Source organism: Pipistrellus hanaki (genome assembly GCF_964339955.1).
Source record: "Pipistrellus hanaki genome assembly, chromosome: 1".
In the NCBI taxonomy this organism is placed as follows: domain Eukaryota; kingdom Metazoa; phylum Chordata; class Mammalia; order Chiroptera; family Vespertilionidae; genus Pipistrellus; species Pipistrellus hanaki.
The window spans coordinates 186,555,073-186,605,660 of NC_140503.1; the positions used below are offsets into that span (position 1 = coordinate 186,555,073).

General features: G+C 46.8%; 1 protein-coding gene across 2 annotated transcripts; it reads left to right on the forward strand.

Moving 5' to 3' along the window:
- Positions 1-602: 602 nt before the first annotated feature.
- BEND4 (BEN domain containing 4) lies at positions 603-35,839 on the forward strand. Of its 2 annotated transcripts, none has more exons than XM_084883550.1 (5): positions 603-1,198; positions 9,616-10,191; positions 21,319-21,410; positions 29,957-30,197; positions 33,960-35,839. In XM_084883550.1, the coding sequence occupies exons 1-5, from the start codon at positions 727-729 to the stop codon at positions 34,175-34,177; spliced, it is 1,599 nt and encodes a 532-aa protein (XP_084739676.1). In that variant the 5' UTR covers positions 603-726; the 3' UTR covers positions 34,178-35,839. The 2 variants fall into 2 exon arrangements, with proteins under 2 accessions (XP_084739676.1, XP_084739677.1); XM_084883551.1 differs by having other exon boundaries at positions 29,957-30,126.
- Positions 35,840-50,588: the final 14,749 nt, after the last annotated feature.

Genomic DNA, 50,588 nt, shown 5'->3' on the forward strand with positions numbered 1-50,588 from the left:
CCAAGGCCCCTTGCTGGGTGTGGGCGGAACCCGGGGCGTGCAAACCAGGCGCAGCAAGCAAGCAGCCTGGGTCAAGATCTTCCCAATGCGGGAGGCTGGGGGAGGGGGCTCACTCCCGAACTGGGGAGCTACCTCTCCAAGGCACGCACGCACGCACACCCTCCAGCCACCCCGCCCCGTCTGTCCCGCTATCCCCAGCCTCGCCCTGCACCGCCTGGAGTTTAGGGTAACGTAGGGGCGTGCCAGGAGCGACTTTCCCAAACTGGACGCCGCTAGCAGCCCAAGCCACGACTCCACATCTGGGACTCGGACGTCTCACCTAGGCTGACACCTCCCGGCCAACAGGTCGCCCTTGGGGGGGTCCCCACTGCCCCCACCCCGTCGAAGGGGGCCCCCGCGGGCGGCGGCGGCGGCGGCGGCGGCAGGCCCCGCCCCTCCCCCGTGATCATTAGCAGCTATTACCCTAAACACTCGCTCCTGACTTGCTCTCTCCCTCCAGGCATTGGCGCGGCGGCCTGTCAATCAGCTCTGGGCGGCAGCCCCCCGCGCGGGGGCCCGCGATGCCAGGCTGGGCGGCAGGCGGCGGGGACGGCGGCCGCGGCGCAGACACTCTCCCTCCCGCCCGCGCGCGCCCGGGCAGCGCCGGCGGCGGACGGGCGGCGGCGGGGGCGCCCTCGGAGCCCCGCGGAGGGGGCGTGCGGCCGGGGAGCGGCCCCGGGGCGCGGCATGGAGGAGGCGGCGATGCAGCCGGCGGCGGAGGAGGGGCCCAGCGCCCCCAAGATCTACAGGCAGCGCGGCCCCTACAGCGTCCTCAAGACGTTCCCGGGCAAGAGGCCGGCGCTGGCCCGGCGCTACGAGCGCCCCACCCTGGTGGAGCTGCCGCCGCCCGGCCGGCCGCCCCCGCCGCCCTTCGCGCCGCGCGCCGCGGGCTCCAGCGGCTGCAGCGAGCCGCCGCCGCCGCCGTTCCCCGCGCCCAGCGCCTACCCGCCGGCGCCCGGCCGCGCGGTCACCGCCGCCGCCGCCCCCTCGTCGTCCTCGCCCTCCGCCGCCCCGCAGGGCCCCCCGAGGACGCCCGCCGCCCCCGCCGCCGCCTCGTCCTCGTCCTTCGCCGCCGTCGTCCGGTTCGGCGCGGGGCCGGCGGCCGGCGCGGGCAGCAGCGGAGCCGGCGCGGACGGGGCGAGCCTGGAGCTCAGCGCAGGTACGACTCCCGGGCGCAACTTTCCCGCCGCCCCGCCGGCGGAGGGGGGGGCGGGGAGGGGGCACTGGGACGGCGGGCGCCCTCCTCCCGCGCCCCGCGCCCCGGCGAGGAAGGCGGGAGGGATGGGGGCGAACACCCAGCGCAGAGGCGCGGCGTCCGAGCGCACCCCGGAGGCCTCCCCGCGCGGGCAGCAAGCTCTGGGGGGGGGCTCCCCACACGGACCCCAAGCTCTGGGGGGCCCCCACGCGGGCACCAAGTTCTGGGGGGCCCCCACGCGGGCACCAAGTTCTGGGGGACCCCCCACGCGGGCACCAAGTTCTGGGGGGCGCCCCACGCGGATACCACGTTCTGGGGGGCCCCCACGCGGGCACCAAGTTCTGGGGGGCTCCGCACGCGGATACCACGTTCTGGGGGGCTCCGCCCGCGGGTACCACGTTCTGGGGGGCTCCGCAGCGCTGCTGCCGCCGCCGAATCCCGGGGCTTCGGACGGCGCGCGCCTCCTAACAGGTGGCTCCGCCGCTCGGTCCGGCGCGGCGCCCGGGAGGTGCCGGGGGGATGGGGGGCCCGGCGGCGGCGGGAACGAGGCGGGGACCGGGAGGTGCCCGGGGGGATGGGGGGCCCGGCGGCGGGGACGGGGCAGCGCCCGGGAGGTACCCGGGGGGATAGGGGGCCTGGCGGCGGCGGGGACCGGGCGGCGCCCGGGAGGTGCCCGGGGGGATGGGGGCCCGGCGGCGGCGGGGACGGGGCGGGGACCGGGAGGCAGCCGCGGCCGCTCCGGGAGAACCTTGGGCCGCTCCGGCGACCTGGGTGGGGACGCCCTCCCTTCCGAGCCGCCGCCGCCGCCGCCGCCGCCGCGATGTTTTTCCTTCCACTTCTTCGCTCTCTCCGTTTGTTTCCCCGTCTCTCTCTCTCCTCCTCCTCCGCCTTCTGGTCCTGTTTTGCTCCCCTTGGATGCACTCCACGCCGCGGTCCGCTCGGCTGGCTCCGGTGCGCGCGTCGCCTCTGCTTCGGTGTCTTTGCTCACCTATCCACCCCCCACCACCACTCACCCTGAAGTCTCAGCCCGGCCCGGGGCTCCTCTGCCCCCGCCGCCTGGTGGACCCGGCGCTCGAACCCGCGGCCCTGCTCCGGGAAGGAGGCTTCCTGCCCGCCGCCCCAGCCCCGAGGGCCCGGGCGCTCCCGGTTGCCACGCAGACCCCCGCCCCGCGCGCCTCCCCGCCTGGGACACTGCGCGCCGCGCGGGGTCTCCCGCCCCGGAGCATGGGGCCGGGCCTGCAGAAATGCCTGGTGCAGCGGGTCCACCCCAGGGTGCCAGGTTCCCCTCCTTCCCCTGGAGCCTGCGGGGCAGGGGGGAGGGAGCCCTGGGAGAAGGCCAGCCCGCCTGCCAGGCAGCGGTAGGAAAGGTGGGCCAGCATAGAGCATAGCCCGGGGCCTGGGAACCCCGGCCCTCTCTGCTCCCTGGGGACATGCAAACACGTTTTTCTGGCTCATCAGAACCAAAAGTTCCTGCTCAGGCCTGGAGGACACTTTAGAGGCCCCCTTGCCCCCCGAATGTTGCCTAGCAATGAATCCAGGGCCTTATTTCTAATGAAAATGCGAGCATTGTTTTTGAATTAGTTCTAGGTGCCCCATGCCAACGTTCTGTTGTTTGTCAGTATTTTGACACTTGAAGGATTGGTGTTGAAGAAAGAAAATCTAATTGCAGGCTTGTTTTGTTACATACCTCACTGCTTTGGAGACGTGTGACTGCGTTGCAGGGGGCTCTTAGGTGGGTGTTCACCGTGGTGTTTTGTTTGTTTCCGTGGCTCTTGGCCCCAGGATTCTGTTTTGTTTTTATACTCATTCTCAGGATCCTTGCCCACTTTTATTTTCCTCCTCCTCCTTCTGTTTTACCCCCGTAAGAGGTTTGTCCTCCTCCTCCCAGGATTTGACTTGTTCATGCCCATTTTTATTCCCCAGCGCTGCTTTATCTTCCTGTATTTTTGTTTTGTTTTTCAGAGGTTTGAGTCCTTTTTCCTGTTTTCTCTATTTTGCTTCACTCTTTTGCATAACCTCAGTTCCACCGTGTTCATTCTGGTCTTTCCCTCTCCTTTTTCTGTCCTGGTTAGCCTGCTCTCACCTTGCTTTCTCTTGTCAGGCATCGCTGACTTTTAGTCTTTTACTTCCTTTTAGACACAATAAATGCCTTTCTCATTTCCACTTTATTTAGTTTTATTTTAACCTTTTTCCTTTCCCCTGCAGTAGTCAGTTGCTATCCTGTCCATAGTCTTTCCTACTCTGGCACTTTCCCTGCTGCTTATACTCACTGTGCTCTCTTTTCCTGTTTCTACTTTGTCTCTGTCCCCAGGTGGATATCACATCACTCAGTCTAAAGAAGTGAAAAGGGGCTGTTGATAGCCCCTTACTTTTATATTCAAGACTTTCTTCTTTTTCTTTCTTTTTTTTTTTTTTTTTTTTAGAGGTCATAGATAACACCAAAGGTCAAATACCACGTGCTTGTTCTGGAGGGAAAATACAGCCCATGGTCCTAGACCTCATGAATTGTGTTCCTATCAATCACTGATGGACAAGGCCATCTCTTCACAGGCACAGTGATGTGAGTGACCATCAGAGGGACAGTCGCCTGAGGTGCTGATTGGCTTGTTGATGAACTAGTGGTTCCGCTTTGAACCAATGAGCATGTGTGCTCAAAGGGGTGACCACTTAAGCATCCTGGGTGGGGGCGGGGTGATCATTTATTTGTTGTCCCCTAATAACAGTGTTATTGCCATTTTCTCAAACCACCTGGTAAAGAAAACTGAAAATAGTCAGTGCATCAGTGGGATTCAATGAGTCAAGGATAGAAGAGAGAGAAGAGTGTCCAGAATCAATGCAGTGAAAAAATGAAAGGGTTGAAGTGAATCTTATGTATGGGCCATAAACCATTGAGAGGAGAAATACGTGATTAAAAATAAAATATTTTCAACATTCTTATAAAATATCACGAAGAGTGTAATTTTCCTTAAAAGGGGGATATACCATGGTTTTGAAGCATATTTTTCCTCTGTGGGAGGCTTAGAGTTAAAACCCACGTAGATCTTGATATGCAGCCTAAATTTGGCATCAGGAAATGGGAAATTGCATCTTTAAGCAGAGTACAATCAAAAATGAATTACAATAAATCCTATATAATTGCATAGGTCATTCTCTTTAATGAGATTTTATTAACCTGACTGTCAAGCTTTTGAGTCAGGCAGATATTTTATCTTCTTCAACTGATAAAAGTGTCAGCTATAAACCACCATATAAATATTCATAAATCTACACATCTGTGGCAGCCTATCAGCATCATTCTTTTGGACATTAAAAGCATTCTAATTACTTTCTGTCTAGCAGAGCTGAAATGCTGCCTGTTATAGTATGTGCTTGGCAGGCATGATTGCTTTTGTTTGCCATCACAAATAGCAGCATCCTATTTTATATACCGATGGTCCAGAAAATATTCAGGGATTGACTGAGCAGGATGAGTATTAGGAAGCACCATCTGGTTTTGATAGCACCAAGTATATTAACTCATCTGTTAATTTTTGACACATCATTGATTTATTTATTTAGAAAAATTGCATCCTGTTTTGCTGTGTTGATGTTTGCCATTACGGGGGGGAAAAATAGGATGACATTTTTTTTTAAAAAGACATCGTTCATTGATTTAAGACAAGGGTGATGCTTCCAAAGAGGCTTTCATTTTCTAACTTTCAATGCCATGACGTCCTTTCTTAAAAAGAAGTTATATTAATGTTATAAGGAAATTAATCTATTTTGAACTAGCTGGAAATCCTTTGGGTAGGTGTACTGTATAGATACATAATAGTAGGTCACACAAAAATGTTTCGGCTTCTGCATTTTTAATATTAATAGATTTCACCCTTGGCTGGGCTAAAATCAAAAGGTTACCACTAATCTCAACTGCTGTGATCTCCTTCAGAGAAACAGAATACTCTTGGGGGTATGCTGTGTTGGACAAATTCCACCCAAGGCTTTGCTTACAAAGAAGGACATTAAAATAGGGGCCCTGTGTTTGATTGCTGACTTCCTATCCGTCTTATTCACTTACAGATTTAAGGTGGGATTAAACCACTTAAATTCAGAAAAATTCTAGAAATGAAATTTCTTAATTACTAAAAAAAAATAATCATGGGTTCAGATTCTGGAATCAGATAAGGTACAATTTGCAGCCTGATACCTCCCAACAGACTACACAATAAAGCAAAATAAGTTAGACAGAAGTGGTCATTTTAGGGTGGTTTGTGCCTGACATTTTATGTGTCTGTCAGAGAAGTTAGGGATAAAATAAGTAGTTTTAAAGTCCCTTTGTAAACTGATGACTTTGTACTTCTCGGCCATCATCTGAGTGGAGCATTCTGTAACTAGGGGGGAGGGGAGGAACAGTTTAAAAATTCCAAATACACGTTCACACTTTGCACAATTAAGAATCATGGATCAGTGGCCATTCAAATGTGTGCATATGAAAACAACTTTTCTCCATTTCTTAGCGATAACGGGCATAGCACAACACTTGAATTTCTAATGACATCCTGTCTGGAAGGCTGAAGTATTGCTGGCTGCAATATGTATTAAGTGGAAGATTTACTGTTTTCTACCAAGTGTAATAGTAATATTTTTCATCACACTCTTCAATGTATTGATATTAAAACTATTCAAATATTTTAACAAACTGAAAGAGAAGAAATTCCATTTTAACGCTTATAGTTGCTGTTTTTGCATATGTCAAGTCTGAGAATGAAGCATTTAAAAAAAAAAAACTGCAGGCAAAAACTTATTTATGGTTGTAGCTATTCTCTGATATTCTGAGTGCCCTTTAATACATTATCTTCATAATGTAGAGTATTACATAATGATTCCTTTTTCAGCATATTACGAGTTTATCCTTCAATTAAGAAAACAAATCATACTTGTCTCTAAGTCAGATTCTTTTCCCTTAAATCTATACCCTAGTGTGATTTATCAATATGATTAAAACTACTGCGTCTTATTGAGGATAGTGAACAAATATATTGAGCAATTTTTTTCTAGACAATTCTATTTTAGCCTTCCCTTTCATATTTTGTTCCTTTCATCAAGGTTATGTTAACAGTGTATAGGCTGTAAATCAATTGGGACCATGCTGATTAAAATGCAAACAGTAAATACAACTTCAGGTCTAGAATGGGATTATAGGATTAAAATGAATGAAAACTGCTAGCGTGCTAGAATTGAAAATTCCCAATCAATATCATCCTTTGATTTTACTAATAAAAGAACAAAAACCCGGAAGTAAAGAAATGAGGAGGCAACATCTTAACCCTCCCCAGTTAAATGGTTCAACTGTTTACTATCTTGTGTTTGATCATGGTGAAGAAATGATACCCAAATATTTGAGGTCTTTTTCCTTATTAAGTTTTGAATCACCGACTCAATTCTTCACTCCACCTGCAGGGGGCAGAAGCGTCGTCAGTTCCAGTGGTTGGTATGTAGAGATACTTGCCATATCCAGATCCCTTTTTCTCCAGGGCAGGAAACAAGACTATAATACCTTGGTGGCTTCTTTAGCCAAGTTCCCGGCCCATCCATCCATTCTGGCTTGAAACTATGCCTGGCCTCTGGTTCCTTCTTTAGCCCTCAAACTAGTGGTCTGTTATTTGTGGGATTCAGGGCAGGAGTACAAATGCAAGCCCACACATCATATATCTAAATAATTAAAAGACCTGCTCAAGCTAACAAACAAAAATATGTTCTCTCTGTCTACCCTGGCAGAGACACCACCATCATAACCACGTTTGACTTTCAGCCAGCCCATGGCCTTCTGTTGCCACCCCTGGTGTCATCTCCCTGTAGCAGGGACCTCACATGCGCGCACACACACACACACACACACACCCTAGCAGGGGTCCTCAAACTTTTTAAAGTGGGGGCCAGATCACGGTCCCTCAGAGAGCTGGAGGGCCGGACTATATGAACTACTAATTCCTACTGTAACACCTCGGCTGCGCTCACTGCCCAAAAAACCTGGCGGGCCGGATCAGACTCCTCTGTGGGCCGCATGTGGCCCGCGGGCCGTAGTTTGAAGACCCCTGCATGGGATGCCCCAGTTCAGACTTTCCAAGCTCTGGCACATGGCGTGTCTTTGGGAAGATGGCTCAGGGAAGAGACCAGCCCTTGGAGCAGCTGGACTAGGGAAGTCCGTTCCTCTCTATGGGGAGAGTGTGGGCCGTAGGGGGGTGTTCTAAGCAGGGGCCCTCCCGCCTGTGTCCCGGGCAGTCCTACTCCTGAGAGGGAGGAAGCACCAGGCCACGAAGAAAGTACTCCTGTGGCTCCCAGCCCGCTTACAGTGGTCTGGCCGCCCCCACCCGAGTAAATCTGAGACTGCCGGGAACCGAGATCCTCTGTTTGTCTACAGGGGTCCCTCGTGCACTCAGGAAATAGTGGTTCTTGAGATCCTATGCTCGCCCTCGGACCCCAGTGCCCTCCATCCCACTGTGCGCACGGAAGGTCGTCTCTGTTCCTCTCCTGAGCCTGAGAGCGCCGGCCTCTGTGTGCGCACTTCTGTTTCGGAGGGATCTGGGGACAGGAGCATGGTATGGATTTGGGAGGTATGAGGGGTGCTTCCCGAATGCCAGTAAATCGAAACAGGAGATGTGGACCCCTCTCTCATCCTCCCAGTACCTTAATTCAGGAAAGAATAGGAAGGAAAAAGCACCCTAGCCGGTTTTGCTCAGTGGATAGAGCCTGTGGACTAAAGGGTCCCCGGTCCGATTCGGGCAAGGGCATGTGCCTGTTTGCAGGTTCGATCCCTGGCCCTGGTCAGGGCGCGTGCTGAGGCAACCAATCATCCATTCAGTGAGTCTCTCTCACATCCAAGTTTCTCTCTGTGTCTCTTCTCCTTTCCCTCTCTCTAGAGAGAAAATCAATGGAAAAATGTCCCCAGGTGAGGATTAACAAAAAGTAAATAAATAAAATGTAAAGAAAAAAGCAAAGTGGAGCATGGAGGTTTCTGTTGGTCATATATCCTGGATTTCTGGAGAAATCAATTTCTAATCACAGCTGTTATGGTTCCTTGTTCCCATAGAAGCCCTGGAGGGTCTCACCATTTCTCATTTTAAACGTTGTGGGTGGGGGGAAGAGGGTGTTTATTTGTTTATTTTCAGGGGGGGGGGAATACAGCTACTCAGCATTATCAGGGACAAGTAGCTGGTTACACTTCTATCATAAACAAGAGTTAATTGACACCAAAAATCTACAATTTTGTTTGTTGCCATTTTTTTTTGGGGGGGGGGTGGAGTCTGGGAGGGAGAGGCTTCCTCTTACCATTCCGTAAGCACTAAAGTGTGTGTGTGTGTGTGTGTGTGTGTGTGTGTGTGTGTATCTGTCTGTCTGTCTCTCTCTCTCTCTACTTACAAGTAGCTCATCCATGCTGGGTGGTGGCCAGGAAAGAAGTGAATCTACCTTATGACATTTATATCTAGATGAATTTTCAAGACGTTTAGACTGACAATATTCAATCACATTTCCACAATTTTGGGATGGGTGTTTTTTTTTTTTCCCCTTTGTTTTTTCAGTGAATTGATTGCTTTCTCTTTGCTCTTTGCTTTCGCCGATTAGCAGTTACTGTGCTTTAGAATTCGTGCATGTGAACAACTGGCATTCCCAGCACATGCCATTTTAGGAGACGTGACAACCTGACGGAAGAGGCACTCTTGCTTTTCAGATGACGCTGACACAGATCAGCCTCAGCATTGGCCTTGGCGAGAGATCCCAGTTGGCAGACGAATTAAAAGGAGCAGTGGGCACAGATCCTGGGCAGCACGCTCAGGGCTGCTCCTGGGCTCCTTGTGGTGTGCCCGATGGGCCCACTCTCTGTTTTATCTCAGTTGTCTGGTGAGCTCTTCAGAAAGACTTCTCTCTCTTCTCCACTTGTATCTGGGAGCCACGCACTCTCGGCAGGGATTGTACCGGCTGATTAATAGCAAGGGCGAGAGGGCACTCCGGAAATAGAAGTGATGATTGCTCTAAGCCCTCCCATCAATGAGAGATTGAGTCTGCGGTGGCGGGCTCGATTCATTAGAGGGACGACATTAATGAAGCCATAGGTGTGAGTTCGGACCTGTGCAGGCCAGTGGATGCCACGGGGAGGGAGACCTCTCCACGGGGCCCAAAGGCACACAGTCCAGCCGTTTCCCGGGGGAAGGGGCTGGGGACAGCGCATCAGGCACCCTGTGCGTCCTGTTAGAAGTGCCTTATCCATGTCCCCTCAATCATTGATGGTGGAAATGCATTTTTTTTTTTTAACACTTTTTCCTGTTAAATTCAAAGTTGGGGACTTGGCTTGTCACTTGTCTTTGGTTGCCGGCCTCTAACGTGTGTCTCTTCCTGTGTTTCAGAGAGTCGCATGATCTTGGATGCCTTTGCCCAGCAGTGCAGTCGGGTTCTTAGCCTCCTCAATTGCGGAGGCAAACTTCTGGACTCCAGCCACTCCCAGTCCATGATTTCCTACGTAAAGCAGGAAGGCTCGTGTTATACCGAGAGACAGGATCCGTGTCACGTGGGGAAAGGGGTCCACAGTCAGACTGCAGACAGCGTAGACCTAGAGATGCAATATATGCAAAGGAAGCAACAGACTTCTGCCTTCCTGAGAGTTTTCACCGACTCCCTGCAAAACTACCTGCTCTCGGGGAGCTTCCCAACCCCGAACGCCTCGTCGGCCAGCGAGTACGGCCACTCGGCCGACGTGGACCCTCTGTCCACCTCTCCCGTGCACACGCTGGGAGGCTGGACCTCCCCGGCAACGTCCGAGTCCCACGGTCACCCGTCGTCCTCCACGCTGCCCGAGGAGGAGGAGGAGGAGGAGGAGGAGGAGGAGGAAGGCTACTGCCCCAGGTGCCAAGAGCTGGAGCACGAGGTCATTTCCCTGCAACAAGAAAACGAAGAGCTCCGACGGAAATTAGAGAGCATCCCAGGTACCCTGTCCTGTTACTTGCAAGACAGCTGCAACTTCTTTCTTTTCCATTGTCTCATCTGTGTATGTGCATGCATGCACGTATGTATTATAGTATGCTGTTTGTTTATTTTTTGGCCAGTGACGTAGAAAAGTTGGAAAGACGGGTATGCACAGGGTACCCTTAGCCTGCCTCTGTCAAGCAGAAATTTCAGGACGAGCCACTAGCCGAGTCCTGTCTGTGTTTAAGCCGCCACGTTCTTGGGTATAGGCCTCAAGGCCATAGTCATAGTGGAAGAATGTCTCTGTCGGTATAAAAGTGATCCCTAGGTGTGGTACGCCGAGATCGGAGTAGGCCGAGTACTGGGTTTCCTTAAAAAAAAAATGGCCCTGTTCCTTTAAAATGCCTTTTGTGTTTTTACAGACATTGGTATGTGTGTTTTATTAATCAGTGATAGAAATTAAAACAAAATGATACCTTCAGAGAGACAGGGCTCAGTAGTAATGAACCAATGAACTCTTCTAGTCCATTCTTGTTAAGTTTCAACAGGCAGGGCCTCTTTTCAGCATGCAGACACCTCCGAAAGGTAATAAGCAGCTGTAAACTAAAAGGAATAGATGGAAGACAGACCAGTAATTAGGCTGATCCCAAACTATTTGTGCCCCTGGCAAAATAGGAGGTATTTTCTGCCTCTTAGAGATACTAGATTTGCAGAAAAGTAAAAGTCATCTTTATGGCAAGGTACTGATTTTGCTTATGTATTTGAATACATGCCTGCATGTCTGTGGCTAACAACAGATATTAAGCCCTGGCCAGTGTGGCTCAGTTGTCCTGTGCACCCAGAGGTTGCTGGGTTAATTCTCAGTCAGGGTGTGTATGGCAGGCAACCAGTCGTGTCTCTCTCCTCTCCCTTCTCTTCCCTCCTCCTCCTCTTCCCTAAAAAAAGAAAAAATGTACACAAAAAAGATATTAAGGTCATTAGCTAGAGCAGTATCTTCAAACCCCTTTAATTACACAGCCATTGATAAAAAATTTTGAGCACCAATGTACACATTTATTGGTTAATTACATAGTACATGTTCTACTGTACCAGTGCTCGACAAACTCATTAGTCAACAGAGCCCAATATCAAAAACAGTACAACGATTAAAATTTCTTTTGAGAGCCAAATTTTTTAAACTTAAACTTCTTCTAACACCACTTCTTCAAAATAGACTCGCCCAGGCTGTGGTATTTTGTGGAAGAACCACACTCAAGGGGCCAAAGAGCTTTATTTTGAACACTAATACATTGTGTTCAAAATAAAGCATCCGTCATAAATTTAAGTCTTTTAAAATCCTCACTTGAGGATATGTTTTCATTGATTGTTTTAGAGGGGGCAGGGAGAGAGCAACATTGATGTGAGAGAAAAACATTGATGGTCGATTCCCATATGCACCCACAACCTAGGTAAGGGATCAGACCTGCAACCTTTTAGTGGTACAGGACAAATGAGCCGCCCAACCAGGGCTGCATTTAAATTTTTGAAAGCTGATACATACATACATATATATATATATATATATATATATATGTGTGTGTGTGTGTGTGTGTGTGTGTGTGTGTGTGTGTACTTTTTACCCTAACTCAGTGTCTCTGTGCCACCCAATTAGGCGGCTGCATCTAGAAAGGGCATGTTGAAAAAGTTACCCACTTGTTTATTAGTACACGTAGGAAGCAAAAACAAGTGAAGAATTGCCAAATCAGAAATTTATTTCCTCTTTATTTAAAGGAATTTTTCAGGTAGACCTAAGGTTTGAAACGTTCAGAATATTTTGGAATCAGATTTAGTACAGTAGTTTTATGGGCGAGAAGCAAGAGGTAAAGTAAACCCCTTCTCTGGTTTGTGTTTGAGCCCAGGGGGTTAGACACAGAGTCACGGTGTCTTCTGCCAGGTCGCCCGGTATTCCACCGGGTTGGCACTGACCGCAGGAGAGAACTGGGTAGAACTCCCAAGTCAGAGAGATGTGGGTGCAGCTAACACATTGTGGGGCTTTACAGCTTTCACAGTTCCTTAAATTATTAATTTAAACAGACCTTATCCTATATAATAAAAGCCCAGCAGTCAAAACAGTGGAATGACCAGAATGATCAGAGACCAGGGCAATTAGGCAGGCAGACGAGTGGTTAGGAGTGATCAGGCAGGCAGGCAAGTGGTTAGGGATGAGGAGGCAGGCAGGCAAACAGGGGCAATGAGGCAGGCAGGCAAAGTGGTTTAGGGCAATCAGGAAGGCCGGCGAGTGGTTAACGGTGATCAGGCAGGCAGGCATGCAGTTGGGAGCCAACAATCCTGGATTGTGAGAAGGATGTCCGACCGTCGGACATTCCCTGAAAGATCCAGGATTGCGAGAGAGTGCAGACCAGGCTGAGGGACCATCCCTCGTGCAAGAATTTCGTGCACCAGGCCTCTACTTTAATATGTAGTGTTGACTCATTAACATTGAACTCACAGCCAACAGCACTATAACTGGTGCCTGAATGAAGCTGACCTGACACAGATTTTTCTCCATGAGGCACATCACAGCCTTCTTGCACTTGGCAACACTAGACGGCACTCCGTTGTCCATTTGGAGTACTTTTCAAACAGCGAAATCACCAACAGTAAGCACAAAAATGTGGATCATGTGGCACCGAATCGACCATGAGAAGGGTACTTGTTTGTGCGAGCTGAAACAGGCGCAGTGTTACCTTGCTCGGCCCCAGCTGGGAATGTGTGCATGGGCCGCTCAAACTTCTCAGTGACCTGCCAATGACCACACAAACCCCATGAGAACTGATTTGACCATTAGAGAGCAGGCAAATTTGCTAAGACCGAAGCCGCAAATAAAGAGGATCGTCTGCCACAACCTGGATTGCACAGTTCTGATCCTGGTAGTCCACAGATGGCATTTTCTAAGTGAGATTTTTAAAAGTAAATCGGTGTCAGCTTTGGGGTAATAGTAATTTTTCCAGAATGAAAAGCCCTTGGAGTAAATGCAGTGTGGATTCGCTAGTACCCTCCCCTGCTCACACCGCCCTCCAAACTCACATGTGCCCAGAAGTGCTTGTGGAAGAATTTCTGGACCTGAGAAACACACTGTGATCATATTTGTAATGTGTGTGTGTATGTGGGGGGGGGGCGGGGGGGAGACAATGAATATATGTAAAATTTTCACTTAAAAAAAAAAAGTAGAGGCTGCTGGTGTGGCTCAGTGGTTGAGTGTTGACCTATGAAGTAGGAGGTCACGGTTTGATTCCCAGTTGAAGCACATGCCCAGGTTGCAGGCTCGATCCCCAGTGTGGTGCGTGCAGGAGGCAGCTGATCAATGATTCTCTCATCATTGATGCTTCTATCTCTCCCTCACTTATTCTTTCCTCTCTGAAATCATTAAAAATATATATTTTTAAAAGTTAGAGCATGTGGTATGAACAGAGAATCCAGGTTTTTTTACTTAGAACTTGGTAAAAGTCACCACACCCCTCGTTATAGCCGTGGGTGAGACTGATGGACACAGGACAACGTGAGGTGAAGAGAATGGATTTCAGGTCGAACCCGAGTTTGGATTTCCGCTCTGCTATTTGCAGGCTGTGATTCTTGGCAAATCACTTAACGATCCTGACCTCAGTTTCCTCTTTCTGTAAAGCGAGGTGAGTAATACTGTAGGAATGTTGGAAGTAGTATTGTGTTCATTAGGTAATAACTAGTGCCTGCTAGGTCTCCCAGTAGGCACTCAGTAAATGGTGACTTTAAGAACCAGAGAGAGCCCTGGCCAGTTTGACTCCGTGGATAGAGCATCGGCCTGTAAACTTGAGGGTCCCAGGTTCGATTCCTGTCAAGGGCATGTACCTTGGTTGCAGGCACATCTCCAGTAGGGGGTGTTCAGTTGGCAGCTGATCGATGTCTCTCTCTCTCATCGATGTTTCTGGCTCTCTCTCTCTCTCTCTCTCTCCCTTCCTCTTTGTAAAAAATCAATAATATATATTAGGGGTGTCGAACTCAATCAGAGAAGGGGCCAAAATCTAAAATCCAGCCTAAATCGCGGGCTGAATGGTTTACTGAACAGTCATAAACTGACAATGTCATAAACTGACAGCGGAGTGCAGTGATGACAGCACGGTGCAGGCCACATTGTAAGGCCTGGCGGGCTGGATTTGGCCCGCGGGCCTTGTGTTTGACACATGTGAGATATATATATATATATATATATATATATTTTTTTTTTTAAAGAACCAGAGAGGGAAACCTCCTTCCTAGTAAGACAGAAATCTAAGTGCTCTTAGTTCCCAGGTTAGGAGCCTCAGGTCAGTTCGTACAGCGTCTCCCTCTGCTGCTCAGGCTCCTCCTGTGGATTCCAGCTCCCACATACCCATCCGCTTGGGTCCCTCCTCTCGCCCTCCGCCGTCATGGGGCCTAGCGCACAGCATGGGCTGTTGCAGTAGCCACTCGGCTCCCCTCCCAGAGGCCAGGCAGGCTCTCCCCCTGCTGAAAAGCCCCTAATGGCTTCCCACAGTCAAGGCCACCGCCCTCCGTGCGGCACGCGCGGTCCTTTGCTGCCGGCCGTTCCCGGCCTGTCTCTGTGGACGTGGCTCTCACTTCCCACCGTGCACCACGCGTCCCAGCCCCCCGGACAGTGTGCCATTCCTGAGGAGCCATGCCCTCTCTGCCTCAGGTCTGCCCTTAGGCCTGCTGTTCCTTCTAAGGACACGTTGTCCTTTTTCTTTTTCTTTTTTCAATATATTTTACTGATTTTTTTTACAGAGAGGAAGGGAGAGGGATAGAGAGTTAAAAACATCAATGAGAGAGAAACATCCATCAGCTGCCTCCTGCACACCTCCCACTGGGGATGTGCCTGCAACCAAGGTACGTGCCCTTGACTGGAATCGAACCTGGGACCTTTCAGTCCACAGACCGACTCTCTATCCACTGAGCCAAAACCGGTTTCAGCACATTGTCCTGTTTCCCACTTGAGAAACTCCAACTCGCCTTTCAGTGTTCAGTTCAGGCGGCACTCCTCTTTAGCAGACCTCTCCCACTTCCCATCAGACTGTCTGTTAAAGTCGGTATCGGGGGGAGGTTTTGCTTTTTGTGTGTGTGTGTCTCTCTCCTGATGGCCTGGAGCAGGAGAGGCAGGCCATGTAAGGTCCTTGAGGACAGAGACAAGCCATCTTTGTATTTCTACTTTCTAGCCCAGTGCCGGGCGTGCGGCATCCACACGTCAATTAAATTACACAGGACGTTGTCATTATCAAAAGCATGACCATGCATCTGATGGCAGAGTAACACTTAAAGCTCACTGTTTATTTCCAGATAGTTACAATTCAGGAGCTCCTACTTTACAGCGACGATGTAAGTGGGACACTCAGAGATGTTACCAGCGCAGGTAGCACGGCCGCCGAAGACGGTGAAGAATGTCGGTCTCCCTGTGAAATTGTATGTGGTGTATTTTGAGATGGAGTTTTGAGATTTACAAACAGTTATGTAGCAAGGTGGATTACAGAATGCTTGAGGAATGAGAAGAGGAACTCTGATCGGGATTTTCGTACGATAATCTGCATGAAAATTAGGCCCTTGTAGCCCAAGTGCCCTTAAACAGGCAAATCGAGAATGGCAGCAGCTCCTTGGAAGAGCTGTACTTCACAGCTGTCACTCAGGCTAGACAGCAGCCACGTCAGCAGAGTCAAGTAAGTGGCTCTCAGGGATTCACCGGGCTCCAATTCATGCAGTAACAATAGCTCACGCTAGGCAGAATGTACTGGGTGCTTCTGCTTTACATGCAGTTCCGTTAGTTCATGAATGCAGTAAGTAATAGCCCTTTTTTTTTTAATCCTTGGTATTTTCCATTGATTTGTTTCTTTAATATGTTTTTATTGATTTTAGAGAGAGGAAAGGGAGAGAAACGTCGATGTAAGAGAGAAACATGGCTCGGTTGCCTGCCTCCAGCACACACCCTGACTGGGGACCACACTCAGCACCTGGGCATGTACCCTGACCAGGAATCCAACCAGCAACCTTTAGGTCAGGGGTCCTCAAACTTTTTAAAGTGGGGGCGAGATCACGGTCCCTCAGAGAGCTGGAGGGCCGGACTATAAGAACTACTAATTCCTACTGTAACACCTCGGCTGCGCTCACTGCCCAAAAAACCTGGCGGGCCGGATCAGACTCCTTTGCGGGCCGCATGTGGCCCGCGGGCCGTAGTTTGAAGACCCCTGCTTTAGGTGCATGGGACGGCTCTCAGCCAACGAAGCCACGCTGGACAGGGCTCCATTTATTTATATATATATATATATATATATATATATATATATATATATATAGAGAGAGAGAGAGAGAGAGAGAGAGAGAGAGAGAGAGAGAGATAAAAATAAACAAACATTAATCTGTTGCCTCCCAGTGATCAAACCCCCAACCTAGGTATGTGCCCTGACCGGGAATCAAACCCGCAGTCGTCTTTATGCGTACAGGATGACGCTTAACCAACTGAGCCACCAGGCCCGGCATAATATTATTTTATAGATGAGGTAACCGAGGCTAAGAGACGTTAACCACTTAACTGCCACAATATTTTAAATTTAATTTAAAAAGCTTCGCCACTTGTACCTATGGACGCTTATGGTGTACAAATGGTTAAGGAACTTGCCCAGGATCGCACGGTTCAAAAGTGCCAGAGTCAGTACACAAAGGGAAAAAAATAGTATCCAACCATTACTTTTGGACCAATTCCCCAGCCTTCCTGTCAGTGGACTGTTACATACTAGTATTCACTTCGATTGTCTTCTTTTTTAAAATACATTTTTATTGATTTCAGAGAGGAAGGGAGAGGGAGAAATGGAAACCTCAATGATGAGAGCGAATCATTGATGGGCTGCCTCCTGCATGCCCACATCCTGGCATGTGCCCTGACTGGGAATCGAACTGTGACCCGGGATCAAGCCCACAACCTGGCATGTACCCTGATTGGGAATCGAACTGTGACCTCCTGGTTCATAGGTTGATGCTCAACCACTGAGCCACAGCAGCTGGGTCTCTCAGACTATCTTGAAGACCCTGACTGTGTGGGTTTGACTGTCTTTCCCTGGCCATGACGTAAATAATCCACCCAGGCCAGGGGCATCTTTGTTTTGATGCAGCACATTCGTTTAGGTAGCTCAGGTATTTGCAACCTGATATTGGCAACTGGCTCCTCTCAGTTTGGACTCGATTGACACAAAAGATCTTTCTACTTTGCTTTCTCCCTCCCAGGTATTTTATACTTTCCCCAGAATTGTCAAGTGTACATTTTAAAATGTCACAAAGTACAGGAGGGAAAAAATGGTAAATGTCAATTTAAGGACGAGCAGTAGGGACACAAGGTACCTTCCTAGCCTCATTTTCCTTTACTAAGAAGTTGCTACAGTTTTGGTTCCTTGTTGTTTTTTATTAAACCTTCTAGATCAGTTGTCGGCAAACCATGGCTCGCAAGCCACATGCGGCTCTTTGGCCCCTTGAGTGTTCTAACTCCCAGGCCGAACACCGACTTCTGAGCATGGGCCACGAAGTTTCAGTCACACTGTACATGTGTGCCCGCATGTGGTATTTTGTGGAAGAACCACAGTCAAGGGGCCAAAGATCTGCATGTGGCTCAGGAGCCGCAAACCACTGTTCTAGATGGACCTGACTCTCTCTGTCAGAATGTGTGCGGGAGTGAGACCTGCCCGATGGGGCTCAGGGTGGTGGCTTCTCCATCAGCAATAACTCTCTTGAAATTCACCATGTGCACCAGGAGACAAGTAGATGTGAAGGCCCCTCTGGAGCATCAGTCAGCTCCGTGGGAATTCTGTGATCTCTCTGCTGCCGTAAGCCCTAACCACCCCACCCCCCTCCTCTCTCTTGTTCTTTCTTTAGAGGCCTAAGGAACAGTGTCGGGCCTGGACTGCACAAAACCACATAGGAAGCCCTTTACTCCCCGTCCGTGAGGGCCCCACGTCCTCACTCACAGACCCGTGTGTCCAGAGGACACGAGGTAACAGAACAGAGGACATGAGGACAGCAGTTTTCCACCGTCCTGCTCAGCGCCCTGTGTGTGCCGGGCAGGCAGCATGGGCCGCTGTGGGCAGGATGGTTCTGCCCCCTTTCCTCTCTGTTTTAAGAGACACAGCTACCTCCACTTTCCAGGCTGACTGGTTTATTTTATTTCATTCCACGGAAAACATTTCCCTTGATTTTATAGCTTCCCTGTGAAAACCTAGGCAACTCTCCAAAGAGCCTTCATTCAGAGGTCATGTCCCCGGTCCGTGAGGGCGGGGCCCTGGGGAGAGGGTCCTGAGGCCTCTGCCTCCTGAGGACCAGGGCTGGGGGTTTGCCCTGGGGGGGCAGGAGGGAGGGGGCTGCTCGGGGGGCCCAGGCAGAGTTATTTCCGTTTTGTTTTTTTTTAGCAGTCGGCTGGATCTGAGCCTTATCTTCCTGGTCTTCAACCTTATGCCAGGCACCAGCCGACAGGACCCACTTGCCTAAGTGGAGCCCCTGAAGTGCAACATGTCTGAAGCAGCTGACCTAGCTCATAGCTCTTCACACTGCTGCCCAAATACCAGTATTTGGGGTGTAAAGAATGAGAGAGTCCCCGAAATCGGTTTGGCTCAGTGGATGGAGCGTCAGCCTGCAGACTGAAAGGTCTCTCTTCCTCTCTCTAAAAAAATCAATAAAATATACTTTAAAAAAAGAACGGGAGGGTCGACCTCCAAGCCCTTCCAGGGCCGTGATCAGCACTGAGGGTAACAGAGCAAAGGAATGGTCCCTCAGACAACTGTCAGATTCTTATAATACATGCCCACTGTGGAAATTGTTTAAAACTGGTGTTTGCAAGCGCGGTAAAGGATGAATGTAATAACTACACTAATCCTGCTCCTAAAATATAATCATGGTTAATTACTAATAACACTTTGGCTTACTTCTTTCCAGTTTCTTTCTCTAGACACGTAATGACTTTTAACAAAGTGGAAATCATACTGAATATTCAGAATTTATTTTATTTTATTAGATGTATTAGAGCCACATGGATGAGTAAGATTATATGAGCTTTGAGTGTACAGTTCTGTGATACATCATCTGTTTGATGCATTGTGTGCTCACCACCCAAAGTCCAATCTCCTTCTATCACCATATATCTGACTCCCTTTCCACCCTCTTCTCCCTCCCCCACCTCCTTTCCCTCTGGGACCGCCACCCTGTTGTCCGTGTTCATGCGTCTGTTGGCTTGTTGCTTTCTGTTTTACATTCCACACGTGAGTGAAATCCCATGGCTCTCGTCCTTTTCTGTCAGGCTTATTTTGCTTAGCATGATACGCACAGGGTCCATCCTGTTGTTCAAATGGCAGTATTTCCTTTCGTTTTGTAAGCGTACTGTGCTTCGTTTAAACATTTCTTCATAGACATCTTAATGGCTGTAAAATATGGGTAAGGGATCAAAAGAAGTTTTTATTCAAACCCTAATCCATTCACCAGTATTACCACGTTTTACTGAAACTTTCCTACTAAATCCAGAGTAATACCTTGCCAGTGCCACTTGGCAAGGCAGTGACATCTGTCTAGTTGGGTTCTATTCTAACCACAAACGGTGAGCAGAGTGCTGCTTCAGGGGTCGGCCTGCCCAGTCTGAGCAGAGCAGGCATCAACAGTGAGTCACGTGGTCCCAGAGGATCCCAGTCAGTGAAAACCGGAGCCAAACACCAACCTGTGTTCTACCTCCGTTATTCTCCTGTCTGGTGCTTTTCCTCCTGTAATTAATGCCCATTGCCAGATTGGTTCTCACTCTCTGTGGAATCCGTTCAGTGGACGAGACTTTGCATAGGCAGGTGACGCTGGGGATACTTGACTGGCCTTATTAAACTCTGGTTTAAGGAAAGTCCTACTTCAGACCGATACAGGTACACCTTCCTTTTGTTGACTTTTGAAGAATATATTTAAACGACGATTCAAGAGTGGCCTGTGGCACGGGACTGTAAGGCAGCAGCCTATGTATGAAGATGGTTATTGAAGAAAAAAACTTTTCGGCAAGAAGAACATTTCCTAACTCACTCCTTCCTGTCATTCAAATTCTTCAAAGGGTGTTGTAAGGTTTTTTATTTGTTATGTCAATGTGATGTTGCCTAAAAATCCCAAAGCTGTTAGCAGTGAATAAAGATAATCATTTCTGATTGCTTTCTTTAAAAAAAAGGAAGAAAAAAGGTGATAAGAAAATGTAAAGAAAGCCCAGTGGTGGTACTTTAGAATTGGGGCTTAGGTTAAATATTTCTTATTTTCTTTAACGTGACAAAACCATCTTAAGAAAACACACAGCCAAGACATAGTGGCAATAATTTGTATAAATGAGGCTATTAGCTGAGCTACCAACGCCATTAAAAACAATTAGTTCGTACTTCTGAAAGGCCTCAGAGAAATCTTAAGATGTAGGAATTGCTTGTGCAATGCTAAAAAGAATGTCAGGCTCTATGTTGGATTACTGTCTGGTTCGTTTTATTGTAATTATTCAGAGATTCTGTAAGACTAAGCCTCAAAAAATAATGAACAGTTAATGAACTACACAATAACCAAGTCAGACTTGGGCCAGGTCAGTTGAGTTTCTTGAGAGGAGAGAGAATAGGGACACGTAAGTGGGACCTGTGTGGGCAGGTGTATTCCTGCTGGAAACAGGACTAAATCGCATGGCAGTCCAGCCCTCTGAAGAACGAGGTATAAATCTGTCATTAAAAATGAGTGTTATGTTATTGATTAAAAGGTAGTCAAGTATTAGCTTCCAGTATTTTAATTTTAAAGAGCATCGTTGGGTACAACTGTTAAAACTTCAGTCGAAGAAGACAAATCATGTTCCTTCCGTGAGATGTTCCTTAAATTCATCTTAGGTTAAGTTTGACTTGAAAGTTTTCAGGAAACTGTGCTGAGCCTAAAAAATTCCTCCAAACCTTAGCATCTGTTCTGTATCCACAAAGGGAAATAACATGTCAAATGCAAGAAGATGCTATTTCCTTTAGACAGTGTCTTTTTTTTTTTTTTTTTTTAACACGTTTACATCAAAAGTCTTCTTAGACCTTAACAGTGTTTTGTTTCCTTGTGGCAGGACAGCTAATGTATGATCTTTTGCATTTTCTCCCACCCAGTGCCCTGCCAGACGGTTCTAGATTACTTGAAGACGGTGCTACAGCATCACAACCAACTCATGATCCCACAGCCAGTTGAGCAGCCCTCCGAGGTAGGTCTCCGTTTGTTAAAAGGTAATGTTGTTCCATTGGGAATTTCCTCAAAATGAAGCGTCTTGATGGCTTACCCACATATACCAGAACAAGTTGGCTAACAAAATACATTTCTGACTCGCTGAGGCTTACGGGTCTATCACCTGTGAGTATGTAGACTGTGGCAAAAGATGATGATGCGTGTATTTAACTCACAGAGTCAGTCTGTACTCTGGGAGCAATAAGAGAGAAGTGGAAGTTTCCATAATGTGGTAAGTTTTTCTGCCATTCTTTTGGCACAGGGAGGGCTGGAGATGGGAGTCTCCACCTGTTGATCCTCAGGCAGGGCCAAGGTTCCGGAACGCCCCTTTCTGTCACCCAAGCCGAGGTCCTCCGGTGTTCAGGGCCCCGGAATGTGAGCATTTTGTTCCCCTGGACCCCAGGAGAAGGAACCACGGTCTCTTCCAACGTGTAGGGGAAGCGGTCTGTTTTGGTGGTAATGGCTGTACCTCTTAAACCACAGCACATTTGTACAGGATCTAAGGCTCCGTTTCCTGGGCGTGTAGCTTCCATCTTAGGGACGTTAGACCCTAAATCCAGTGAAAGAAGCTGTACCTTACAGGGGTCACCCATGTCTGGGGCTGATAACAGTGGATTGAAGTAGCTCAGTGTTTCCACTTGACAGGCCGGTTGTCCAAGTCAGTCACCGTGGGAGGCTGACCCACTCCGTCATCTCATGGTCACACGTCCATTGGCATTCCCCGTGTCCAGTGAAATGACATCAAAGTGCCATCTCTGTGCTTAGCATGTAGCAGATCCTGCCACACCCCTGTTCCCCTCCTGACCCTTGTGCCTCTCTGGTGAAGAAATACAAGGCCACAGGGTCATCCAGTTCCCCCCCCCTCTGTGAAGGGTGGGAGGAAAAGGGTGGGGTCATCTCGTGCAGACTGAGACTCAGTGCCTTGTGATGTGAGATGCTCCCTTTCCCTGAGATTTGGAGGAGGGGCGTCAGAGGTCTGGTGCCTTCCAGCAGCCTCAGCCTATCCCTAGTCCCACCACACACCCTCTCTCGAGTTCAGCAAAAAAGGAAGGTACCAAGTTGAATTCAGCGTACTGCCTTCTGCCACACTGGTTTCAACCTTCGTGCACACCCCGCACCCCCATTGTGGGCAGTGCCTTTGCCAGTGCCCCTGGCCCACGGCTACTTTACCCAGCGCCACCTCCTTCTTGTGCCATCCTTTATTCTCGTGAACTGTTTTCTCTCTTGTTTCTGGGCCATTCTCCCGAGTATCAAGCACACTCAAGTCTTCCAACCCTGACAATAAGCCTTCCTTTCTTCCTCCTCCTCTCCATCAATTACTATCTTTCCTTTCTCCTTCCCTCACCCAGAGAATCCCCTGTCAGCACATCCAGTCTGCACCTCTGTCAGCATGTTCACAGCACATCTCCCTCCCCAAAGCCTCGGCCCGACCTCATCCCCGTTAGCCTCCCTGGTGCCGACCATTGAAAGCACTTGCCAAAGGGTGACCTCGTCTTTTAAAAGTGATTAAACATTCAAAAGGCGGCTCTCTGTTCGTCATCTCCACCCTCTTAATCTCCACTTGCTCTCCCACCGCCTGTAATCTACCTGCAGCCCCCGTGCGTGTCAGAACGCCTGTAAGAAGCCTGAGAACGGCCCCATCGCCCAGTCCAGGGCCCTTTCTCAGCCTGTGTCATCCCCAGCACTTCACCCTCCCTCCTCCACTGTCTCCATTTTCTTCACGTCAGGACTGTCTTCTGGTTCCCAGCCTTCTCCATCTGGTGTTCGCCAGAGTTTCATCCTGCGTCCCCTCTCTCTCTTTTTTTAATTGTACTTTCTTTTCTTTTTTAAATATATTTTTTTAATTAATTTCAGAGAGGAAGGGAGAGAATCATTGATCAGCTGCCTCCTGCACGCCCCACACTGGAGATCAAGCCCACAACCCAGGCCCATGCCCTGATGGGGAATCGAACTGTGACCTCCTGGTTCCTAGGTCGACGCTCAACCACGGAGCCATGCAGCCGGGCCTGCATTGTTCTCTTGCTCTGCATGGCCCTTTTCCGGTCAGTCATGTTCTCTCTCTCTCTGAACATCAGGCTCCTGTAGGTTAATGAGTCCCTGATCCAGCTCCAGACTACCAGTCCCCAGGACTCATCTCTGGACCAGGGAGTCCAGAGCCTGACCAGCAGTGGAATGCCATGCACCCCGAACTCAGGACACCTTTGAATGCCCACCTGGACTCCTGCTTTACCTACAATAAAAGCAGCACTGCCTGGCCGGTGTGGCTCAGTGGTTGAGGGTCAGTCTGTGAAGTAGGAGGTCACAGTCAGGGCACATGCCAGGGTCACAGGCTCAATCCCCAGTCGGGGGCATGCAGGAGGCGGCGGATCAGTGATTCTCATCACTGATATTTCTATTTCTCTCTCCCTCTCCCTTCCTCTCTGAAATGAACAAAAATATATTTTAAAAGGCACCATCCCTAGGCAGAAATTTCTGGGGCACCACGGACTCTTTCGTCATCCTCCTTCCTGGCATCCACGTGTTTGACAGCCATGTTGAATAGTCTCTCTTCTTGTCTCTGGTTCATGCTCACCACTTTTCACCTGGACTGTTGACAGTAGATTCTGCCTTCTCCATTCTCCACACTGAACTTACTTCTCTAAAGTTCAGATAAAAATGAATGTCACATACTTGATTGCTCCTCAGAAAGGGCTCATGGTTTCCTAGCTTAATATTTCTATTGTACAAAAAGCACATCTGAAAAGCCCACTTTCCCCCAGAAGCTCTCCCTGATGGCCGTACCCTCTCTGCTCCACGGGCACATTGTTCTAAGATGAATTCTGCACTTACTGAAAACTCAGTGTCCACCTGAGTCTTATATTTGGTTGATTCTATGAAGACATAGAGCATTGTGCATCTTGGTTTTTTCAAAGTTGACTCACCAGTAGGTCAGGGTTTAATAACCTGTTGGTGGCTAGTTGAAGAGAGCATGCAATTGGAATTCTATGAAAACATTAAAGTAGGGGAAATACTTACATTTCCTCTGCATAGGACTATTTAAACTTGACTTGTCATCATTAATGCTATGTTATTTTTATTGTCATATCAGATATATGAGCATTTTCTCATTGGTGGTATTTACTACATTTAATTTCTATTAACTATGTGCAATAAATCTCATCTACAACACAGATTATTCTGAGCTGTTTTGAACTGTAAGTTACTTTCTCTTTTTTCTTTTTTAAGAAAATTGCCTTCAAATGCTATTTCTGTATTTTATGAGAGCTACATTTCATGGAAAGGTATCTGAGTATATTTTGTAAGGATTTGAGAAAGCTCCTTCCTTGTATTGTCACTCCCTAATCTCAAGTACCGCCTGTTCTTTTTTTTTTTTTTTAATTTAATAAATCTTTATTGTTTAGATTATTACAATAGTTTCTCCTTTCCCCCCCCCAAAACTCCCCTCCACCCGGTTCCCACCCCACCCTCTGCCCTTACCCACCCCCTTGTCCTCATTCATAGGTGAACAATTTTAGTCCAGTTTCTTCCTGCACCCCCCAAACCCCTTTTCCTCTGATAATTATCAATTTACTTCCTTTCATTGCCCCTAATTCTATTATATTCACCAGATATTCTGTTCCTCAGATTTTTAATTCGCTTGATTTTTAGGTTCACTTGTTGATAGATATGTATTTGTTGTTCATAATTTTTATTTATACTTTTTTCTTCTTCCTCTTCTTAAAGAATACCTTTCAGGATTTCATAAAATACTGGTTTGGTGGTGACGAACTCCTTTAGTTTTTTTCTTATCTGTGAAGCTCCATATCTGACCTTCAATTCTGAATGATAACTTTGCTGGGTAGAGTAATCTTGGTTGTAGGTTCTTGCTATTCATCACTTTGAATATTTCTTGCCACTCTCATCTGGCCTACATAGTTTCTTTTGAGAAATCAGCTGACAATCGTATGGGTGCTCCCTTATAGGTAATTAACTGTTTTTCTCTTGCTGCTTTTAATATTTTCTCTTTGTCTTTTGCCTTTGGTATTTTAATTATGATGTATCTTGGTGTGGTCCTCTTTGGATTCCTCTTGTTTGGGGTTCTCTGTGCTTCCTGTACGTGTAAGTCTATTTCTTTCACCAGGTGGGGGAAGTTTTCAGTCATTATTTATTCAAATAGGTTTTCAGTATCTTGTTCTCTCTCTTCTTCTGGCACCCCCATAATTCAGATGTTGATACACTTGAAGTTGTTCCAAAGGCTTCTTACACTACCTTCAACTTTTTGGATTCTTTTTGCTTTTTGCTTTTCCAGCTAAGTGTCCTTTGATTTTTTGTATTTCAAATCTTTGACTTGCTTCTTGTGGCCTGCCTCTTTGTCTCCAAATTTTTGCTGCTTCCCTGAGTTGGTAGGGTATCTTTGTGTGCTAGGTTTCCTATATGGCCCAGTGGGTAAGCCTCCCCAGTTACCTGAGATGGACACTCTTGGTGCTCCCCTTTGTGGACTGCATGTACAGCCTTGTTGTAGTTAAGTCTTGATTGTTGTTGGTATCACTGGGAGGAATTGACCTCCAGGCCAATTGGCTGTGAGTATCAGCTGTGTCTATGCCAAGACACCTTCTGTATTTGGAGACATCCTTATAGGACCAGACTTGCAAAATTGCAAAAGCCTCTGCGCTCAGCTTGGATGGGGCTGAGTCTCAAGGCTGGGCCGACAGTCTTGACTTACAGTAATCCCTGCCCTTGCGCATGTGCCACCAGACCTCTGCCTTCCACGACTCCCCTGAGTTTCCACCTGACAGTCCAGATTCCCCCTGCAAGAGTGTGTGTGCCCCCAGGGCTCGCCAGGAACTGGGTTTCAGTACAGTGGGAACGGGGATTCAGTGCAGTCAGGAGCTTCCCACTCCTTTCGCTACAGAGAGGCTGCAGCAACTTGTACAGTCAGACATCTCTGCGTGCACTCACGGGCGCTCACACCTCTAGAACCTTGCCCGCTGCGGCTCCCCAGAGTTTCCAAGTCTCCGTGTGCCTTTCTCTACAGTCCAGACTCCCCCATATGAGCCTGGGTCCACAGGGTTTTGGCTGGAGCTGGGGTTCAGTGCAGTTGGTGATTTCCTTTCCCCTCCCACCAGCCAGGCACTCGGCCGCCCTTCCTCTCTGCATGCGTGTCTTCCTACTTCAACACTTTGCAGCACCTCTGATCCATGAGCTTTTCTCTTTCCTTCTAGGTGTACAATTTCCACTCAGCCCGCTCTCCTGTGGTTTTGGATGATGTCCGTTCTGTCTTTTAGTTGTTTTGAAATTGTTGTGCGAGGCAGCAGTTTAGGTGCTTACCTAGGCCGCCATCTTGGTTTCTCCAGAGCAACAGTCTGAAGCTGGGGTGGATGCCACCACCAGGCCCGTGCAAATTCACAAGCCGGGTCCTCGGCAGCCAGAAGCGGTGGCAATAGCCAAGTACCGCCTGTCTTGAAATAGACTCGACTCTGGTCCAAGAGACGAACTCTGAGTTTGGAGGCATGGGAGGTCATAGGAAAGGACTTAACTTAGGAGACCCTGGGAAAGGGTTGAACCTCCTTGGCCACACAGCTCTGGGAATCCTAGCTTGTCAGATGAGCTCTCACACCCGAGGGAAAGCCCTTTTAAAACGTGTGCAGTGTGGAATGACCACAAGGTTTAAAAACTAGCTGCACCGTCTCTTTTTCCCAGGCTGACAGGTACTTACAGGGACCACAGCTAAGAAGCTGGTTTTCACTTAAGGAAGGTGGAAGTCCTCTGTCTTCATAGTCCTTTTTTATGGTCCTCTGACTTTGGTGGTCTCCTTTAAGTTCTTTAACTTTGCCAATTTATTAGTCAGAAGCTCTTCAAGAAGCCTGCATTGCAGCACATTGCTGAGTGTCTGGTGTGTGCTGGTCACGGTGGCGTGTACTGCGTCGTTAGTCACAGATGTTCATCACACCTGCTCTCTCGTGCACTGTTCTCGGCCCTGGAAGAAGGCACAGACTAAAGGAGATAATCATCCCAGACCCTGTGGGTTTATCTTCTGGTGGGGAGATTGGTGGACTCCTGCCCATAGACCCACAGGCTGAGATTATCATCCTTATTGGGATGGAAGAGAGCTTAAGTTGAGAGAACTTGTCACCTGGCCAGGGCCTGCGCCAGAGCCCACCACCGAGCTTACACCACATCTCGGCCTGTGGCCAGGGGTACAGCGTGCATATGGCAGCCTCGGGCTGCTCACCGTGGCTCGATACCTGGTGACAGTTATTTGTGAGGCTCTTCCACAGCAGTGCTTTTGACACAGCGGGTGGCCTGAGGCAGCGAGCCTTGGCTCCCCCTTCCCCAGGCCCCTGCGCTCGGGGCTGACGGGTCAGCTGATCAGAACCCTGTGACCCCTCCCTCCCTGTGCATGGGAACCAGTGGCATTCTCTTCCTCGTACCTGCCTCCGTCTGCTCCCAGAACATACCCTCTGATCCGTATCTTTGTGAAGGGCAGCCCACTTCTCCTGGGAATCATCTCGGCTCCCCAGGCTCCCATACCGTGGCTCTCTGAATATGCTTGCCTGACCCCCTTGAGTCTACATCGTTCACGCTGGTTTCCGCAGCTACACTGCCACAGACTCGAGTCATTCCTCCCTCTCAGCTCCCCCGTGAGACCGCAGCCTCGGCTGAGGTGCCCTTTGGTACCCTGGGCTCCTGCCCACCATCACTTGGTCATTTGTTGTAATACACAGAGTCAGGGTTGAGTTATGCTCCCAAATACTCGCATCTTAAACCTCAAACCTATGGTAACTTAGTTCATTCCTTCTTACGGTCAGGGAAACATGGATCCAACAAGTCGAAGTAATAACTTGCTCAAGAAACACAACAAGACCCGGAGCCAAGATTAGATTTAAACCCAAATGGAACCCTGGCCAATGTGGTTAAGTGGTTAGAGTGTCAGCCCATGGCCCTTGGGTTCAACTCTCAGTCAAGAGCACGTACCTGAGTTAACAGGTCTGTTCCCTGCCCCCCAATCAGGGCACGTAGGTGGAGGGAACCAATGGATGTGTCTCTCTTACATTAATTCCCCCACACACACCCTTCCACTATCTGAAAGTAATAGAAGCTGGAACTGGTGTGATCCAGTGGATAGAGCGTTGGCCTGCGGACTGAGGGGTCCCAAGTTTTGATTCCCGTCAAGGGCATGTACCTTGGTTGCAGGCACATCCCCAGTAGAGGGTGTGCAGGAGGCAGCTGATCGATGTTTCTCTCTCATCGATGTTTCTGGCTTTCTATCCCTCTCTCTCTTCCTCTCTGTGAAAACTCAATATATATATTTTTTTAAATAAAAGCAATAGAAAAATATCCTCGGCTGAGGATTAACCAAAAAATAATAATAATAATAAATAAGGTGACTTTAAATGCAAATACAAACCATGTGCCACATCCTCCCTTAAAATGGGAGTCACACTATTGAGTCGCACTACTGCTAATTCAAGGAAGGGTGAATGCTGTGAAGATGAGTATGATTCGGTGGCAGTTTCATAGCCAACTCTGGCCGTCTCCTTCCTGTTGGCGTCTGTGCCGTTTGCCCTTCTCAGCGCCTAACTGCCCAGAGCACTTTTGAAATAAAACCCTAATAGACCCAAACATTGTCAATTTTATCGCCTGTAGTAAATCTGCAGCGTTGTAAAACGGAGTGCGTTTCCCCTTCTTTATTTGGTACACCTTAATTACTGGGGAAGGAGTACATTGAAACTGAGATCATGGGTTAATTAATCGTCCTGGACTGTAGAATTTTATGGATAGCCAGAACTAAAGTAATGGTTGTGTAGGAGCCGTTGACTAAACATGGATTATAAATGTTACAGAAATCCCCATAATTAGTCCCACTGCAGCTATTTAGCTTGGGGATTTTATAGCAGACATAAATTATGAAGGTGAAAAGTGCGAAAAATTTTGAGTTGACATAGTGGCATTTGCAAAAGCTATAATTTGAAGGGGAGAAGAAAAAACACCTGTTTTGTACTATTATTAATTTTTTTTTTTTTCAGTTTCCACAATTCCCCCTTTTTAAATTTTACTTTTTAGCATTTCCACTATAATGCAATCAATGGCCATGAGGCGTTCGGTGCATACGCACAAGTGATACCTCGCGAACATGGACCCCCAGCCTCATCGCCACAGGGGGAAGGGGCCTCTGTGATCACACTCCTCAGAGCCATTTCTGCATATTTTAATACATTGAAAAGGAAAGTTACCGGCTCTATTTAAATAGTGCTCCCTGTCATTGGATCCCGACACATTTTAACCTACCTGTTAAAATGCAAGTTATAAATAGCTTCCCCTTTCAAAGGTGTTCATTATACCTCATTGGCTCTTGTTATAGAAAATGCAAATGTAATTTGAAAAGTGCCCGTTGTGAGTGTGAGCAATTACGTGTGCTCTTCAATACCCGGCTCATTGTCAGCACACACAGCCACTCCGCTTGCCTTTGAAATGGAGATCGCCTCGGTGTCTGGCTGGCTGGCTGGCTGGCTAAGTGGGTAATGAGAAAATATTTCGCTTTTCCAGGGAAGCAAGCAGCTGTTGAACAACTATCCTGTCTACATAACGAGCAAACAGTGGGACGAGGCTGTAAATTCTTCAAAGAAAGACGGGAGGCGGCTCCTGCGGTACCTCATCAGATTTGTTTTCACAACCGATGAGCTTAAGTACTCGTGCGGCCTTGGGAAAAGGAAAAGGTCAGTGCAGTCAGGAGAGACAGGTCCCGAAAGACGCCCTCTGGATCCAGTTAAAGTAACATGCCTCCGAGGTACTGCATCCTTCCGCTCAGCGTCGCCATCTGTGATCTCATTTCACCGCATTGGCTGTGGCTCGCGTGCGAGTGTAGCCCTTCCTTTTTCTTTTTCTTTTCCTCCCCACACTGAGACCTCATAGGCTTCATGCGGCCCATCTACTGGGTATCGACAAGTTCTCTTTTAAAAATCCTGGTTTGCTTTAGCCTTGGTGTCCTCCCTGAATGGCACGTAGCATTGCATAGCACCTCATGTTTCACGCTGTAAGCTCCGACTCACTCTGCTGCCAGAGAAGGTCATCTCCAGCCACCCTGAGCCGTGGCACAGAGGAAGGGAAGGCGTGAAATGGTTCGTTTTAATTAGCCAAGTGGTAGGCAGAGCCCATTTTCACTTGCAGCCTGTAGCCCACTTTCTCCCCATCTAGCTTCCCTCCAGAGTATGTGCCCCCCACTCCTTAAGTTTATTTAGAATTCATTTTCCTCAGTGCCAAAAGTATTACTTGGCCCTATCAAACTTCATTAGTTTCAAAAAAGTTCCTGTATTAAAAATACTATATATTTAGGTAATACTGGATCAGTATTGATAACTGGTTACTTTGCAGTTGATTCACACTTGGTAAGCCAGGCAGGAGCTGAGGTGGAAGAATCAAGAGATACACCATTCACGCAGCAGGTCCAAATAGACAGACAGACAGACATTAGACAACCAGGAGCATTAGAGAGCCAACAAAAAAACCATTCACACCTGAAAAATGTCATACCAAAAAGCTCAGCTGTTCACCTGGATAGGTCAGGAGTAAGTTTATTGGTGGGAAAGATTTCACAGTGACTTACTCTGGACAGGGATCAAATATTTCCCGACGAGGAAGCCACTGGGAAAGCCTGAGCACTGACCAGGCCTCGGCTGTACCCGGGACACAGTCCTGCACTCCCTGTGGGGTGCCCACAGTGCCTGTCAGTGTGTCTAAACGCCTGTGTAGTATTTGTTGGCAGCCGAGTCCCCCCCCTATCCTGAGCGTCTGATTCAACTGGTCTGGGGCGGGGTTGGGAGGCATGCACTGCTGTGCCTCAGGCCCATCCCCTGTGATCCTGAGGCCAGTGTTCTTAGTGGCCCTTACTTCAGCATACCACTGGCAGGAATACACCCTTATTAACCAGGCACAGGTGCTGCAGAGCACCCCCTGTTGGCAATTCTGGAAATTCCTCTTGCTCAGGGTGGGAACGATGGAAATTTTCAGGGTCTTTCTGAGCCAACTAGCCATGATGTCCTATATTTTACAACATCATCAGAGCTGATGGGATATTCACCACGAGGACCAAAGACAGGAGCAGGCCTGGGACTCCCCTGAACTTGACTCCCATGTGTGCTGCAGAAGCTGGCCTGGGGCTAAGGGACTCAGAATAAGGGGCCTCAAGTGGTGTCCCTTTCCAGAAATCATTATGAAACACTAGAGGCCCAGTGCATGAAATTCGTGGACTCAGGGAGTCCTTCATCCCGGCCTGGGCCCTCTTGTAGTCCATGAGCTCTTGGGGGGTGTAAGCTGGCAGTTGGACATCCTTAGTGCTGCTGCAGAGGCAGGAGAGGCTCCTACCACCGCCACTGCGCTCACCAGCCGTGAGCCTGACTTCCGGCTGAGTGCACTGACCAGCAGGGGGCAGCTCCTGCACTGAGCATCTGCCATTCGGTCAATGTGCATATTAGCCTTTTATTATATAGGATTTTACATATTAACTAGCAAGTATGTGAAACGGGGATTAGCATACATCCCAAAGCACCAGAGCCTGTGCCCTGGGGATGCTGCCACACCCGTGCAACACTAACACCAGCCACGCTGCCTGAGCAGAGCTGCCTCCTCCAGCCGATGCCCACGTGGGGACATGACCCACAGGCCTCCACTGGAGAATGTGTGGGCACGGAATGGTGGCTGTCTGTCCAGGGCAGCTGGTTAGCGCATCTATATGTCTGTCCCAAAGGCTGCAATCCTAGGGCCCTCCTGTGACCTCAGTGGGATTCCCTCCCTAAGGTTTGAGCCTGGTGACACATAGACGTGGTGCACAGGGTTACAGCGGCCAGAGAAGCCTCAGGCCACGGGACACTCTTAGTGATGGGCAGCAGGGAGCTCTGGGAATAGAATTTCAGCCTGCTCCCAAAGTGCTTCCTGTCTGCTTAACAGAATGAGCCCAACCTTCAGCTTTTAATAGTCTGTCAGTTTCAGGGAACGTCCTGTCACAGGGGAGATGGGGAGCGAGGGGGGGGGGGGGGGGGGCGGCAGCACATCCTCACCCATTAGCCTCTCTTTGCTCTCGCTGATGCTTTTGAGTCTCTCATTTCCTTTGGTTCTCGTGAGTGGGGGATCTGAACAGACAGGGGGATATTTAAACAGTTGTTGAACGCTTGCTGAATGCAGCAGGGACTTGAGGAGAACAGAAGGGGAATAGGAAACAGCCCCTGGCTTCTGGAGCTAATCAGTCGCCCGGCTGGAGATGGTAGGAGGACAGCGGTGAGAGAATAAGGTGTAGATGTTTGAGTCCTTTCTCTGTTCAGCACAGCAATGACCTGGGTTTTAGAGCTGCCCTTCAGTGTTCCCCAGGCTCGCACCCCAGGACAGGCCGTCAGGTTGCCCGCAGTTTGCAGAGTGAGGAGCTGAATTAACAGAGTGCTTTCCCCAAGGGAAGCCACCAGGGCTGGGACTGAGGCAAGTGAGCATCTCACCTCGGGCAGAATCAAAGGGTCTGCCACGCCAGCAACCTGGGTGGACTCCCTCCCCTCCCGCTTCTCTCAGCTGGAGTCCGCTGGCGTGGGCACAGTTCAGGGCGAGGGAGTTCTAGGTCCAGGAACTCAAAGCATTAGCATCTGCCCGGGGCAGGTAGAGTGCAGATTTCACAAAGCCATTCCAGACCAATCCAGGTGCACAGTGAGAACGACCGTCCTGCAGAGGGAGCATTGCCGAAAGGAAAAGGTGTGTGAACAGCAGTCATCCTGAACTTGCAGTCGGCCGGGCAAAAAGCACAGACAGACTTACAACCTTCCCACCACGGCCACTGCATTTTACAGCTGTTCCTGTTGGAATAGCTGCGTAGGGGTAGGGGTGATGTAGGTGCCCTCACCCCCCGAGGAGACACAAAGGGTTCGTTTGGGCTCATCCACAGGAGGCCACGTTGGTTTCATTGGGGCTCAGCTATTTTTTAATGTATTTACTCTTCCAGGCACGCTAATTGCTTTCTGGTGGAACTAAATATTTAGAGGAAACCTCCTTTGTAAAATACTTCTCAGTGCATATCTAGGCAATTAGAGAAATCAGTATCACCTACAACATTTTAAGAATGTGCACACCTCTTCTAGAAACTCAGGCCATTTCTCACTCCTGGAGACTGATTTTATTGCACTTCATCTACAAGTTAGTAGCTGACTGAAGAATATTACGTGAACAATTTGCTCTGCTTCTGGAGATAGTTAACATCCTAAAACCGTGAGGCAGTAACAAGGGTTTAAAAATGTGACTCACTCACTTTTACCAGGCATGGCACCTACTATGCCTTACAAATCAAGTTTACTTTCCATTTCAATAGCAAGTGGTCCTTAGAAGGACCGCCCTCTTGCTTACGGGACTTGACTCTTGCGCGTGAGTAGGAAACTTACGGTGTAATGAGTGACATCATCATGGCATTGCATTGGAGTTCTCATAAAGCTTCTCTAAGAGCTTCTGTTAACGTGTAAGCAGCCTCTTCTGCCATCTTCTGCAAAAACCAGCTGTTTCTCTCTTGTGTGTATTCCCACAGAGTTCATTAGGATGCACTGTACCTCCAACCCGGACTGGTGGATGCCCTCGGAGGAGCAGATAAACAAAGTGTTCAGCGATGCTGTGGGCCACGCCCGGCAGGGCCGCGCAGTGGGGACCTTCCTGCACAACGGCGGCTCGTTCTACGAAGGGCTCGACCCCCAGGCCCCCCAGGACGACGTCTTCAGTAAGAACTCCCAGGATGGGTCTGGGGACTAGTGGACAAAACCTGCCCGCGGCAGCGGCCGGTCCTCTCCAGAGTCGCCGTTGTGACTGTCCTGTCTCCATCGCCGTAGAGCCCACCCATGGCGTCCGCCAGGATGCGCATCCTCAGTCTTAACTCTCTTGACCTTCTGCCGCGGTTCCCGGACGGAAATGCGTTTGGGGTTGTTGGGGAAGTCTGTGGAGCCTACCACAGGTTTTCAGAATTCTATATTATAAAGGGAAAAGGCTATGATTGATTTTAGAAGACCACGTGGTGAGGAAGGGGGGCAGGGAGTGGAGACAAACTCCTGGTCACCTTTCCGAGATCTTCACATCAGTTCTGCTTCCTGCACAGAGCTGGTCCCCATGGAAGATTGGGCTGTGTTCCTGCCCACGAGGGAAGGTAGAGACAAGGGTTATTGAAAGGGACAGGAACAAGCATTCTCTTTAATTCAAATAAGTCGTCTTTATGTTTTCCAAAGACTTGAATTCATGCTTCTCGGCAAAGACATCAGATAGGTGACATAATATGCTCTGTCTCCATTGACAGAGCCTGTTACTGAATAGAAGCCAGAGAGCAGAGGCCATCTCTAGACAGTGATTAGTTGAAAGCTATTTTTCTCGATTATTTTTACCAAAAAAAAGCCCTCTGCCAGGTTGATGAGGGAGGCACTAAGTGACCTCTGGAGTTTACAGACAGTCATAGTTTTCATTGTGTCAGTCAGGAAACATCCAAAGATCCCAGCCATTGTAAAATGCTTGACTCCGTAGTTTCCAATAACCGTAAGTCGGGCTCTGTTGACACAATGCCAGAGTGGCGGGTTAAACAAGGAGCATTTCAGTCAGCCCGTGGTTCGGTGCACTGAAGACCAAACAAGTGGTGTGGCTGATGGTGTCGGCTGGGTTGACCAGATGTCCCGGAATTGCGTGTACACACACAGTTTCAAGGCCGTTCTGATAGCTCTGCGATGGGCTTGTCTAATTTCTCTGAAATTTGAAGGTCTTTGTGTGCTCAGTTGATCTCTAGAATTTGCATAAAATTTGTTTCTCGTTGTCACTGATGAAAATTGTTTCTTCCCAACTGTGTGTGCCTGCTTCCCCCAATACTCACCTGAGCTGCCAGCTCTGTTAACACCCACCATCCCTGGTTTAATTTGTTGAGCCCCCTTTGTGAATAAGTAGTGTCTTACCCAGATGCTGCAGATAGAGGCTCGGAACTGTTCTGAGGGCCTTGGGTTTGGACCTCAGGAGAGGTTTGGACCTCAGACTAATGCCGGTGCCACATCCTTTGTAAGCAAAAGGCTAAGACAGCACTGGTTTTGTTTGTTTGTTTTGGGGGTTTGGGGACAGCATTGTTGAAGGCTGTTAATGTCATCTACAGACATGACTATAAAGATTTTGGAAATTCATTTAAAGTTAATGAGTATCCATTTATAAAGCAGTTGCCATTTTTTGTTAAAGTAAAATATTCCTTTATGTTCAACAATTTGCATCAACTAATAAATGCACAGGTCTAGAAATAGGTCCTTCTTTAGCTTTTTAAATAGTTTCAACCATTGAAAGGTTTAATGTTTATAGAGATGGTCATTTGTCAGATCTGTAAAGTTGTGGAGGGAAGACTAATATTTTGATCCTATATTGAAAAGGTTACCTAAAATCTTAAATTTTTTTTTGTTTTTTTTTTTTAAGAAATTATAAGGGCAAAAGAGATATTGTTTATGGGTACCATGAGACTAATATTTGGCTATACAAAGAAAAAAATACTTCTGAAGAGTTTTAGAGGTCTAGGAAATCAGTATTTTGTAAGATTTTTTGGTGACATGAAATCTTAGCCAGAAGAAAAATAACCACTATAACCTTATCTGTCAGTCCATCTTATTTTTCTTGTTTTGCACTGGATTTTATTATCCATAGTTCTGAGTGCATATCCCATCCTTCCTCCCCCCACTTTTTTTTTTTTTTTTTGTATAGCAGCAATATTTGACCACTGCTTTTTTTATTTTTTAGAGGGAGTGGAAGGGAGAGGGAGAGACAGAGAGAAACATCGATGTGAGAGGGGCACATCTATTGGTTGCCTCCTGCATGCACCCCACCAGGGCCAGGGAACCTGCAACCATGTGCCCTTGACTGGAATTTGCACCCTAGGGCCCTGCTGTCCACAGGATGTGCTCTGTCCACTGAGCCAAACCTGCTAGGGCTGCCCACTGCTTGTAAAAGCATTCAGCTCTTACCATTTTTCTAAAATCTTGAGAACTGCACACACCTTCACATCTCCGCATCACGTGGTGTGTGCTCCCCTGTGTGAGCTGGTCTTCGCTGATGGTGACGATGAGAGCATGCCTGCACTCTCCATGGCCTTATGGCCAGCGTGCTGATGACAAAGCGCTGACACCACTCCCGTTACCACCCAGCCGCCTGGCTGCACACCACCTTGCTCCGAAGGCTCCCCTGGTCTCTTGCCCCTCGTCCCCGTTCCAGGCGAATTATTTCTGTATCCGCTGTTCTCCACTATTTCCCACTTTGCAAAACGCTGGAACTTCATGTTGGCCCAGAAAGATGACTGAGCATCACACCGCCCGTCCGGCTGCCTCTCCTGGAACCAGGACCTGCCTCCCTCTGCCCCTGGGCAAACGTTCTGTTATGTTATTCACTGGCCATGTATTCCTATCTAGCCCAGCCCGCCCAGGTGCTACAGCACGCTTGGGCGGTGACACAGGATCTGCTTAGATATTGTCCTGTCTCCTTGGTCCGCTTCCCATGTCATCCTCTAGGCTTCCCCTTTAAGGCCAGTATCTTCGCTGGTCCTTGGTGGGCGCCTGCGTGGTCACCCGATGGTTAAGTCAGGGCTTGCAGAGATGGCTCACTTACTTTTCTGTAGGACGGTTCAAAGCTCGCTGTCCCTGCTGTCAGCCTTTCTGTTGATCTCTCTGGAGACCTGAAGATGTATCTTATTTTCTCAATTTAATTTTCTACATCTTTGTTTGGAATTGGACGAATTGTTCTCGTGACAAGAAACGTAGACTCGGCTTTTAGAATCTTCCCTGGGTCAGTGGAGCCTGGGTATAAAGCAGATCGCGTCGGCACAGCTCCGGACGCAGCCGGGCCCCTCTGCATTGGCGAGAGGAGGGGCTGGCAGGACTGGCCTGCCACCGACCACTAACGTGATGTTTCTGTGACCGCGTGTGGGCCCTCATCCCGCTGTCCGAAGTGCCCATACCTTCCAACAGCGACAGCGTCTTTATGTGTCCTGAGTTTTTCCAAGTTAAAGCCTGTCACGAAGCGTACCTGCTTTCACAGTGGCCTGGAGTTCCGCTGGGCTCAGGACGCTAGTTCAGGGGTCTGCCTTGGAGGACATAGGCCAGGAACTTGTGAGAACTGTAGTTTATAGTCACATTCCTCACTGTCTTTGAAGGTGCGCTGTTCAGAATTTTTAACAGTGAACCTCAATGCCAAGGGCTTTGGAGATAAACGCTAGGCATTAAAGTTCGCACCATCCCCTTCTGCTTGAAAATATTTCATCCGGCCCTCGAGCCCTGGCATCACCCCTCTCTCGTTCCTCGTGTTCACCACAGCGTTGAGGTTATTGTCACCGTTGGTGTTTCACAGGCATCGCTAGGAACGGAGAGGATCATACTGGAGCATCGGCATAAGATTACAGTCACCCCCTTTGGTAGAGGAATCGGGTACATTTGACTGCTTCACAGCTTTAGATATGGATTCTTTTATAATCTGGGTCTGTCTTAGCCCTTCCTAAGTCATCAAAACATTGACCTTAGAGATGCCTTCATTAGAATTATAAGGAGGTTTAATTATTACAATGTATTTGATCTGACTACTCCATGTGTCCACTATCAGTAGAATGGTTTCTTCAGTCCAGTAAATATCAGGTGCTTTCCCCAGATTTGGACAGTATTCCAAGCTTGAGAGTCTGCAAGTTCATGATTTCTACATCTTTCTGCCACATTGAATGGCTTTTCCTCCCTTCTGCTGCTGTCAGAATATGGATGAAGCATCAAATAAGATGAAATGTGCACTAGTTTCAGAAAAGCAAACATAACAGAGCCTTCAATTAGATTCTGTCATTTATTAAATGCTCTAGAACTTAAATCTCTCACCCACTGACTACCTCCTTAGTTTTTTCTTAGATTTTAATCATTTAAAATACCTCATTCTTAGGTCACTTCATTTTTTAGAAAATATTTAAATGTATAACTTCTCATTCAGTCCTGTGTCATTTCACAGTACAGAGCTTAGAAATGTAATAGAAAATGATTTTGCACATATGGTGCAAGTCTGGCTGATGTCTGTTTAATGTGGCAACACTTAACCAAAACTGCCTGGCAAAACATGTCAAACGGAATGCTTGAGTCAGAGTTCTAATGTAGATGTGTCTGAACAGCAGCATGTATCATTGATATATTTTTGTAAACATGCTTCTTGCTGTGGTGTAAGTACCGGATAAAAATAACCACTTTGCTTGGAATAATTAGGAAAATGTCACCCAGTCAACGGCCCTCTAGTATTGTCAGCAATTGGTTCTTCCATTTGTGTTGTTTTTTAGAGGAGAATGAGGAATTGATACCAGACGTGAAGTGCAAAACCAATAACCCACCCATATTTGCCTCCTAATATGTAAAACTTAAAGCTGTAACGTATATTTGCAAACGAGACCATTTTGACCCTCTACCGTAGACTCATTTGTAAAAAGTATTGAAAGGAAGGACTGTGCTCATCTAATGACTAGCCTGATCAGTTTGGCTATTGAAACCTCTAAGTTACCAATATTTGTGGTAAACGTGACCAGTTTAATTTTTCTATTACCATCCATAAGGGCTAGATTTTCACTGAGTCACACTTGCCAAGATTGCAATGAAAGTACATCTGCTAACTAGACTTGTTCAAACACCACTTCATTCTCAGAATAACTGCACCAATACAAGGCCCCAGGGGTCTTCGCCTTGTTGGAAAGCTGAGGTCCCTCCAGAACCACAGACAGCAACAGTAATGCCCACCGCTGATGGTCATTGAGCTCCTGTGTGCCGGGCGCTTTGCTAAGGCTGTTACTGTCGTCACCGTTTTATTGATGAGGACTCTGCCCAGGATATCAGCTAATAAAAGGGTCAATTTGGGCTCATTGAGCAGAATGCCTAGTTCGGTTTTCCCCGTAGTCAAAGTTCTCAAAGCCCAACCCTTTGGGATGGATTTGTTCTCTTCTTTATGCCGTTGAGGGAAAAGTGGATGCGTGTTACTATTGATATTTAAAAACCAGCTTTTAAGCCTGTTGATGCTTAAGTAGGAGCACATAAACCATATATCCTCTGGGAACTGCCAAGGTTTCTGCATAAGGACTCACTCAAGATCCTATGATGAAGAGTAAAAAATAATCTTTTTTTAAAAAGTAGTGAATAAATTTAAATCTTTTATTTGTTCGGATTTATTCTATACTTTCCCAGTATAAAAATGCAAGGATATCAAAGCAAACATTTAGACTGAGCGAAGTGATGTTTTTGGGGTGGGCTCCTAGATGTCAGACACGGCATCCGTCAGCCAGTGTTCCATTTGCTTCTCCCCTGTGTCCGTAGCCTTTGACTCGACGAGTCTGGTTGGAAAAGAGGGATTTGATTTTTGATGTCACTGTGAAAACTGTCGTGAAGATTTTGTAGGAAAAATAACAGTAACCTGTCGATTCTTTCCTGTGGTTGTGGCTTTACCATCTCTGTCTGTGTGTAAGTTCAAGAGCATGCCAAGGCCGGGAAGGCGTGGCTTGTGTTCCTTGGAAACGGGGCATGCCGACCCCAGAGCTGGGTCCCGAAACGTTCCAGGTCTCCGGTCCGGCTGTCCCTGCCCCGTGTAAGCATCGCCTTTATGTCTCTGGAGCTCCGTGTAGCCGCCTGGCGCCGGGCCGACCTGCCTTTTCCCTGTTTTCTATGACGAACACTCGTGGAGAAACTGTGACAAATCCATTGACCTTGATATTTTTATTGTGGGAGTCCTGTTGATTCTCTACGAATCACGTCTCTTGGATTGTACTGTGTAGAGTTCTAACGCCCACTTAGGGACAAGTGAATACAACTATACATGCATAGTGTAATATAGAATAGCAGGATTTTTTTGTGGACAATTTATATAGAAGAGTACGTTGTTTTTTAAGTGGTAGGCGCCTTTCTTTTAGGAACTGAAAATGTTATAAGAGTTTTTTAAGCATTTAATATTTTTTAATTATCAGAAACATTTGTTACTAGAGCCAGTTATTTCAGGTGTTCTAATTGGAGTATTGATTTTATTACCTCATATACCTCTAGAAGGCCACGTGTTCTGTTGGAGATAAAAATTGCACAATAAATGTCAAGTCTCTGTTAAGTGTTTTAACTTGCTTTTTTTTTTTTTTTTTTTTTTTGTATCTTTAATTCTTTGAAGTCACTTTCCTGGTTTGTTTGTTTTTTTGTTTTTTTAAGACAATGATTTTCTCCCTTATCTCTGAGTGCCAAAGCTTTTCTCCTTATCTCCGAATGCCAAGAAAATGTTAAATACTTGGTACCCAAGTAAAAGCTCTCAGTTATGTCAGGGGACTGACCAAAAATCGTCCAAAAAATTCTATTTGACCCAGTGAATGGAAGGGACAACCAGGGATGATCGATCTAGGAGAGAGATGGGGTCAAAGATTTCCTTCCAGTGTTTTGTACATTCACACTTTACACATCTCTTTTCTACTCACAGTACCTTTCTATCAGGAGGGGGCAGACACCCTGCCCCTGCTACGCATGACCCTGAACAATGAACAGATGCTGATTATATATGGCTTTTATTTAATTAATTTATTTATTTTTAATCCTCACCTAAAGACATGCTTAGAGGAAAGGGGGGAGAGGAGAAAAAACACGGATGTGAGAGAAAAACCTGGATCTCTTGCCTTCCATACACTCCCCGACCGGGGATCAAACCCACAACCCAGGTATGACTGTGTTTAAGTTCAGGAGTTGAGCCGGCACCGGTTTGGCTCAGTGGTAGAGCATCGGTCTGCAGACTGAAAGGTCCTGGGTTCGATTCCGGTCAAGGGCATGTACCTTGGTTGTGGGCACATCCCCAGTAGGGGATGTGCAAGAGGCAGCTGGTCGATGTTTCTCTCATCGATGTTTCTCTCATCGACGTTTCTAACTCTCTATCCCTCTCTCTTCCTCTCTGTGAAAAATCAATAAAATATATTAAAAAAAAAAAAAAAAAAAAGTTCAGGAGTTGAGCCGAAACCGGTTTGGCTCAGTGGCTAGAGCATCAACCTGCAGATTGAAGGGTCCCAGGTTCGATTCCAGTCAGGGGCATGTACCTTGGTTGTGGGCACATTCCCAGTGGGAGGTGTGTGAGGGGCAGCTGATCGATGTTTCTAACTTTCTGTCCATCTCCCTTCCTCTCTGTAGAAAATCAATTTAAAAAAAATTTTTTTTTTAAAGTTCGGGAGTTGAACTGACAACCTTTGGGTGCCTAGGACAACGCTCAAACAACTGAGCCACTCTAGCAGGGCTACTTATGGTTTTTAAATAGTGATCTGAGCACAAAAGCAAAGTAGCTATGGCTAAAGTGGCATGATTGTATCTTCTCACTTTGAGTATTGCATAAAATGCAAATCTGACGTATCAACTCCTATAGAACAACATTGAAGTATTGTTTCATGAGTCAGATGAAGTGAACACTGAGACAAAACACATTGTTTCATTTTAGGGAAAATATAAAGATGTTTTATTTTTGCACTAGAAGATGCAATGTCTTAACCCTTAACCCATAGTTATGAATGGAAGAGCAACAATTAATATTTGACAAAGGAGGCACGAATATACAATGGAGTCAAGACAGTCTCTTCAATAAATGGTGTTGGGAAAATTGGACAGATACATGCAAAAGAATGAAACTAGATCACCAACTTACACCATACACAAAAATAAACTCAAAATGGATACAGGACTTAAACATAAGATGGGAAACCATAAAAATACTAGAAGCATGCACAGGCAGCAAAATCTTAGACATATGCCAAAAGAACTTCTTCACTGATACTACCCCTAGGGCAATGGAAGCTAAAGAGAAAATAAACAAATGAGACTACATCAAAATAAAAAGCTTTTTTACAGAAAAAGAAACCATCAACAAAACAACAAGAAAGCCCAGTGTGTGGGAGAACATATTTGCAAATGTTACCACTGATAAAGGTTTAATCTCCAACATCTACAGACAGCTTATACAACTAAATAAAAGGAAGATGAATGATCCAATTAAAAAATGGGCAATGGACCTAAATAGAATATTTTCAAAAGAAGACAGAAGGAAGGCCAAAAGGCACATGAAAACATGCTCAAAGTCACTAATTATCCGAGAGATGCAAATCAAAACAACAATGCGGTACCATCTCACACCTGTCAGAATGGCCAACATCAACAAATCAACAAACGACAAGTGTTGGTGAGGTTGTGGAGAAAAAGGAACCCTCGTGCACTGCTGGTGGAAATGCAGACTGGTGCAACCACTGTGGAGACAGTGTGGAGTTTCCTCAAAAAACTGAAAATGGAATTCCCATTTGACCCAGTAATCCCACTTCTAGGAATATATCCCAAGAAACTAGAAACACCAATCAGAAAGGATATATGCACCCCTATGTTCATAGCAGCACAATCTACAATAGCTAGAATCTGGAAACAGCCTAAGTGCCCATAAGCAGATGATTGGATCCAAAAACTATGGTACATCTACACAATGGAATACTATGCTACCATAAAAAAGAAGGAATTCTCATCATTTGCAGCAACCTGGATGGAATTGGAGAACATCATGCTGAGTGAAATAAGCCAGTCAATGAAAGAGGAGCACCACATGACCTCACTCATTTATGGATAATAAAGAACATTATAAACTTATGAACCAAAAGATAGATATAGAGACAGTAAAACAACAAGCAGACTGTCAAATTACAGCAGGGAGGGTAGGGAGATCTGGGGGAGATAATAGATCAACCGAAGGACTTGTATACATGCATATAAGTACAACCAATGGACACAAAACTCCGGGGAAGGAGGGTATGTATGGGAGAAGGAGGGGGGGGGGGGGCAATGTTAAAATATGTACATAGATAATTTAATTTAAAAAAAGATAAATGAAAAAAAAAAAAGAAAAAAATGAATGGAAGAGCAAGAATTTAGTCCAAATAAACTGAGTTTGAATTGGGATCACAATTAAAATTATTTTATTCTAAAACAGTAAAAGGATTAAATGACTTGGGTTTTGGATGTTTTGTGGCAGTTTGTACAAGGTAAAACTATAGAAAAAAAATAAGCATTAGGGCCAAGACCGGTTTGGCTCAGTGGATAGAATCTTGGCCTGAGGAAACCCTGGTTCGATTCCGGTCAAGAGCATTTATCTTGGTTGCGGGCACGTCCCCAGGAGGGGGTGTGCAGGAGGCAGCTGATCGATGATTCTCATCGATGTTTCTAACTCTCTATCCCTCTCCCTTCTTCTCTGTAAAAAACTAATAAATATATTTTTTTAAAAAGTATTAGGAACAAATTCTGCAGGATACAAAATCAATATATAAAAATTAATTGTATTTCTAGACACTAGCAATAAGTAACTAAGAAAACAATTTCATTTTCAATAGCATTGGAAAGAATAAAATATTTAGAAATAAACTTAACAAAATAAATATCTATAGGCTCGATATACTGTGAAGACTACATCATTAGAAGAAAATTTAAAAGATCTAAAAATAATGGCAAGCCATCCCATGATAAAGGACTGGAAGAATTATTAAGGTGGTAATACTCCCCAAATGGATCTACAGGTTTATTGCGATTCCTATCCAAATTTTAGCTGACTTCTCTAGAAATTGGCAGGCTAACCAAAAATGAAAATGCAGGAAACCCAGGTGGGCAACAAAAACAAAGCCTTCCATTCGCCATCAATTGATTTTTCACATAGGTGCCCAGACAACTCAATGGGGAAAGAATAGTCCTTTTAACAAATGGTGCTGGGACAACAAGATATCCACGTTCAAAAGGATGGTGAGGCCCCCTACCTCACGCCATGTACAAAAAGCAAAATAGGCCATAGGCCTAAATGGAAGAGCTAGAGTTATAGAACTCCTAGTGAAACGAGAGTACACCTTCATGATCTTGAATTAGACTGGTTTGTTCCCTATGATACACAAACGACAAGAGAAGGCAATAGGTAAATTAGACTTCATCAAAAAGAAAAACATTTGTGCTTCAAAGAACACTACAAAAATAAGAGCCACAGGAGGGGATAAGATATTTGCAAATCATATGTCCGATAAGTGACAGGTTGGTGGCATATGACCTCCTGTGAAGAGTCTGCCCCTCCTCCTCCCTGCCATCTCCTCTGAGGCTCCACGCCAGCTGAGAGCCACTGAGCCCTGGGGGCAGGAGCACCCATGGATGTCCATAAGGCAAGCCCCCTCGCTCACAAACAGGGTGCAGAAGGGCTCCAGGGAAGATACTGGACACCACTGACAATGGGGTAAGTCAGCCAGTTCAAAGGTACCTCTGGTTCCACCTCACTGAAATCTAGAGTTAATTATACATAAATGACCTTAATTCTTAATAACTTGAATAGTTAACATGTACTAAGTCAGTAGGTAAGTGCTTTACTATCATTATTGCATTGAATCTTCTTAATGAGCCCCTGAGGTAAACTCTAATATTACCCCACCCCCGACTCTAAAGGTGAGAAAACTGATGCTGAGCAACATGTGCCCAAGGTCAAGAGCTCGTGGTGAAGCCAAGTTACTAACCCAGGTGAGCCACCTCCAGGTGAGAAGCCCGTGTTTTAACGCCAGAACAACTGATCCTCGAAGGTAATATCTACAAGACTTTCAAGACAGAAAAAAGTTGCGACTGTGAGGCTGATAAAACAGTAACTACCTCTTGACCATCCAGCTTTGGCTGATCAAACTATAATCTCTCAATTTGGCCTGAGAAGACTGCTGCTCAAAACTCTGGGGAAAATGCACGGATGAATACAGGTGCAGTTCTTGGGTGCCAGGCCAGACTTGGTTCTGATTCAGTCCCAATGCTCCACAGAGACACAGCCTCAGTGCCTCCGCCGAGCAGTATTCTCTGCTCCTGACTTTAAGAAACATGCTTGCTTCTATGGATGAGTGAAAAAATGAATGGATAAATGATAAAGTAGAATATCTTGGTCCTTGTACTTATCAGTTGTCAAATTTTAACGCATTCAACCATGGTTTTGAAATACAACTTTAAGATACACATTCTCATTTCATAAAAATGTTATGGACCAGATTAATCCTTTTTTTTTTTTTTTTTACCATCTTTACTATAGAATCTCAAAACTCATCAAGCCAAAAAGGGGAAAAAAGAAAAAAGAAAAAATGATGTAAGAATACTATTAATGAAAATGAAATATAATTAACAGTAGGCTGCATAGTGAAATAGAAGCAGGGGGCACAGAAAATGTAACCAAAAATAATAACAGTTTTTTTAGTTCTGGCCTGGTAAGCGCTGTTGGTTAGAGCATTGTCCCGATGTTGCAGATTCAATCCCCAGTCAGGGCACATACAAGCATCAACCAATGGATGCATAGATAAGTGGAACAGTAAATCGATGTTTGTCTCGCTCCTTTGCTCTTTCTAAGATCAATAATTTTTTTAAAGATATTTTTTAAAACCCAAGGTCCATTTTCCAGCAGTAAGTGAGATTTAAAGCCGACACTCTTCATTCTACCCAGATTCCAGGAAGGAATCCAGGCCCCCTTTGGGTGTGAGGAACAGGGAGATGAAAATGTCTGTCTCCTAGTTTGTGCCAATTATGATTATTTTTTTTCCCTCCTTCCTGGCAACCCAGAAGCATGTTTAATTCAATTGGGGGGAAAAACATAATAATTATGTTTAATTGTGGCTTTTGTTGTGTTTTCTATTAACACTTTGTGCTAAATAATTACCCTTTAAGTTTCTGGTGTATTTTTGGAAAGACTGCTTTTTCTGTGACTACAGAAGAATGTCAAAGCCAAAGCTAGGCTCATGACATGTGAAATACATGATAGCTTTAAAATTGGTAAAGAGTGGTGAAGAACTCTGTCACATGTCTCCTTAAGGATACATAATAGGGAAAATCTCATGCATCTATAGGGATCTATAAGCATTTCTTTAATGAAGAAGTATGGGAACCTGGTGAAAAGTATGAAGGAAGCCCATTCTTTGAAGTGTCAATTCATTCCTTCTATGGATAGAAGGAATTTATAGATCTTCTAATTCAGTAGGCAGTTGCCATCACTTATGGAAAAGTAAGGCCCAGAATTCTAACTTGCTCAAGTTCATGCAGTTGTCAACTAGTGGCCCCAGTGCATGAAATTTGCGCGGCGGGGGCCAGGTGTCCCTCAGCCCAGCCTGCACCCTTTCCAATCTGGGACATCCCTCTCACAATCCAGGACTGCTGTCTCCTACCTGCTCACCTGCCTGCCTGATCACCCCTAACCATTCTGCCTGCCAGCCTGCTCGCCCCCAACTGCCCCTCCGCCAGCCTTCTCCCCCCAAATGCCCTTGCTGGCTGGTCTTCCGGAAGGTCTCCTGGTCTAATTAGCATATTGCCCTTTCATTAGAATAGATATCTATTTTTTTAAATATATTTTTTATTGATTTTTTACAGAGAGGAGGAGAGAGGGATAGAGAGCTAGAAACGTCGATGAGAGAGAAACATTGACCAGCTGCCTCTTGCACAACCCGTACCAGGGATGTGCCCACAACCAATGTAGTACATGCCCTTGACCGGAATTGAACCCAGCCGGGACCCTTCAGTCCGCAGACCTACACTCTACCACTGAGCCAAACCGGTTTCGGCTAGTATAGATATCTAAATGAATATCAAAATAATCCAGTCCCCTGGAACCATGAGGTTTTTTACAACCACTTGTTCAAATTCCTTATTTGGGTGTGTCTCTTTTTTCCTTGGTTGCCAGGAAACTCTTTGGTGTTCAGTTGTATCTCAGTTGATGCTTCCCTTAGCTCAACTTTTCTGAAAGCCCGTTCTCTACCACCATAGACCATTTTTTTTTCTTCCTGTCTTTGCATTAATCTTTGAAAATTATAGCAGTGTTTTATTATTACAAGCTGCCTATTTCTATCTGGAAGTAGGTGATGTGCATTAGAATGCTTCCTGGAACATAAATGGTGTCCAAACACTAACCTGAGAAATCAGAGGTCTCCTTCCCCCATCTCTGCCTTCTACTCCCCAAATCCCCACACCAACAAAAACATTTAAAACTGTTTGTTCCGAATTAGGCACCTGGTGTCGATATCTTCTCATCGTTGCTGTCACTGGACCTCCAGGGTTCTGTCCCCTGTTTGTCTACAGTGGGGATAAAGATCTGATGGAGTCGAGGCTAGTTTGGCTCAGTGGTAGAGCATCGGTCTGTGGACTGAAATGTCCCAGGTTCGATTCCGGTCAAGGGCATGTACATTGGTTGCGGGCACATCCCCGGTAGGGGGTGTGGAAGAGGCAGCTGAGCGATGTTTCTCTCTCATCGATGTTTCTAGCTCTCTATCCCTCTCCCTTCCTCTCTGCTAAAAATCAATAAAATATATATATATTTTTTAAATCTGATGGATAAGGAGAAAGGAAGGATTTTGCCTGGAGGGAAGTGCATGAGACGCCTAGGCTCCTGATCACTCCTTCTCTGAGGTCCTAGGTGGGAGCTGTGAAGCAGAGCAAGGCCTGAACACGAATCTGACATAAAAGTTGGCAGGGGAGGCAATTTAAGAAGAAACAACTATGGTTTAAATCACGGAGGCCTCAGGCTTAACTTGTTACTGCAGCCTACCTGAGTTTATCTTGACTTATTACAAGAGTGATTCTAACTCCTGGGTATTGACGTGTCTCTCTCTCTCAAACCAATAAATAAAATTACAAAATGTTTTTTTAAGGAAAAAGGAGAGAAATATAAAATATTATATTAGCCTTGACAGTTCAAAAGGGAGATGGAACTAAAGTTGGTTTTTGTCAGTTGCTGGGTAAGAACCCAGGAAGAGACGAGAAACAATGATTTTAAAGGTACTCATAGAAAACAAGGGCCTCTGTCCCTAGATGAGCATGGACTAGGATTTCCCAGATTTCAAGGACTTCTTGGGTCCCCTAAAGCTTGTCCATGGTCCCCTCATTAGGAACTCCTAACCGGGAACCTTGTTCTCTGCTCGGAATCACTTTTTCCCTGACAGTTTATCTTTCACTTTGTTTCTTCTCCTTATAGCACTTGGCTGCATTGGAAGGCTTTGGAGTAACATACACTGATAACTGCTGTAAAATGTTAAATGAATTGCTCAAACTATTAGTGTAGGAAGAGAGTATTAGGCAAACAGATGAGCCTGTTCCCAAAACGAAAATCCCACTCCTAAAAACGCGTTGTGCTACGATCATTATTGGAGCAAAGCAGCTTCGCTCCCCCAAATACCCTAACGGTTAATGCGTGCACGTCTCAACATTATGCCAAGCCTTCATCCGACGGGTGCTTTAATATTAAAAACTTTATGGTATAACCTCCCTGGCCAGATGCATAATTTGGAACAACTGCTTAGCTGTAGTGTCTCCCTTCCTCTCTCTAAAATCAATTTAAATTTTTGTTTTAAAAGGCTATGGTATACTAATAAAAATATGTACAGGGAAAAATTTTTTTAAATATATTTTATTGATTTTTTTACAGAGAGGAAGGGAGAGAGATAGAGAGCTAGAAGCATTGATGAGAGAGAAACATCGATCAGCAGTCTCTTGCATACCCCCTACTGGGGATGTGCCCGCAACCAAGGTATGTGCCCTTGACCAAAATCGAACCTGGGACCCTTCAGTCTGCATGCTGATGCTCTATCCACTGAGCCAAACCGGTTTCGGCAGGGAAACATTTGTAAGGACAATGATTCCATGCTGGGAACAGTCCTTCCCATTCTGTTAGACAGACAAGCCTGCCCATTTATTTTGCAGGCAGGGCACCCTGCAAACTGAGCCACCAAGTCATTCCCCACCCTCCCCGGTGCTCTCATCCGAAAAGCGAGTGGGCTTGAGTGCCATCCCCGTGCAGTGGTATCTGTCCGGCGCGCAGATGTTTCGACTGCCGAGGTACTAAGTGCCTTGCCATGAAAAGCGCTTGGGGAGAATATTGAAAATCTGGCCACTTAAATTTGTTCCTAAAATGAAGCTACTTTTTTACAAACAAGTAACCAGATAAGGATCCAATGCTTTTGCCAAGTACCTTTAAAGTCATTGTTTCTTGTCTATTCCTGTTCTGGTTCTTACCCAGCAACAAACAAAAACCAACTTTAGTTCCATCTCCCTTTTGAATTGTCAAAGCAAAACAACCATTTTTTAAATATATCTCCTCTTTTTCCTTAACATTTTGTGGTTTTATTTATCGATTTGAGAGAAAGAGACACATCAATTTTTATTGTTCCACTTATTACTTAGTTGATTCTTGTTTGTGCCTTGACCTGGCATCGACCCCACATCCTTGGCATATCAAGATGATGCTCTAACCAACTGAGCCACCCAGTGAGGGCCTTTTCTCAAAGCGTTTATGGCGTGGTTAGGAGATGCGAGGCCCTCTGTGAGTGGTCAGTCCTGGGCCCTGCCCTTGGCTCTCCAGTTTCCCCTCACCTGGGAAAAGATGGGACATGGAGGAAAACACTGGGCACCTTTCACACCAGCTGAGCTGTCACTCAAACAGCAGGCCCTGGTTGGAAAGAATCAGAAATAGCCCCTCTGAGAGCTGATCGCTTTGAGACAGGGCAGTGGGCTCCTGCAGGGACCATGCCCGGCTCAGTTTCTCCAAGGACACAGTTTGTAATGAATACATGGATCTGGGAGGTTCCCTTATACTTCGGTCACATAGGTTACAGCTTACCTTGCAGCTTTTTAAAAATTGTCCACACCCACTTTTAAATGGCGTGCCCAATGTGAGGAGTTTTCTCCTGGAGTCCCATGCTTAAAGCCTGTGTGATAGCACAAAGTCACTGGTTAAATCTTTATTCTTTTTTTTTTTTAATATATTTTATTGATTTTTTTACAGAGAGGAAGGGAGAGGGTTTGAGAGTTAGAAACATCAATGAGAGAGAAACATAGATCAGCTGCCTCCTGCACGCCCCCTACTGGGGATGTGCCCGCAAGCAGGGTACATGCCCCTGACCAGAATCGAACCTGGAACCTTTCAGTCCGCAGGCCGGCGCTCTATCCACTGAGCTAAACCGGTTAAATCTTTATTCTTAAAAACCAACATTCTTTTAGTAGAGTGGAAAGGATGAGTAACTTTCAAAATAATTGCAGGCGACAGCCCTTCCTACTCAAGAGAAAAGCCTTGTGGAAAAGAAATCACTTGGGCCCAAACGTGCGAAAGTTGAAAGATGGTTTTATTACTGAACTATGCCTTATTG

What these genes read in the sequence shown, in the direction of transcription:
- BEND4 (XM_084883550.1), top strand. Translation starts at nt 727, where the DNA reads ATGGAGGAGGCGGCGATGCAGCCGGCGGCGGAGGAGGGGCCCAGCGCC. An exon ending in GAAATTAGAGAGCATCCCAG is followed by an intron (nt 10,192 to 21,318) that starts GTACCCTGTCCT and finishes TCTCCCACCCAG; the next exon opens with TGCCCTGCCAGACGGTTCTA. An exon ending in TAAAGTAACATGCCTCCGAG is followed by an intron (nt 30,198 to 33,959) that starts GTACTGCATCCT and finishes GTATTCCCACAG; the next exon opens with AGTTCATTAGGATGCACTGT.